The sequence below is a fragment of the Eublepharis macularius genome, chromosome 5 (genome assembly GCF_028583425.1).
Source record: "Eublepharis macularius isolate TG4126 chromosome 5, MPM_Emac_v1.0, whole genome shotgun sequence".
Classification (NCBI taxonomy): Eukaryota; Metazoa; Chordata; class Lepidosauria; order Squamata; family Eublepharidae; genus Eublepharis; species Eublepharis macularius.
The window spans coordinates 17042744-17114832 of NC_072794.1; the positions used below are offsets into that span (position 1 = coordinate 17042744).

Below are 72089 nucleotides of genomic sequence, written 5' to 3' on the forward strand. Positions count from 1 at the left end.
TTTTTTAGAGACCCATACAGTCCATGAACACTACGTAAATTCATTGGCAGAAGTGATTATCTGAATCAGAGTTGTACAAGATATAGTGAAACTTCCCGCCCTCGGGCCCATTGGCATTCTGGTGCAAAACCCCAAAAGTTACATGGGAACCTGATTAGTTTAGTCCCTTTTCCAGTTCGGCTTTTGGTAAGGTGTCTCCTTCTTTCTCCACTTCCCCTTTAACTCTTTCAGTCTAGTCGGGGAGGTTTGGCGGAGTATTAGCATTTGCCTCTTGGCTATGGGTAGTTACTGCCCCTCCCAACTGAGCAAGTGAAAACATTGTGTCAATGACCTCCTCCCTCTGGCTTTCATGTTGGGGCATGTGCGAAAGTGCATCTGCTAGGAAGTTAGATTTGCCAGGGAGGTGCTTCAACGTGAAGTTGAATTTGGAGAAGAACTCCACCCACCGAAGCTGCTTAGTGCCTTGCTTATGGATGTGTGTGTGTGTGTGTGTGTGTGTGTGTGTGTGTGTGTGTGTGTACAGGGCTTCCAGGTTTCTGTGATCAGTCCATACTTGGTAGCCTTGCCCCCTCTAGCCAGTGTCTCCAGGTAGAAAGCACTAATTTAACGGCCCCTGCCTCTTTAAACCAGATGGCCCAGTTCCATTCATTGTCAGAAAACTTTGTGGACAGATATGCACAGGGGTGTAGGTTCCAATCATCATCTACTTGCAATAGAAGCCCTACCATTGCAACGTCACTCATGTCCACCTGTACAATAAACTTACGATTTTTGTCTGGATGCTGCAAGGCTGGCTCTGATTTGAACAATGCTTCAGCTGCTCAAATGCTGCTTGGCACCCCTTAGTCCAAGATAATTTTGCACTAGGCTTAGTCCCTTGTGGCCCCTTTCCTTTGGTTTTCAACAGATCTGTTAGGGGGAAAGAGATTTGGACAAATTTTTTATGAATGGTCTGTAGAAGTTAGCAAAGCCCAGGAAGGATTGAAACTGCCTCCTGGCTTTGGGGGGATCCCACCCCACCACTGCTTGTATCTTAGCGGGGTCCATTTTCAGACCTTGACCCGACACACAGTACCTCAAGAAATCCAATTCCTCTTTATGGAATTCACACTTAGACAACTTCACTGGCCAGTGATTGTCTCTCAAGGCTTTCAGTACCTTCCTGACTAGCTTGATATATGAGTCATAATCTTGTGTATAGATCAGCATGTCATCAAGGTAAACCAACACACATACTCATGTAAAGTCTCATTAATTAAATTCATAAAAACCCCAGGCGCCCCTTGTAATCCAACCAGCATTACTCGGTATTCAAACTGTCCCAAAGGGGTGTTGAACGCTGTTTTCAATTCACTTCCCTCCCTTAGTCACACCCGAAAGTACATGTCTTTTAAATCCAGTTCAGAGAACATCTTCCCTTGAGCCACCATGCTCAGCAAATCTCTGATAAGAGGGAGGGGGTAGGCATTTGACACTGAGACGGCATTTATTCCCCTGTAATCAGTACACAGTCTCAGCCCCCCATCCTTCTTCTTGTGGAATAGTACAGGTGCAGCATAGGGAGAGCTGGCAGGGTGGATGAAGCCTCGCACCAAGTTTTTATCAATGAAGTTCCTTAGCTCCTCCCATTCCCCTGGGCACATGGAATACAATTTCCCCTTTGGTGGTTTCTGCCCTGGGATTAGTTCAATCACACAGTCTGTGGCTCTGGGTGGGGGGAGCTCGTCAACCTCCTTTTCATCAAACACTTGCTTCAAATCTTGATATTCCGGGGGAATTTGTTCCACCTCTTCTTGAGTGAACAGCACAGTCTCTATGGGGGGACGTGCGCTCTTTCCCCACTTGGGTTTCCACGCATGCTCCCGGCTTTCTCCCCCAGTAAAACCCAGTTCACCAATTTTCTACTTTACATATGTGTCATGGTCCCAAAACCATTGGATCCCCAATACCAACAGATATTTAGTAGCTGTACTAACTACAAAAGTTCTTGGCTCCCAGTGATTTCCCATGTGCATGGGAACCAGCTCAGTCTGATAATTAGCGGGCTCCCCTCTCATTTGGGACCCATCGATTTGTTCAAACACAATGGGATGTTTCAATTTATTTACATCCACTCCCAGTCCAGTGACTAGAGCCTGGGCAATTAAATCTCGAGTGCATCCTGAGTCAAATACAGCCCACACTTGCATATGAGTTCCTTTCTTGGGATTAACTAAAGTCACTGGCATATAAAGTAGGACCCGTTATTCTCTCAACTCTGTGGGTGCTGATTCCTTTGGGAACTGCCAGCAGGGCTTCTTCATGGCAGGCAGTTGGCATTTCCCACCAGGTTGTTGAGGTGGTCTGCCTCTCCTTCCAAGGGGTCCTCACCCAAGTCATCCGAGGCTTCTACCACTTCGAGGCCAGACTCTAGTCTGCTCCTTTTTCTGAGAGCCTTTTTGATGCTGCTTTCGCTAGTGGCAGAGCTTTCCTGGCAGTGTGGCTCCTGTCAGGGGGTTCTCTCCTCCCTGGACATTCGGAGGCAAAACACCCCACTCTCCCACACAGGCCTCTTTTCCAATGCATGGTTTTCTGCGGCTCCAGGGGGTAGGTTTTGGGAACTCTCCTCTCCTTTCCTGCAGGTTCTAAGTGTGGTTTTCAAGCTCCCACCAAATGCTTCATCTTCAGGAGTTTCACCACTTGGTCTCGGTTCTCAACCTCACATACGAGCTGAATCCATCCCAGCAGGGTTCTGGGGTCGTCTTGTACTAGGGCTTTCACTACTAGGTCTGGGTTCATCCTGGCTCAGAAGAACTCAGTTTTAATTTCTACAGTCCAATCATGCACCTTGGCTGCGTATTGCCTGAACTTGGAAGCATATTACTGCATGGGTTGATGCCCTTGCCACATCATTTACAATGTGCTTCTATCCTGCTTCTCCTCAAGAGGGTCTTCAAATTGGGCTTTTAACACTCACACGAATTCATCTAGTATCCATAGCTCAGGTCCCCCACTTCATATAGGGTCTCATACGATTTGACTGCGAGTCCCCCAAACCATGATCCCAGGTGGCTTACCCAGCTCTGCTCACTGGGGAAGGTATGGGCCTATTTTCTGAAAAATTACATTGCTTTCATAATAAAGAACCCCAACCCTTCCGGATTCCTATCACATTTTGCTTCTAATTTGCACCACCCAGACATGAGTTTCATGGATGGGGGTCCTCCCGCTTTTGCAGTGGGCATTCCCGGCATCAGGGCAGCAAGGGGAGGTTGCTGTGGATATCCCCCCATCCTCCCATCTGCTGTTGGACATTTGGGCCTCTGGTAAGTGGAGGAACTGCTGGTTGGGCCACATATGGTGATCCCCTCAATGCATCAAGGGGAGGCAGTCTGAGTCCTCCAGCTTGTGCCCCCGGGGGCGAATGCCTTCTGGGCCTGTTACCCCCAGATGAGATGGCCTGTGCTCTGGCTTGCATCCCTTCTGGGGTCATAGAGGGAGGGGGTACCCATTGCCTCCCCCATCTCCTCTTCATGGCAGCCCAGTTGCGGGGCCCCTGAGAAGTGAAGATCCATCGAGGTCCATTGCGAGGGTAGTTTCTCTTTTGGACCCCCTTGCGTTTGTAATCCAGTTGCCTTTCCAGGTAGTGGCGACATTGTGGGGGTGCCCTGGACAGGGTGCCCCAATGACCATCCATTTTGTGGCAGGATCAAGAATGAAATCCAGATTGTGATCCAATAATTTAGGCTTAACCTTTTATAACTATCTGTCACTCTAACATGTTATACTGTTAAGGGATAAGAGAGAGGAGGGCCGATGGAGCTTTTTGTCTTCTCTTTTTGTTTCTTGTTTGAAAGGGAGAGAGAAGGAGAAACATAGATTATGATTTACGCTCCCTCTCTATGCTTAATGATATGTAATACAGACTTATTGAAAGTTTAGATGTTTTGTAACATGTTAGATTTTGTATATTTACTGTTAATGGATTAATGATAATGTGATAATTGGGTCTTTGGAATTCTTTAATCCTTCCTAGACTTTAGCTATTTTCTTTAGAATATAAACTAGTGCTTAAGCCAAATACTTACCTGTTCTTCCCAGTATTACTATTATGAAAATTCAAATATATAAATGTAGATGACTTGGATAAAACAGATGAAAGACCTACCCTCTCTTGAATATAAATTAGTGTTTAAGCCAAACACTTATTTGGTCTTTCCAACCTCACAATTATGAAAATTCCAATTTATAAGTGAAGATGGCTAGGTTAAAACAGAGGAGAGAATGAGGGAAAATGGGTATAAAAATGTTCCTTTTCCCTATAATGATATTTAATAAGAATCATTTATCTTTCTGCTTATACTGTCTATTTTTCTATTTTTATCTCCTACTCCTGGAATGATTAAGGGATTAACAATTTTGGTTAAAATGTAAGGGATTGGAAATGTGATTTATGCATAATATATATAAAGGAAAGAATTATTAGAAATGAATTAAGAAATAGAGTAAAGTGGATAAGAAAGCACAGAATGTAAACAATGATTGCAGAGATTAAAAGGGAAGCTTGAAGGCAGAAAGGGCGTTAACTGGGTATGTAATGTCTTGCTGTATTTATGGATGGATGGATATGTGTCTTGTACACGAATCTACTATTGAAACCTTTTTGTCTTGTAACCCTTTTCCCCACTATAAAATCTAATAAAAATCATTTATATATAAAAAAATGAAACGAAATAGCAATTTCCAGGTGTATTTCTAGCTCATTTGTTTCGTTTTGCCTACTCTGACAATTCAGTTTCTCTCACATTTAAATTTTATCATAGGAAGAACTGTGGCCCAACTTCTGCATGATACAGGAATCTGGAGGTCTCATGAAGTAAGGCTACCAGAACAATTTCTTAAGCTTACAGTTGACAGCTGAATTCTGTCTTTGGAAGCAAGGACACCAAAACCACAGAAAAATGAGAAATAGTTTCTGGTGACTCAAATTGTCCAGCATGTCCAAAAAGTACAAGGATATTTTTTTAGATGATCAAAAGAGCCTCATGTGACTACAGTAGCCAGGTCATAGTAGAGCTTCATTTATAACCCAGACCTGGTTATGTCAATAAAGGCTGGACTAATAATTACAGATAAGATCTTTAAATTGACAGGCCTTTTAGAGCAGGCCAGAACTTAAGTTGCTGGTTCCTTCTGAGCTGCTCTGTCATGATAAAGTGGATCTTCATAGGATCAAGAAGTCCTGATAAATCTGTGAGAAAACCTTTCAGTGGGTTACATTTCTAAACAACATACTCTGCAGTCTTTGAGCACATTGCAAGGAAATGAGTTAGATTTTGTTTTACTCAGACATTCTTGTTTCCTTCCAGTAGGGATTTTTAAATATGAGGAATGTGGCAAAACGGGGCCTTTCCTCCCACTGGTAGACCCCGCTCTGCCTACTCCTCCCTTTTTGCCTCTGGCCAGGCACCTGAAGGGGCTGTCTCCCTTTCCTGTCTCTGGGTAGTTGTTGCCACCACTGTCCCTGTATGGGGTCCTGGTTAGGCGGGACAGCCTCCTAACCTTCCTCCTCTGTGATGGGCCCAAGCGGTTGGGGGACTATGTGGAACAGAAGAGCTTTCTTCCTTCATAAATTCCAAAACTCATTTATTTAACTTCTAACTATACACAGGCAAATATACAGTGAACGGAAGGAATAATAAAACATAATCAGAAACCCCTACTCTATCTCCCTCATGCCCTAATTAGATGTTGTGTAGGGCAGGCCCAATCCTTTGATACCTGGGATTACACTAGATCTACCTCTCCCCTCAGAGCCATCTCTCCCTCAACTCTCCAGCCACCAACTGTCAACTTCCAACTTCCACTGACTCGCTCTCCCTCCAATCACATTCTACTCCAGAACTGTCCCCTTCCCTCTGCAGCCCATAGAAAGTTAACTCCACAAACAGAACGGCGTTTCTCCACAAGGAACACTTGACTTCCCCACACAGTGTACTTGAATTTCCCTCCGGGAGGGCAGAACATTTTCATCTAGCTTTCTTCTGTGTATATTAGTTTTTTATATGAAGGGAACAGTTTGGAATGGAGAGTTTAAATGCTGTGGACATACAAAACTAGTTTCTCTTGGAATGGTTGTCACTTTTCTAAGTGTCATTTTGGGGCTTTTTTCCCTAGAGTGAGCTGAATGGATTGGCCAAGCAGTGTGAACTTCAACCCCGGGAGGTGGAGAGATGGTTTCGATCCCGTCTCAACCAAGACCGGCCCAGCTTGACACAGAAATTCTGTGAAGTCAGGTGAGCAATGAAGGATGTCATGCTTCTGAATGAGAGTAGAAAGGAATTTGGGAGAAGGGCCGATCTCATTTGTTTCAATGGCCTCTCCTTGGAGCTGCCCTTGAGAAATGTTTGGAAACTTCAATTGATGCAGAATGCTGCTGCCAGGTTTTTGACTGGAGTGGGTTGTTGATACGATTTCACTCCAGTTTTGGCTCATAGGAGTGGGCACCAAGAAATTTTTGTTTTAGTTACAGGTCTGGGGAGTCCAGAGTAATTCCATCCCATGCTGGTTTTGTTCCATCTGGGGTGGTATTGGCTCATCTCTGATCCATTTTTTTCATGAGTTTTGGCCTGTTTCACATTAATTGGCTGCACATGTGCAAATGCATGCTGTTCTTTTCAGGGGTGGATGGGAAATAAGGGAATTGTTTTTTCATTTAACAGCACTAAAATCACACAGAACATTGTCCTCCCCCTAAACCATTAACTCACCAAGTTACAGAACATGCAACAATGGGGTTCTGTGTTTATGGACCACGAGGAATGAGGGAAGGCAAGGCGCCTGTCAAGATGAGTGTTGTGTAGGGCAGCTATACAAACAAAGGGGTATGTGTTGGGGAAATGAGGCTTTATTCCCTCTCAACCCCAAACTACATTGTCCAAAATCTACCAAATGAGTTCCTTCTCAAGCATTTGAAAACTCATATAACAATGGACCCCAAAGAAGGTGAGTGTTGGCAGGTGTACACAATGATGGGAAACTTACTGGCAAAGTGGCACCAGCATGGCTCACAAGCAGGAGATTGCCCCATTTCCATACAGTGCAGCACAGTGAAATTTTAAAAAATCAAAAAGTTCCTGCTTCAACGACAAAGTCAATAAATTATTACCATTGAGTCTTGCTGTTATGCCATGTTTCCCTGTGACTTGTAGTTTTGTTTCCACAATGAGGGGAAAGTGAATCTTCCTCACCGTAATCTTCTTTGCAGAAGCCAAGGACTCTCTGTTTTAACCCAAAGGCCAATGGCCTATCCTTGCACTGTGCGTAAAAACACATATAAATGGGGTGTGTGCGCTAAATGTTGGTTTTTCCTTTACAGGAAGAGAAATAGAGGGGAAAGGGTCCTCTTTTTTCTCTGTTTTTTACTAGTAAAAGTGGGAGACTGGACAGGTTGCAGGCTGCCAGTCTCCCTTTCTGACTAAAACCAGGGCTTGAGGGGGAACACTTCAAAACGCTGTTCTGGCAGCTCTAGAATCTGTCCACATGATTCCTTCCTTCTTCGACACTGTGGGCTCTGCAGAGGAGGTTTAGCTGCTTTGAGTTCATTCTGCTTTTTTCCATTCGTGAGAGGGGGGGGCTGTAGAGGAGAGTTAGCTGCTTTGAGTTCATTCTGCTTTCATTCATGAGTGAGAGAGAAGCGGGGGCTGGGGCCCGGCACAGGCTCTGCAGAGGAGGGTAAGCTGCTTTGAGTTCATTCTGCTTTTTTTTCATTTGTGAGTGAGAGAGAGAGAGAGAAAGAGAGAGAGTGCAAGCAGAACTGCTGGGGCCTGTTCTCCAGAGGAGGTGAAGCTGCTTTGAGTTCATTCTGCTTTCATTTCATTCAGGGGTTTCTGTGTATGTGTGAGCTGCTTTGAGTTCATTCTGCTTTCGTTTCATGGGGCTGTGGGGGCTGTGGGGGGCTGTGTATGTGTGTATGCTGCATTGAGTTCATTCTGCTTTCTTTTCATGAGGGTGGTTGAGGCTGTGCATGTATTTGTATGTGTTGCTTTTATGCTTTTGTTGACTAAAGTTGACATTGTTATGTTTCCCACAGCTTTTGAATGCAGATTGGTTCTGTGTTAGTTAAGTATATCAGTTATGGTTATTTGTATTAGTTAAAAAATCAGTTAATCTCTGTTGAGCAGTTAATACATACATCTGTCCAACATGAAGTGATCTAATCACTCTTTAAAGTCAGCAAGCCATTGCTGTGTCCTGCAGCAGAGAGTTCTGTAAATTATATAAGTACTTTCGTTTTGTGCTAGAGTCCTTGAATTCTGGTGTTTTCAGAAAATCTTTCCACTCTGAAAGAATGTTCTTTTATTGAATTAAGAGGTGGCCCCTAGGGACAGCTCTCTTCCCTTGGCTCTTCGCTCAGCTGAGTCCTGACTTCTGTTTCTCTTCTTGTTTTGTAGCTGGAAGAGCACCTTCTATGTAACTTCCTGCATCATGTGCCTGATTGTCCTGCATGATGTGAGTATGGAAACCCCTCCCAGTTATTTTAATTGCATTTGGAAGTATAACGTGTGTTGTAATTGAAGAGTGCCTTGCATGAGTCTCTGAAGAGGCAGCATAGGATTAGTCTAAATAAATATAAACTGTTTTCCAAAGGGCAGCCAGCTAGGTCATGGATGATGCCTACAATTCAATGCTTCTCTCTTTGATGGGTAGGCTACTTGGGAAGGAGAGAATGTTCTTATTTTGTTGAGTGCAGAAGCTCCCAGTGCAATTTGGAAATCCCTACTATCTGGTGATGTGACACAACTTGCTATCATTTGCAGAAACCGCTGCAACAGGGCCCCAGAAATTTCCATCCATTTGTGCTGGTGGTTCAAAATTGAACAACCGGGGACCACAGTCGTATGAGATCTAACAAATACGAAGGTTAACAGTAATATAACTTTATAATTTTTAATTTGATGTTTATATTTTTTACGTATGTAGGGTATGTATCTGGGGTTACAATAGATCTACCTCTCCCCTCAGAGCCATCTCTCCCTCAACTCTCCAGCCACCAACTGTCAACTTCCAACTCCCACTGACTCGCTCTCCCTCCAATCACATTCCGCTCCAGAACTCGCCCCTCCCCTCTGCAGCCCATAGAAAGGTAACTTCAGAAACCACAAGGGCATTTCTCCACACCGGCCATTCTCAGAGACGCTAAAATCTTTGCAGGCTCTCTCAAAACTTAAAAAATAAGTCTCTAAATTACCTCCCTTTTGAAATCCGGGAATTCTTTTCATATCTACCCTCAAGTAGTTGTCTTCCAGACCCCACGGGGCTGGATTAACTCCCCCAGTTCCATTACTTTCAATTTGAGGTTCTGCATTTGTACTGCTGTTTCTTCAGTCTGATCTTTTCCAATTGTTTCTCCATTCTAATCTTTTCAAATTCTTGTTGCCTTCTTCATTCTCCATTTCTTGCTGCCTTTTGCGTTTCTATTCTCTTTCCTTCAATCCTTCTCAAGCTTCTAATCTGGGTGATTCAAACTGTTCCATACATCTCTGTAGTTTTATAGGACTTTGTTTTCTTTCAACTTCATTGTCACTGGTCATTGATTCAGCATCTTCCTCTTTCTCTGCAGCTGGCTTAATTTTTTTAGGTACCATTTTGGTAACAACTCCTTACACATTACCCTTTTGGATTTAGCTCAGGAACAGCAGTGGCGCCACGGTTTTCATCACTCGCAGCTGGCCAGCAGGCCAGGCACCCCCGCACGTGTGCACGCACACATGCATTGGCCTGCGTGATGATGTCGCGTGTGACATCATCATGGGAGCGTGCATGCCGCCCACCCGATCGCTGTGGTGGGTGGCTGTGACAGTGTGCGGGTGGCCTCCGAGCTCTCCCACTCGGTTGCCCTGCGCTGCTGCAGATGCCTGCCCGTGGCTGCTGCGCCCAGCTTGGGGCGTGTGCTGATGGTGGCGCTGGCACGGGGCAGGAGGGATAAGTGGCTGCAGCTCCATGGTCCATGCTCCCACCCCATGCCTCCCCTGGCACCCCCTCCGGCACCCCGCGCCCTGAGGTCACCACCTACCTGGCCTCAATGGGCATGCCGGCCCTGCTCAGGAGCATCAAATCTTTTGGGAACCCTCATTTCTTTTAAAGGCTCTAGTGCCTTACTGCAGCTCCTCCTTATGTTACTTCAAAAGGAGAGGAACCCCTTTTGCCAAACCTGTCTGTTCTCTTAAACTGTTTTGGGTTTCTATTACAGCATAAACTTTTACCTCAGGAGTGCAACCCCCTTTTTTTATTAAATCATTCCTTTTCTTAATTTACTTTTTGACCCTCTCCACAGTACCTTCTTACAATTACTTTTAACTTTTACCTCAGAAGGACTTTTTGGTCACATTGAATTTCTCGGCACACATACACACCCAAAGGTGTTCTCTACCTTACTCAAGCATATACCTCAGGAACACTTTTGCTTGGGTGTTTGAATCCCACTGTTCATCCAATACTTACGGCAAACCCCAGCCTAAATTTCCCTTCACAGGTAGGCATGTAATGGCTGGTCACCACATACCACCTGTCCAGCCTCAAGTTTAGCAGACAGCCCTGACCCAAATCCTTTCAAGGTTCCTTCTTTCCTCTTCCAGAGGCCCCACCAGGACAGGCAGCTCATTTCCTGAATTTAATTCTCCTCACCTAGCTACTGCCCATGGCTATTGTGGAAAGGAAACATAGAGGTCTTTTCTCTATATACGCTGTCACCATTTACTTGAACTTGGCCCATTTAACATGACCAGGGTGTTTGAGATCTGTGTATGTGATATTGAAACAGGATTAATGAGAATTGAGGCAAGGATTTTGTTGGCTTCTGCTTTTTAATGGCTTAAAATTCACAAGAACCCAAAGGGCCTTCTTCCTCTCACAATGCAAGACACCTACCAGCTGAGATGGCTGCATATGGTTGAGGGAAGTCTGGAAAGAGTGGGCCTCTCTATCGATACCCTTCTAATACAAACTATCGACCCAGCAAAGCTCACAATTAAACAAAGAATTTGTGATATAGAACACCAACAGACCTAATGAGACAGCCACAGTTAAACAAAACAAAAGAAACTTTATTTACAAGATGGAACATAAGAGTGAATGGTTTGAAACTTATAAATACATTGCAGTTAAAGAGGGGATGCTTCAATGTAACAGAACAGATTTATAATCAGCCAGGAAATATCTCTCCTGCCTTCTCTCAGCAGTGTCCAAATCACTTTTGCCATCCTCTCCCTCTCTCCAACAGACTCCAACTTTCTCTGAGTCAGTTTCCCACCCCGTCTCATTGGTTGGTTTCTCAGGAGAGGTGGAGCTGAAGCCAGTCCTGGCTGTCCTATAATTCTTATCATCTGACTGCCTCTCAGCATTTTTCAGCGTGTACTGGTTCAGCTCCCATGGTTGTCACTCATTGCAAGAAGGGAACTGATTGTTCAGTGAGCTGATCATATATGTCCAAACCAGTCTAGATGTGTCCATATTGCATGATTATGCTGTTTTCGTGCATGGTTACTGTGCTCTTTTGCAGGAGTCTCATGCATCTCATCTACTGCCTCCTCCAGTCTTGAAGGCTGCCTTCTGGCCCTCTGGCCCTGGGATTTCCACTGGCCTCACATATGGGGCCAGTAGGCTGGGCTGGGTCACCCTGGAAGCCTGCTTGTAGTCACTGGTGAGATAGGGCTTCAGTATCTAAACCACCCTCATATTTCCTTCTTGGCTAGGTTAAAGTACTCCCTTTTATATCCTCCCCCTTTAATTGATTCCTCACCCTGCCCTGATGCTGCCTCGCAACACCTGGGCCAAAGGTTGCAGCACTACTCCTCTCAGTTCCTGACTCCATCCTCCCATGGGAACTTCCCTGGGCTCCAGCATGCCCCTGTCTCATCAGTCACAATGCCCGTAGTGGTGGCCCTCTCCAGGGCAGGCTCTGCTACCTATTGCTCCTAGGATTGCTTGGGACAGGTCCAGCAGCTGCAGCAGGGTTTACACTGCTGCAGCCGTGCTAACAGATGTCATCACCCAGAGATGCTTTGCAGGGTGCATTTCCATCTGGCATCCCTGGATCTCATTGTGCCTTGTGGCAGTTCCAGGCACTGTTGAGCCATTGCTAGGGACGTCTCCCAGCCTCTCTAGCTCTGCATCTGGGTTAGTTGGGGCCTTGAGGACTTGCCCGTTTGGCAGTTGTGGTGGTGATATGGCAAGGAAGTGAGCAGGACTTTGACCACTGGCTCTGAGCACTGGCTGGTCATCAGGGCTGACTCCAGACATTTACCCAAACTGTTCACATTTTCAGTGTTTTTTTAAACAAAATTCCTGCCCTCATCAGGACTACCAAGGCAGTGAATGGTTTAAAATCATGCATAATAAAAGCATACCTTAAAAAACAACTAAAAACCAAACAAAATCACAGCATTAAAACCATTAAATCCAAAAGTTAAAATACAGAGAACAAAAGTGGCAATTAAAACAAAGGGCAGGAAGGAGAGATCACTGAGGCAATGCCAGATGAACCAAAAAATGTTCCTCCTGTCCAGACAAGACACAGGTAATGCCAGGGAGGAAGGCTGCTGTGTTGGAGGGGCTGGACCCATTTTTGCTGGATGGAGCGGCGTTTGCATTTGCAGAGCTGGTAAGAGCCTGGGTATGCTCATAGACCAGGCCTTGGCATTTGAAAAGCAGGTTGGTGCCATGGCCAAGAGTGCTTCCTATCAGAGGCATTTAGTTCGCCAACTATTTCATTTCTTAGACTCAGCCAATCTGGCCAAGAGCCATGAGCTTCTTTCTTCACCTTTGGATTACTGTAGTATGCTCTATGCTGGATGGGGAGATATCTGTCTCCTGTTTTAAAACAGCTGCATTGCTCACCAGTTTGTTTCTAAGTTCAGTTCAAAGGGATGGTTTTGACCTTTAAAGCCCTCTATGACAGTTTCTCTCCTCACTTATTTCTTATTTGTGATGGAGATAGCATTTCTGCTGTTACGCTGTGTATTACTTTGATTGCAAAGGATGCAGATTCTAGTTTTGTAACTCTGTTTACAGTGATCAGTGTGAATTTATTGCATGTGGCCATAGGCCTTCACAATCTAAAATCATTCATTAAAAAACAGCAAAAAATACAAGAATACAGATATAGTTACATAGATATAAATAAAATTACTATAAAATGCATTTTACCTAAAATGTAAACATTAAGCAACATTAAAACTGAATGGTTTCTAATCTATGTGAGGTGTTAACTCTCCTTGCTACCACATTTTCCCTTATTTTCCTAGCAGCCAGGGCATAGAGGGCCATCCTATTCAAAATAAAAGGGTCTGTATCTGAAAGAATAAAATTTAATTTATCAAAGTCAGACAGAAGATGGAAACCAGATAAAATATTTTTGAGAAATTTTCCCCTTGGTTCCTAAAACATAGTGTGGTAAGTCCTCAATTGAGGTTCCGCTGATAGATGGTTGGGTTTCTTTTTTGGAATTGCCTGAGTAGCATCTCAGTTGGCATGGACTGGAAGCGTAATGACGTAAATGCTACCCTAAGCTTATAGACTGTGATATCAGTCAGATAACGAGCTCTAATGTGGTCTTTTTTGATGGTAATGGATGGAATTTATGCAGAGTAAATACATTTGCCTATGTTTAATGAGCTGCCCCAAATCCTTCTTTCCAATTAAAAAGAGAATTCCACTAGGGGTGTGCAGGGCAAGCCTCATTCGATATTCCTGATTCGGGTTTACCTGAATCAGGAAACTGATTCGGATTAAAGGGAATACCGAATCAGTAAACCGATTCGGGATACCGGAATCAGAAAGATTCGTGTTTGATTCTGAGAGATTAGGCCGTTATTTTCAGTGGGGAACTTGCTTCCGATTTTCCAGGGGCCTAGGGGGGGCATTTTCTTTCCAAATCAAACCAAACTTGGTGGGGACCTTCTGATAACTCTTCTCTAACTAGATTGGACCTTGGGGGGCCATGTTATGCCCCCCAAAGAAGGTGCCCCCATCCTCCTACACTCTCCATTATTCTCTATGGGGAAAAACAAGTCATCTTTCTAGGTGGCTTGGGGTGGCATTTTGCAAGCAAAATGCACACACCTTTCAGGGGACCTGCTCCCACCTGTCCTCCCACCCTCCCCCAATCTTCAGGGAGATAGCACTTTTGGGGGGGGCATTTTATGGCCTCTCAAAAGGTGCCCCTATCCTTCTCCACTCCACTATTCCCAAAGAAGCTGCTCTTACCCCCTCCTACTCCATTATTCCCTATGGGGAAAAAAGAGAGGCTTGTCTGGCTAGGGGTGGCATTTTGCATGCAAAATGCCTCCAACCTTCAGGGGACCTGCTCCCACCTGTCCTTCCACCCTCCACCAAGGCTCAAGCAGATCCCACTTTGCGGGGCCATTTAATGCCCCCCCTCAAAGGTGGTTCTGCCACACCACTTAATGTCTTTCTATTGTGGGGAAGACTTCCACACAGCAGAAACACATGGGATTGGGGCTGCCAATGGCCACAGCCACAGTCCACCAGCAACCAAATTGCCAAAGATCGCACATCCCCTCCCCAAAACCTAACCTCCCGTGTGGCCAGTCACTCTCTCTCTCATGATTCCTGTTATGGGAAAATCCAGACTCCCATAGCAGGAACACATGGAATGTGGCGTCTATGGCCACAGGCACAGTCCCCCTTTTAAATCCACCCCCCAACAGCCCCACACAGACCCAAAGACACCCTCCCCAACATTCCCACACTGGCCACTACCCCAAGAGCAGGCTGGCTGGCCATCCCCCATTGTTCCCTATGATGGGAACTTTTAAACTCTCTTTCCCAGGGCAATTATGCACAGCCCAGGGGTGCCATAATGGAGGGCACACTCCTGAGTGCAAGCTTGTCCCTGTGAAAGCACACATGAACCACAGACACCCTCCCCAAAATTCCCCCACCACCTACAGAGATGGCTGGCCAGCCAGCCCCATTGTTCCCTATGATGGGAAATTACTTCACACCAAAGAAGAAAACACAAACACACACTGAATATAGTTTATTTTTTTTAAATTTTCTAACTTTCAAAGTACAACTAGGCAAAGTATTGTGACACGTTACACCAGCAGTCTCCCACACAAAAAAATAACACAACTCACTTAACATTATTGTTTTGTATATTGATTTTAGTATTGTTGTTTTCTTGTTTTTATTGATTTTAAACTGTTCACCACCCAGAGCCCCTGGGGATGGGAGGTATATAAATTGAAATATAAATAAAATAAATAAATAAAAATCAGAGAATCACAAAAACACAATTGCTGTCAAAAACACTTTATTTCTTTAACTGCTTCAGGTTACACAGCAGGAGAGCACAACAGGGCATGAAAGCAGTCTACTACACAAAAATAACACAACTCACTTCACATCAGAGAATCACCAAAAACACAATTGCAGTCAAAAACACTTTATTTCTTTAACTGCTTTAGGTTACACAGCCTCCATTCCAGAAAACAAGGACAGAATAACAGAAACCACACACAAACAGTTTTTTTCAAAACCACTTTATTTCTTGGCACGTGAGGGCATGAGGGCAATCACCCATCCCTCCCAAACCAAAATGATAGGGGGAAACTCTTGCAACCAGGTCCAGCAGAACCATTGTCATTTCCTGCAGCTGTGCTTTCAGTTCAGCCAGTGGGGGAACACCACAGAACAGAACTGTGCACAGCCACAAGCACAACACAATGGCATTTTCAGAGCACAGTTGCAGAGGTACCCCCACCCCCACCCCCTGCCAGCCTTGGGCTGTACCTGTAAACATCTGTGAGACACTGATGTTGCCTTCATTATCAACTGGCCACCTGCATCACCCCAACCCCACCAACCACACCTACTCAACATGAACATTTCAACAGCATGCAAATGCAATAACATTAGAAAACATCAAACAACATTGGAAAAACATCCAAAAACAGTAAACAGTAAACATCAGCAACGTATAAGCATCCCTAACCTAACCAGTCCCTATCTAACCTATTTCTCCCTCCAGTGGCAATCAACATTTCTGGGGTTTCTTATTATTTTTCAGAATAAATTTGGTCCCACAGGGTCTGTCACAGTTTTGGGTCAGTGTTTTAATTCCTGTTTGGGGGGAGGTGACAAATTGCAGGGTGCATTCCCTTTCCCACTGGTACCCACCATCCTTCTGCTGGCCAGTTTTAACTACATCCAACAAGTTTAATGTAGGGGAGAGCGCCAAAGGACTTGACTCGCAGAGGATACAGGCCACAAGGAGGGCTCACCCCAATCACTCTGGAAGTCCAGTCCTGAGAAATCAAAGAGCCAAGAGTTGACCTTCAGGAAGAGCCGAGAGTTGACCTTCAGGAAGAGCCGAGAGTTCACAAAGAGCCGAGAGCTGACCTTCAGGAAGGTCAACTGCTCGACTCTCCATGGGAGGTGAGAGCAATGTGGGCTGACAATGTCGCCCACATGGGAAAAGACGCGCTGGCTCTCCACGCTCGTCGGAGGACATGACAGCAGCCTCTGCACCTCGAGGGAGAGGTCCGGCCAGACCAACTCCTTCTTGGCCCAGTAGCTGAGTAGATCAGAGGAGAGCAACTCGCAGGTCTCCGCAAGGTAGTCCTTGACCACTGCCTCCGCTGAATCCTCTCTCACACGACTCACGATTCCAGAGGGGCCAAGGGCCCACCGGAGCATCTCCATCTCTATGGATACTCTGGCGGTGGCCGTGGGGGGAGCCTGCTCAGAGGGGGCATGAGAGGGACCCACATGGCAGGGCCCCTCTCCTGTCCCCTCTGATGACAGGCATCCCCTCTTGGCCTGTCTGCACCTTACCCAAGCACAGATGCTGCCTCTGGCTTTTGTGAGGTTCCCATCCCACTCGGCGAAAGTGCTCTTGAAGTGTGGGTCACACATGGTCGCCAACATGTACAACTCATTCTGCGTGAGAGGCATTAGCCTGGCAGCTATGCCCCTCTGAAGCCTTCTCACCAGCGCGCACACTGCTGGAACAATGTAAGCATTAGGTGCGGCTGGGTCCACAAAGGTGGCCAGAGACCTCTGGAGTATGTGCACCAGAGGAATGACCAGACCATGGGTCACTGTGTCTGATGAGACCACCACAGTGAAGTCCTTGAAGGGCTTCAGGACCTCCACTGTCTGGGTGATGGTGAGCCAATCCTCATGGCTGAACTCACCCACCTGACTCGCACCGCCGCTCTCGGAGAGCCATGACTGGAGTGTGGCCTGCTGCTCCACCAAGCGCTCAAGCATGGCACAGGTGGAGTTCCAGCGAGTGGTAATGTCCGAGAACAGTACGTGCTCCGGCATGCCTGTTCTGGCCTGCTTCTGGTGCAGTTCGTGAGTGGCTGTCATGCTGCACAAGATGTGACTCATGAGCCTCTGATATTTCTGGAGCAGCAGCTGGAATTCACGAGTCATGGGATCATGGGGTTCCGCAGTGGAGCCTGCCCCAAGTGCATCTCTCACCACTAGGTGAAGCTTGTGGTCCGCACAGTAAATGCACTCTTGGCTCACTAGTTGTGCCGCTGCCCTCATGTTGCTGCCACCATCCATCACCATGCATCCCACGGTGGCAGGGCCCTGGCCTGCCCACTCTTCCAACTGTCTCCTTAGGGTGGCAGCAATGTTCTCTGTCATGTGCGCCATGTCAAGAACCTTGGCATGGAGCAAGGCCGTGCAGTAGCTGGCCTGTTGGTCTCTCATCCTTCCCTGCCTAACTGCAGACACTTCCTCCCCACCCAGAAGTTCCTCAGGTTCCCACCAGTGGGCAGTAAGCAAGAGGTACACTTGCTGCACACTTGGGCAGGTCCAGATGTTGGACGTGAAGTGCACAGTTCTCCCGGCAATCCGGGACAACTGTGCCTTCACGTGGTCCCTGGAAGCCCTGTAAAATGAGGGCACCACCGATCTGCTCAACGTTGTGCGAGCAGGGACGGCATACCAGGGAAAGAATTTGTGGAGAAGCCCTGAGAAGCCGAAGTCGTCCACTATGGAGAACGGTCTCCCATCTACAGCAACCATGTTGACGATGTGGCGCGTGAGGCACCGGCTCACCCTCTGGATCCCCTCTTTGGGCACACTAGGGCCCTGCCTACCAAGCATCTCCATCAGAGAGGCTTGGCATCCCTGCCCTACAGGAACCCGTGGGGGGCAGCACCAGAGGAGCCTGCCTCCTTCTGGCTAGCTGCCAGCCATGTGGTGCCACTCAAACTCTCCCCCCGAAAAAACACCACCTGGTGATGCCTCTCCATGTGGTTCCTCATCCCAAACGTGGTGAGATGGTTCACATCACTGCCACGGCTGATGTGCTGCATGTAATACTGGCACTGGGCAAATCGGGGGTCCTTCATTCTCTGGAAGTGATTCCAGATTTCAGAAGTGGGTTGGGCCCCATGCTTCCCAGAGGAAGCACTCACGGGCCAACCATGAGACACCTCCTGTGAGGGGCTCTGGCCAGACACACCATGTCCCACTCTCGGCTGTGCAGTTGGGGATGGATGAGGCTGAAGGGGCAGAGATGTGGGCTCTTCCTCCACAGTCTCTTCCTCTTCCTCCAGCACGCTCTCCTCCTGCATAGCTATGAGAGGCCTGCTGCTGGCCTCAGAGGAAACAGGGGTGGACCACCCAGCAGGGGGTTCCTCCTGCAGTTCCTCTAACATCCCACAGGTTCCTGGGGTGAGCGGGAATGCGGGGAAAGTCATGTGCCCCACGTCCATCCCAGGAGACACCACATGCTGCCCCTCCTCCAGCAGCTGGGTCTCAACCTCTGGAGGAGGTAGAGCCTCAGCAGCAGGCCCCCACCCAGTGCCAGCCCCTGCCTGAGACACCTGGGTTGGGGGTGGCCCTCCAGCATCTGCCTCAGGAAAGAGGGCCTTGCGAGCCCTCTTCCTGTCACCAGAAGCCAGGCTGGTGAATGGCAGGAGCACAGGGGAGGGCCTCCTCTGCTCAGATGGGGGGCCGCCACAGCAGTCCCCCTCCCCCTCCCCTCCATCGCTCTAGATTTACCTCTGGCCTTTCCCCCAGGGCCCCTCTCTGCTTTCCATTCTGACATTCTTTCCCTTCCCGGAATCTACACTGACTGCTCCTGTAGATAAGTCTTCTTTTTAAATAAATTTATAACAAAAGAAAAACAAAGGTAAACTTTGTTTTCAAGAGCTATCTACCTACTTTTAAATCTGTGCTTCTTGTGGCTCTATCACTACTGGAGATAGTCAATCAAATGTCTTCTTAGACAACCCTATTTATGCTTGGGAACCTAAACCTACCAAACAGCTGAATTCCTGTTCAGGAATCGAGCTGGTCCTAAACCCCAATAACAAGGGAAAGCCTTAGCCACTTACAAGACTACTATGCCCGGGCCAGTCTGGCTCCACAGGTGCCAGAGATTGCCAGTGAAACCTTAGTTATGGGAGCACTAATGGGAAGCCTATTTATGACTATATCAATATGTGTGTGTTTGTATAAAATGAAAATTACCTAACTCTAACTATTGCTTTTCCTACCAATCCCTATTTAATGGGTTAATAAAACTAACCTCGGTTCCCTATCAATTTAGTTGAGGGCAAGTAGCCACAGAACACACCTACAACTGGCCTACCTTCTAAAGACACTATTTTAAAGGAAAACAATTGTGTGTGTGTGTGTGCGAGTGTATGTGTGTGGTTTGTGTATGAGTATGCTGTGTGGAAAATGTAACTCGCCCCACCCAGGCAAGCAAAAACCCACCCCATCCCTACCCAAATGGAAAACCCAGCGAGTCACAGACTCACTCACCAGTCCTGCAGTCCAGAGATGGTCAGGCAGGCAGGCAGGCAGGAATTCAAAGTCTTCTCCTCCTCAGTGGCAGGCGAGATGAGCCACTGCAAGCTGCCGCCACAGCAAGAGTCTCTAGGCCAGGAACAGAATGGTGGATGGTTAGCATAGAAATCCATAAAACTGCACTCCCCCCAAAAGTGAAAGAACCCCAGGCCTTGGGATTGGTGTGAGCCTGTGTAAACAGAGTAAAACATGCACTCAGTATCTTCCATGATCATCTTCCAGATAAATGCACTTCCCTCACTTCCCTGGTACAAACAGTTAAAAAACCCCAAGCCAGGCCTGGCATAGGTGTGACCCACCCAGCGAGGCCCAGTGAGGCCTAGGTCCACCGTGCCAGGGTAGGCCACAGAGTAAAACAGAGTAAAACATGCAAGCAGTGTGTTCCATGATCATCTTCCAGATAAATTCACTACCCTCGCTTCCCTGGCACAAACAGATAAAAAAACCCAAGCCAGGCCTGGCATAGGTGTGACCCACTCAGAGAGGCCCAGCAAGGCCTAGGGCCACTGTGCCAGGGTAGGCCGCAGAGTAAAACTGAGTAAACATGCAAGCAGTGTGGCCAATCTTCCAGATAAATGTGTTTCCCTTGCAGTCCTGGACCAAAAAGTTAAAAATGAAGAAAATAATCCAGGCCTCAAGAAGACCCAGGCCCACTTTGCAAGCTAAGCCAGTGTCACAGTGAAGCATTTTAACCAGAGGCAAGTAGAGTGGCACAGCATCAATTTAATCAAACAATGTCCCTTCACTTCCTCCCATCTCTACCGTAAATAATAAAACTCTTCTACCAGTCCTCCTCTCTCCTGATGTAGTGAGTCAGTTGATCCACAGCAGAAGGCAGAAGTCCACTCAGTCCAGTCCAGGAAGGTCAGGCCAAGGCACAGACAATGAGAAAAAGCAGTGTCTCTCTCAGTCTCTCTCCAGCAGCAACCAGCAACAGAAGAAAAGAAGCTGGCCCAAAGTCCAGCCTCTATTTTAAAACCCCTGCTGCATCTTCTTCCAGAGAATCCATTGGCTGGAAGGAGGATGCAGCAGTGGGATTGGACACTCCTAACTCCCCCCTCCCTTGCCTGATCACCCTCCCTCTTCCCCCTTGTACTCCTACTCTATCACTCTTTCCTGCTCACCCCTACACTTCCTGAAATTGAGGCGGGAATCTCTTGCTGCTTGCTTTGCATTGCATTTTGCAAATGCAATGCTACCAAGCGTCTTGCAATGCAAATATTCCCCCCTTTTCTAGCAAAAGGGGATGGGTGAGGAGGAGGTAGTGAATCACTCACTCCTTCTCCCCCCTGCCCTCTTCAAGGAGCCTGCAGGAAGCTTTAGCTTTAGCTTCCTGCAGAATTTTGCTAGCTGCTTGCAAATGCAAACGGCTAGTAAAATGGTCGTTCTCTTATTTCTGAATCTACCCAAATCGATTCAGCTAGGAAAATGGCTGTTCTCTTATTTCCAAATTGACCCAAATCGACTCGAATCAATTTGGAAATACCTGTTTCAGTATTTCCTAATTGGGCCAGTATGCTGGCCCCGATTCGGAAAACTTTTAACAACCCGAATCGGGTCCAATTTGGGTTTTTAACCCGAATCAGAAACCTGAATCACACACCCCTAAATTCCACATTCCTGAGATACAGTCATGTGGCAATGGATAAATGGTGAGAAGGAGATGTTTTTAGTTATGGCTGCAGAACATCTTATGTGAGAGAGGTAAGATCCAGTTGAGCAGATTTCATCCCGATTTAATTTCAACTCAAATGTTCAGTACATATTTTTTATATGAACAGGGTTTAAAAGTAGTTGTGTGAGGTTGGCTTTTTGTCTGACCATTTCTCAAGTGTCACAAGGTCTATGTGATCCAAATACCTCCCCTCATGGTAGTGCTTCCATTGCAAGAATTGCCTGTTGGATATTCAAACCACAATATGACACTTACTGCAATTGTGAGATTTGCATGTGCTGCAGGAAGCTATTGGTTAGTGTATGTGGCATCACTAATGACAGAATCCTCTTGCCCCTTTTGAACCTTCCTGAAGCAAAATGCCAATGCCAAGTATTGCTTAGTTCTCCTTCTGCAACTTATGTCTTCAGTGGCCCCTCAGCTGTCTTTTTGCCTTGCCACTACAGGACTTTAAAGAGCTGATCATCCACCATGCCGCCACCATCTTTCTCATCATCTACTCGTACTGCGCCAACTATCTCCGCATCGGCACCCTGGTCATGATCATCCATGATGCTTCTGACTGTTTCCTGGAGGTGAGAGAGTCTCACTACCACTACAGAGGGGAATATGTCTTGGGTTCCCCATCTTTTAAAAGAAACCTTCTTGACTGGGGCAGAAGGTGCAAGTGTTTCTAGGGGTACACATTCTCTCAGCAAAGAAGCAAGTGTGATAACAGAACTATAAGGAAATGCAGTTGCACATTGTGGTACTTCATTTCAATGGCCTCACCAGGGATTAGAACCTCTTTGAGAAAACCTGCTGTAGTCAAAACTACATGTTACATGAAAAGGGAATGTAGGAACAGGCCTGCTGGATCAGGTGAATGGTCAATCTAGTCTAGCACCCTATTTTCCATGGTAGCCAGTTTGGTTCTCAAGAGCCTGCAAAGGGCAAGGGAACTTTCTCAGGTCTAGGTTGCCTGCCCATTGGTGAGTTCTGGGGGGTGGGAGGGACCAAAATGGCATCACTGTTGGAATAGGTGACTCAACCTGCCTTTGGACACTGGGGGGCACTGCATATCTCTTTGAATGTAATGTATAAGTCTAGCAATCTGCCACTCTCTTGTGTAAAGTGGGAATGCCTACTGACTCCTCCTCACTTGCCTCTGTGCCTCTTGGGAATTTTTTCTCTCCCCACATGGTCTTCCAAAGAGGAAAGATGTAAATCCTCCATGCTCCATATGGAGCTCTTCTTTTTGTCCACAGACCCACTTCCAGCCTCGCCACCTACTTTTTCAGGCCGTGGCATTAGACTAGGGAATGTAACTCTTTAGATTAAGATCTTTCCCTTCTTATTATCAGAAGATATTGCTATGGAAGAAATCGGCTACAATAAACTGTAAGTTCTATCTTTCTATGATTTTGTCTGAAGATTAATTAATTAATGCATGTTTTTAAGGGTTTAAACGCTTCTGACTAAAATAAAACTGCTATGTTACTCTGTTAAGTTACTAAACTAAACCAAACTAAATATATATTTGCAATAGGGTTAATGGTAGCCCAGTCTTGAATTTAATAAGTTCCTCAGGGCCAAATAAATCCCATATTTGAATCTAAGAAGCAAAAGAGATTTTTTAAAAAACTGCAAAGCCTAAACTTAAATATAGAAGTAAAGAGTTTTAAACTGCAAATTCCCCCCCCCTTGTCTCTGCCCGTCTAACAGCCAAGCAGGACAAAGGACTTAATTAGCATGTGAATGCCCTCACAAGCAACCTCACGAGGAACAAAGAAAGAAGTTCAATTAAAGGTATAACAGCCTTTTTCCAGCCCTAAAACTTGCACAGAAAAGCAGAGAAACCTGCTTTTATAACTTTTTTCTAACTTGAGCCTAGCATACAGAAAACTAAAAGTTAAAAAGGGAAAATAAAGTTTTCTAGAGAAATACTTTGAAATTTCTTTAAAATGTCAAAAAGACGGGCTGTTTCGGAACAGCTTTCAGGAGAGAATTTTGAATCCTGGTATTTTAGATTACAATCTCAATTACAAGAAGAGAAAGTATATTTTGTATTATCTGATGAAAAGCCGTCTGGCACAGATGACAGCTCAGATGAACAAGATTGGCTGGATGCTGATGCAAAGGCCAGAAATCTCATTACAACCAATCGGGCAAATTCCCAGTTGGTGCATATTAAAACAAAGAAAACTGCAAAAGATACGGTGAATGCTCTTAAGAGTATCTTTGGGAACCAGGACCAAGTCTGCAAAATTGCTTTATTCAGAGAGCTATTTTCTACTAAAATGGGAGATAATGATGATGCATATCCCCATATTGAATCCTTGTTGAACATAATTGATAAATTGGCAACTGCTGGTCAGACATTAGATGAAGATTTGAAAATTGCTTTAGTCTTATGCTCACTCCCAGAGAATTACTCCAGTTTCACCAGTTCTGTTACTACACAAGGTGTTACTCTGGAGGAAGTGTTAGCTAAGTTAAGATCAGAGTATAATAAGCTAAGATCCTATCATGAGAAAAAGAAATGCAAGACTGACTCAAATTACATGGTCAGAGAAGCCACACACAGAGGGGCGGGACCTAGGCAAACTAATTACAGACAAAGAGCCAATCCTAGAGAAAGGTAGACTCCTCCCTTCTGCTGCAAATGCAATAAGCCTGGTCACCTCCTTAGGGAGTGCTTTAGCAACAGAAGCTACAGCCACAAGGGCAGAAACAATTATGCTGCTGCAGGCAGGAAGCCACATGCAGAGAGAAACAAGCTAGTAATTTCAGAGATTTTCCTCAAACAAGGGCTGATAGTAATTGTCAGTCTATGGAAGACAGGATATGCGGAAGCTGACTCCCAACCCTTGCAGCAAGAAATCCAGGCTCTTGAGTAAATGGGTTTCATTTTTTATATATATCAATTTTTATTGGGTTTTTATAGTAACGGGAAGGGGTTACAACAAGAAATCAATCTTCAGCAGGTTCACCACAAGACAGATATACATCAGTCCAAATATAAAAAGCCACTAAATATATAGTTAACGCCCCATATACCTTCAAGTTTCCCTTTTGTTTCTATAAACATTATTTATTACGCTTTTTAATCCACTTATCATATTTCTTATATCATTTCTAACATTCTTTTTCTTTAAATATATTATAGATGAGTCATTCTAAGAGCAGAAAGTGAAAATAGCAGAGCAGTATATATCAATCAATCAAACAATGGTATACATCTATATAAGAAGGATTTTTGTGTTAGTTGTCCCCTTTCTTGCCTCTGTTCTGGCCACACTCTCCAAACTTGTGTACTTAAGTTTTCATTATGGTAGAGGTAGGGGGGCTAGATCAGTATTTGATTAAAAAAACGGGAAGTCCAGCCGGAGCTATTTACTTGGATTTTCATATTAATAAGGCTGGAGTGTCTACATAAGCTACAAGGTTAAAAGACAATTTCACATTTTTTAAAAAAAGAAAAGAGAGATAGGTTGTGTATATTATAGATGAGTCATTCTAAGAGCAGAGAGTGGGAATAATAGAACATAATCGAATCGAATACCTTTATTGGCATAACAGGACATACATATGCACAGTCAGCAAGGAGACAACAACAACAACAAAAATCTCTTGCCCCATCACTTAAACCATTCTTCTCCTCTTCAATGCACAACAAAGAAATTTAGCCACAGACTCAATGATCCCAGCATTATGTGTGGATAGTAAAAGGCAAGTCTTAATGTCGTCCGACTGACTTTCATGATTTTGAAGCAAAGGTTCTAGATAAATGGCACAGATATCACTATACAATAAGCAGTACAGGAGAACATGTTCAGTACTTTCTATATCCCTCAAGCCAGAGGCACAATACCTTGTGGAGTAAGGAATTTTCTTAAACCTCCCATGGAGTACCGCAGAAGGAAGAACATTAAAGCGCGCTAACATAAATGCTCTCCGAAGGTGAGGGGAAGTCAAACCAGAAAAATACTCTGCAAAAGAACCATTAGAGGAAATCCCCCATTTCATAGGGGAACATCTACCAGAGGCGAGGCTCCTAAGTTCTTGCATCTCAATATCTACAAGTCTTTGTTTAATCAAAGCAAATGCAGACCTCTCGGAAAGAAAAACTAATTCATCAAGGCAAAGCCCAATTACAGAGATTTCCCCCCCCTATATCAGCTAACAATGCAGAAGACTGGGATTCATTTAGCATGTATGCAATAAGACTATTGGGGCTGCTCCTGAAGTGCAAACGCAGCCAGAATTTAATTGTTAGAATCCAGACTTTTGTCTCTAGGAGTCTTTGGTTGGTCTCCAAACAAATAGCTGCATAGGGCACACATGATGGCAGCCCTAAAATTTTCCTTAGAAAATTATTCGTTCGGCTTCTTTATTAAAGGCTGTGATCCATATTGGAATGCCATAGAGCAGTTTAGCACTGATTTTATGATTAAACACTTTAAGGGCTGCTGGGATATATTGATTTCCCTTAGTGTAGAAAAAGCGAGTAATCGCTAATATGTTGTTGTTCACAGATCTTATCACTTCTTTTTTGTGAGTTACCCAACTAGCTTTATGGTGGAAATAGACTCCTAGGTATCTAAAACTTTTGACCTGTTCAATCACTCTCCCTCTTATATTCCACTTAACCGGTTTCCAGGTTTTCCCAAAAGCCATGATTTTGGATTTATCAAAATTTAAAGTCAATTTGTTCAATTCACAATAGTCTAAAAAGTGAGATAACATCCTTTTCATTCCTATTTCTGAGACAGACAGGAACACCGTGTCATCTGCATACAAAAGCAGCAGAACGTGCATTGTTCCTAGTTTTGGATTGTGACCATCAATTCCTTTCATAAAGGGGGCCAAGTCATTTTAAAAAAGATTAAATAATATGGGGGCTAAGATGCATCCTTGCTTAACTCCAATATTAATTGGAATCTTAGGAGTTAGATCACTGTCCTTGGAGCATCTAACTTGACATGTGGTTTCAGAATAAAGCTTTTTAATCAACAAAAGCAATCTCGCCTCAATCCCCATGGCCCTTAGTTTCTTCCACAGAAGATCTCAATCAACAGAGTCAAAGGCCCCCTTAAGATCTAAAAAAGCTACATATAATTTAAGCCCCTTCACTTTTGTATATTTATTCACCAAATAACTTAGCACAATACAGTGATCTAGGGTTGTGTTCCTTTGACAAAAACAAACTTGTTCTGGGCCTACAATCTGTTGTTCTAATATCCATAACTTAAGTTTGTTTGCCAAATATCTTGCATACAACTTCCCAATAGTGGATAAAAGGCTAATCGGCCTGTAGTTACTTGGGAGTTGACAATTACCTTTTTTAAATATAGGAACCACTATAGCATTTGCCCATGCTTCAGGTATTAAACCTGACTTATCAATAGCAGCGAACAAAGTGGCTAAAAAGGGCACCCACCACTCTGGTAATGCTTTAATAGCTTCAGGCGGGATTGCATCAGGCCCAGGGGCTTTGCCCGCCTTAATTAACACGATCAAGGATTCAACCTCTGCAGCCTATACCAGCAGCCATTCTACACAATTGCCCAAGCTATAATCAGGTTCTTCTACGATGTTAACTCTATTCACCTGAAAGATCTTCAAGAAATATTCATACCAGACATTTACTGTTATTGAACTATTTACAGAACCATTCTTGCTCATAGAGTTTGAGATCAATGCCCAAAATTTCCTCGTATTTATTGTGGCTTGGAGGAGGGGTTCCCAGCACTTCTGCATAAAGGCTTTTTGCTTATCTTTGTATAATTGGTGTAGTACAGTTTTAAGCTCGAAAAACTCCTTAGGGAGACACTCTAGGTTCAATTCCCTGTACTGATGATAGACAGAACGCACTTGGGCCTTCATACAATGACATTCCCTATCAAACCAACCACTGTTGCTGCTCAGGCTGAGACCTCAAAGCTTCAGAGAGTTGGAACATAATTTTATCATACTCCTGAAGCAGTTCAGATGTCTGGTTCAAATTCCTAGCTAATGAGACAAATTCTTCTAAAATATGAGAGTCCAGAACACAAGCTGCCATTTGGGCACCCTTATTAGACCAGTGAATTCTGGGCATCCTATTTATCACCCTTCTGGAGTAATCTTTTGGATGTTTCCGTAAATAGGACATAAAATAACAATCAAGGAATGGTATAACATCTATATAAGAAGGAAGCCTTTTTATGCTAGTTTTCCTCTTTCTTGCCTCTGTTCTGGCCAAACCCTCCAAACTTGTGTACTTAGATTTTCATAATGATAAAGATGGAGAGGGCAGATCAGTATTTAATTCAAGAAAAGAAAAGTCCAACCAGAGCTATTTGCTTGTGTTTTCATATTGATAAGGCTGGAATGTCTATATAAACTACAAGGTTAAAAGACAGTTTCCCATTTTTTTAAAAAAAAGAAAAGAAGAAGAAAAGAGAAAACTGGGTCCTTCATCTGCTTTATCTTGACCATCTGCACTATTACTTGGGTTTTCATAGCCTTAAAATTATAAAGAGCAGTCAGTTACTTAGCTTAGCCACTCATTTATATTCTAAAAGGAAAGACTAAAATCAAGAACAGGTAGAAGGCTTCAAGGGCCCAGCCATCACATCACCATCATCCCTTTGGCAGTAAACATTCAAAATCTAGAGCTTTCATTAGATCTATATTGCATATCATTTGACCTATAGAAAGAATCTAAATCATAATCCATATTTCTCCTTCTATTCTTTCCTTCAAAGTAAAAGGAAGAAGAAAGAAAAAGAAAGAGGGCAGTAATAATAGCAAAAAAGAAAACTCTTTAATTCCCTCAGCCCCGCCCCCATTCCTTCGAAGCATATACAAAATATATGGTGTTATACAAACACACAGAAAAAAAGAAAGAAAGAAGGAAAGAAAGAAGTCATAGGGACAAGGTGTTAGGTCTGAATTATTAGTTACTCATTCTGGAATTTATCCTTCTTTTTTCGTTTTTCTTCCTGTAAAATGATATATCCAGTCTTTATTCCATCTGCGCCACCGAAGGTGAATTTTTTTATCTTCCATCCAGTTCAGGGGAGGGTCAGCAAGAATGTTGTCCCTTCTCTATTTTTTCTTCCTTCTTCCTGTAAAATGATACATCCAGTCTTTATTCCATCTGTGCCACCGAAGGTGGATTTTCTTATCTTGCATCCAGTCCAGGAGGGTCAACAAGAATGTTATCACTTCTCTGTTTAATTCCCTGTTTGGGAGACCCTTAATTCAGTAGTAAAATGCTGGATTCTCTCTTTGCAGGTCTGCTTCATGGTTTTGCTCTTTTCTTTGTACTGCCTTGTATCTTGAAGATGACGTACTGGTACAACTGTCCATTTTGTAGACAATAGATTTTTCCCTATTTTGTAAATTTGTCTCACTTTGTTCTATTTTTCTTTCAAATGGATCTGTCTCCTTAGAGATTTGCTCTGTGTTGTCATTTTTTATCTTGTTTTTGTCCACTTCCGCTCCAAATATCCCATCTGCTTTAATTAATATTTCAGTCATTAGCTTGGAGGCTTCTTGTAATTTGGTAAGTACATCTTCTTCCCAAGAAACCATTTCAATTATGGCTAGTCTCTCATCACAGTGGTAAAAAGCTTTGTTTTGTTAATTATGTTCAAAAATTTATTGCCTTCCAGCCATCTGCTGAGAGGATCTCTTTACACTCTCTCCATCTCCCACTCCTCCTCCCAGCTTCAATCCAACAGCCACTTCACACATAAGCTGGGAAGCCGTCTAAAGCCATAAAAAATATCTGCTTACCTGGTAGAAGGGGTCATAAATCTTTTGTGCTGTCTTGAGGTTTATCTGTCCTGTTTGGAATCTGCTTATATTCGCTGTAAAAATGCTTTAATCTTGCTGGACTTTCGGTTTCCGCAGCTTTATGACCTTAGGCCCTTCAGTTGGTCCTTGCTATTGGAACCGGTGCTGAGACTTCTCAGGGTTCACCAGACCCCTTGAGCTCTTCACCTTGTTCCATTCTGCCTCCCCTCTCTGGGGGGGAGGACTTGGGGGCCTGAATTCTCAGGTCCCAAGGAACCATGAAGGTCACAGCAGGGAGCTCATAGAACTCAGCTGCTGTGGCTTCACTGCTTCATTCCTGGAAGTCGAGTAAATGGGTTTTATTGAGATATCTGGGCTTCGCCATGCATATGTCCATAGGCTACACAGAAGCAATTAAAGGCGTCTAACTGTACACAGGTTCCTTGTTAAGAATGATGCGTTGGATACATGATACACTATAACTACCCCTCCCCATGTCTCCCACCCACTTAGCCCAGAATTGTAATCAGAATTGTAATCAGTAGCAGGATCGGAGTATCAGGATGGAGCTGCCCCAAGGCCGCTGCGGTGAGCCATCCGAGATAAGGTCTCCGCCATACAGGAATCTGGAAAGCAACAGGGGAACAGGTGCATGAGGCTATTGCAACATCCTATCTATAATGTGTCACAGGATGGAGGGGCTGTGGGTGACAGTCCTGACATTTCTGGTCTCCCAAAGGATCCCTCACCCCCTGGGTCCAGGCTTGCCTGGGTAACGTTTGTTGGCCACGAGTCATGGGGTGTTGACACGGGAGTGTTTGACCCATTCCCTGCATGCTTCATCGAAGTCCTGCCACCTGATTAAGTAATAGAGTCTTTTGTTCTTCATTTTGGAGTTGAGAATCGCTTTTACTTCATAGTGGACTTGTCCATCTATTAGGGTAGGATGTGGAACCCCCCTGTCTGGATGCCATTCATCCGGGGCTGGGGCCTTTTTTAAGAGGCTGAAGTGAAACATTGAGTGGACTTGTTGTAAGTTCTTTGGGAGTTCTAATTCTACTGTTACTTCATTGATTACTCTTTTGACAGGGAAGGGGCCCAGGTATTTGAGTCCTAATTTTTTGCAAGGTTGTTCGATTCTAAATTTTTTTGTAGAGACGTACACCCGGTCTCCAGGTAGCAGTTTCCATTGCTCAGTCTGGTTCCTGTCCACGATTTTTTTATAATCTTCTTTTGCTTTCTTTAAGGTCTCCTGTATTATTTCCCACTGGGATGTTAATGTAGACCACCACTCCCCTAGATCTCCAGCTTTGTGAGATTCTGGGCTGGTTGCAAATGGTAGGGCAGTCTCTTCATATCCTTGCACTATTTTGAAGGGTGAAGCTCCTGTTGAGCTATAGATCACATTGTTGTATGCGTATTCAGTGAAATGGATAAAGTCTGTCCAATTATCTTGTTGATAATTGATGTAGCAACGTGGGAATTGTTCCAGCACTTGGTTAGTTCGTTCGGTTTGTCTGTTGGTTTGAGGATGATAGATGGTGCTTATCCCTTGTTCAATGCCAGTGACTTGGAGGAGCTCCCGCCAGAAGTTGGCAATGAATTGTATGTCTTGGTCTGAAATTACCTTGAGGGGAAAAGAGTGTAACCTTACTACATGTTTCATGAACAAGCTAGCCAGTTTTCTGATGGTGGGGATAATAGTACAAGGTATAAAATGGGCTTGTTTGGAGAACAGGTTCATGACCACTAGGAGACACATGTACCCTTTTGAGGGTGGTAAGTCCGTGATAAAGTCCATTGAGATTACTGCCCATGGTCTAGGCAGGGTTTCCAGGGGCTGTAGCAGTCCTGGGGGCTTTCTCCACTTAGGTTTCCCCATGACGCACATTGGGCAAGATGAAACATATTGAGAGATGTCTCGTCTCATGATGGGCCACCAGAATTGTCGTTGCACTAAGTGGAGGATTTTTAAGTAGCCGAAATGGCCAGCTAGTTTGGATTCATGGAATTGCTGTAGGATTTCTTTCCTTAAGCTGTGTGGTATGTAGAGTTTACTGCCTCGGTACCAATCACCATTCTCTGCTTGTTTTAGCTCACTTTTGGGTGTATTCCCCCCACTCCTTTTCAACCTTGGCTTTTATTTTTTCCCTCCACTTGGAGAGATCAGGTTTCTGGCTAATTTGCATTTTCGCTGCTTTGCTGCATGTAGTCACCACCCCTCCCAATTGGGTGGGTGAGAACACTGTGTTGACAATCTCCTCCCACTGGCTGTCATGCTGGGGCATGTGCGAAATTGAGTCTGCTAGGAAGTTTGCCTGCCCTGGGAGGTATTTCAATTTAAACTCAAATTTGGAAAAGAACTCCGCCCACCGTAATTGTTTAGCATTTAACTTTCAGGGGTCGCGTAGCGCTTCTAGGTTTTTATGGTCACTCCATACCCCAACCGGGTTTCTGCCCCCCTCCAACCATTGCCTCCATGTAGTGAGGGAGAGTTTAACAGCAAACGCTTCCTTTTCCCATACGTTCCAATTGTGCTCGGTGTCTGAAAACTTTTTGGACAGATAGGTGCAGGGACGCAACTTCCCCCCCTCATCGGGCTGTAGTAAGATCCCGCACACTGCCGTATCACTTGCGTCCACTTGCACTTCAAATTTATGGTTCTCGTCTGGGTGTTGTAACACCAGTTCTGAGACAAACCTCTGTTTCAGCCTTTCAAATGCCTGTTGACATTCCTCTATCCAGTTTAACTTAGCACTAGGCTTGTTCCCTTGTAGTCCTTTGCCCTTTGTTTTCAACAAATCTGTTAAGGGTAGGGCTAATTGCACCAAGTTCTTTATAAATGGTCTGTAGAAATTAGCAAACCCCAGGAAGGATTGTAACTGCCTTCTGGTTTGGGGTGCTTCCCAACCCACTACTGCCTGGATTTTGGCAGGGTCCATTTTAAGTCCCTGATGAAAAATTCGGTACCCTAAAAAGTCCAATTCTTCTTTATGTAATTCACATTTTGACAACTTCAGTGGCAATTTGTGTTTCATTAAGGCAGTTAATACTTTTTGGACTAGTTCTGCATGTGACTTCTTATCAGCTGAATAGATTAGCACGTCATCTAGGTAAACAACCACCCCTTTATACAGGTATTTGTGCAGTACTTCATTAATGAGGTTCATATACACACCTGGGGCTCCTTTCAAACTGAACGGCATGACCAGGTACTTGAACTGTCCTAATGGGGTATTGAAGGTGGTCTTCCATTCATCCCCCCCCCCTGTAATCTCACCCAGAAGTAGGTGTCTTTTAAGTCCAACTTTGAAAAGACTTTGCCTTGGGCCACCATGCTTAGTAGGTCCCAGATTAAAGGGAGTGGGTATGCATTGGACATGGATATGGCATTTATTTCTCTAAAGTCTGTACACAATCGCAGACCTCCATCCTTTTTCTTGCAGAACAATACCGGCACAGCATGGGGGGAGCTGGTTGGGTGAATGAAGCTGCATTCCAGGTTTTTGTCAATAAAATTTCTTACCTCCTTTCAGCTGGGCTCATTGAGTACAGCTTTCCCTTGGGTAACTTTTCCCTGGGGATGAGTTCAATAGCACAGTCTGTGCTTTGGTGTGCGGGGAGCTCATCTGCCTCCTTTTCATCAAAAGCTAGCTGGAGGTCTCAATATTCGAGGGGAATGGACCCCTCTTCTTCCTCGGTGAGGAAGGTGACTTCTAACAGGGAGGGCGCCTCCCTGCCCCACACCTTTGCCCAGGCATGAGTGGCACATTTGTCCCCTTTGAATACTATTATCCCCGTGGACCATTTGATATAGGGGTCGTGATCCCAGAGCCAGTGACTCCCCAAGACCAAGGGGTATTTTGCTACATTGCTGACTATGTATGTTCTGGTTTCCCAGTGTTGTCCCATGCTGGTCGGAACCGGTTCAGTTTCATATGGGGCTGGGCTCATGCTGGACCCATCCATTTGTTCAAAGACTATTGGTTCTTTTAGTTCTAGGGTGTCCAAGCACAACCCGTTAACTAAGGCAGGCAACATTATATCGCGGGAGCATCCCGATTCTATTGAGGCTTGCACCAGCACATGGGTCCCCTCTTTCAGGTTTACTAGCATCACTGGCATAAACAGTATGGCCCACTGTTCCCTCACCTGGGGTGGTGTGGTTTCCTTCGTGACCTGCTGTCGGGACCACTCCATGGCAGATCTGTCCCATTTCCTGGAGGTAGGTGCATCCCCCCCTTGTTGGCCAGTTCCTCCACATTTCCCGGGCTTTCCTCCACATCTAAGCTGGTCTCTGGCCTTCTGCACTTGGGGGGCAGCTTGCACTCAGCTTTCGGGTTTCAGGGTCCCAGTGGGGGTCTTTGGCCTTTCTCCTCAAAGGGGGGGGGGGTTGAGGGGGCACTGTGTGGCAAAATGCCCAACTCCTTCACACTGTAGGCACAGGCCTTGTCTCCTCCGTGCATCTTGCATCTCCCGTCCGGGTCCAGGGCCGCCGGGAGGGAGTGCCCAGCTGCGGTTATACCCAGGTGGTGGCCTCTGCAGCTCCTGTGTTGTGGAGGGTTACATACCATTCTGCGGCTGCTCCTCCTAGTCAAGATCCCAGGTGTGTAACTCAGCTGTGTTCAGATGGAAATAAATGGCCCCAATCGTTGAAGAATTCTAATGCTTGTACAATGAAGAACCCTAATTTCCATGGATCTCCATCGAAGGTGGCATCCAGTTTAATCCAGCCTAATGGCAGTTCTGCTCCCCTTGCCCTTGAGTCCTGGTACTCCCCGGCTGGGTAAGTGAAGGGCATGGGCTGTCCCAGCCCCGGCCTGGGTTGCGGAGGCGCCGCAGCTGCATATCCCCTCATCAACTGGGGTGTCATTCCCCTGGGGGGGATTTGCGGTTCTCAGGCATGCCCTCTCAGGGCGTGGGGTGGTGCTCCTCCTGTGCAAGGTTGAGCTCCTGGTGGGGTGGGGTACTGTCCCCCCTCCCCCCCTGTGGGTTTTCTATACACTTTGAGAATAACAAATGTACAGTTTATCACAGAGGAGAGAGATATTCCACAGGTAGTCTGAGAAATGGAGTGTTTGAACTGGACTGCCAAGGAGAAAAGGTCTACAGGGCAACAACAGCTACCACAAAAGGAGAGCCAATTGAACTCTGGCATAGAAGATTTGCACATTGCAATATGCAAGCCATAAAGGAGCTGCAGTCTAAGGACATGGTAACAGGTATTAATATAAGTGCATGTGGCAAAGATGATAAATTATGTGTTTCTGGTATAAAGGGAAAGGCAACTCGACCTTCAGTTCCCAAACAAAGCCAAAGGTGCTCAAAGCAACCACTTGAACTAATCCATACTGATTTATGTGGTCCTATTAAACCAGCATCAACAGGAAATAACCTTTATATATTGTCTTTCATTAAAAATCACAGATTGAGCAGAAACTGCGTGATTATGTTTCCATGGTGTCTAACAAGTTCAACAGGAAACCTCAAGCCTTTCAAAGTGACAATGGTGGTGAGTACGTTTCTCATGCCACACAGAGATTTCTCAGGGAAAACAGAATTCAACATAGACTCACTGTTCCCTATAACCCCGAACAGAATTGGGTAGCTGAGCATGAAAATTGTTCTATCATGAATATGGTCAGATGTATGCTAATTGATTCAAGACTTCCCTACAAACACTGGGGAGAAGCAGCCATGACTGCTACCTACTTACAAAACAGATTGCCCACAAAAGCTACAAACAAAACTCCTAATGATTTATGGCATGATAAGAATCCAAGTATAGAATGTCTTAGAGTATTTGGATGCAAAGCACATGTTCACATACCAGAAGAAAAGAGATCCAAACTAGAACCCAGAGCCTTAGAAGTCATCTTTGTAGGATATGCTCCAGGATGTAAGGGATACAGGATTTATAATCCAGAAACTAACAGTGTTACTATAAGCAGAGTTGTGCAATTTGATGAGTGACAGAGGAGCAACCAGAATGCTGCTACACGTGACCCTTCAGAGGAAGATGATGATGACAGCCAGCTGCTGCTGTATTGGCCAGATGACATCACTATGCAGATACGACCAGATATCCAACCCGGTAATGGATGCAGCCACTGAGCAGATGCAACCAGAAGCCTGACCAGGTGAGAGAATAAAGGTGGAAATTCCCAGGCCAGTAGATGTGCCTGAGGAGCCAGAGCCCGCTGCGGAGGCAGAGGGGACTCAGGACCTCAGGCACTCTCAGCTCATCAACAGTTCCAGCTGAGAGACTGACCTACCTCACAAGGTCGTCACCACCACAAGAACCAACTTCATGGGCCAAAGTTCAATAAATGCCTTAACCAGAAGCAAGGAAATGGAAGCAAGCAGCACAAGAGGAAATAGATGCTCTACACAAGAACAAATCATGGACTCTCACAAAACTACCTACGGGTAAGAATGTTAGTGGATGTAAATGGGTTTTTAAAGCTATGAAAAAATGAAAATGGTGTGGTTGAGAGATACAAAGCTAGATTAGTAGTCAAAGGATATTCTCAGATTTATGGAACTGATTATGATCAAACTTTTGTACCAGTTGTAAAATATTCCACAATCTGGATGCTTTTAAGCTTAGCAGATTCTAGAAACATGCAAACAGAACACCTGGGTATAAAGACTGCATTTTTACATGATGAAATTGAGGAACAATTGTATATGAGACAAACCTCCAGGGTTCACAGATGAAAAGAATAAACATTTAGTATGCAAACTTCAGAAAGAACTTTATGGTCTTAAGCAAGCTGCCAAATCTTGGAATGATAAACTGACCAAAATGTTACTTGATCTGGATTTTAAACGAGGGAAAGCTGACCTCTGTCTTTACAGTAGATACAAGAATGGGAGATGGACTTTTATTTTGGCTTATGTTGATGATCTTATCCTTTGTTATGAAAATTCAAGTGATTGTGCTGAAATTATATCTCATCTAAACAAGGAAGTCGAGGTGAAACGCTTGGACAATATTAATTTTTATTTGGGAATCTAGATTGAGAGGGAACCAGACGGCAGTTACCTTCTCAGCCAAAGACAAAAGATACTAGAACTACTCGAAAGTTTTGGACTAGAAAATGCCAATCCAATGCCCACACCAATGGAAGTAGGTTATCTGAAAGAAAAGGAACCAAATGAACCTCTACCAGAGAACGAGTACAGAACTGCCATAGGCAAGCTTCTTTACCTAACAATGACAAAAAGACCTGATATTGCAACAGCTGTAGGTATTCTATCCCGGAGGGTAAGTAAACCCACTGTGAATGATTGGACCACAGTAAAAAGAGTAATGAGATATTTAAAGGGTACTGCAGATTCTAAACTAAGGCTTCCAGCTAGTAAAAATCCCACACTATTGGGATATGCTGATGCAGATTGGGCTAAAGATAATTCAGACTGGAAATCCACTACTAGTTATGTGTTTTTCTATGGGGATGGACCTGTAACTTGGGAAAGTCGTAAACAAGAAATTGTAGTCCTTTCATCCACTGAAGCAGAACTTGTGTCAGGTTCAGAAGCGTGCAAAGATTTACAAATGCTTTTAATGTTACTTAAAGATTTTGGCATTACAGAACCTTTACCAGTTAACATGCTAGAAGATAACCAGAGTTGTATAGCTCTTTCTCTTTTAGAAGGAAATACCGCACGCACGAGACATATTGGGACACGACAGCAGTTCGTGAAGGAACTTCAAGCACAAGGAATTGTGAAGCTGCACTTCTGTCCCACTGAAGAAATGACAGCGGACATCTTTACCAAGCCGCTGCCCAGAGACAAGAACCAAGGTCTACGAACTGACCTGAACATTGTGAATGCTGTCGGCATTCTGAGTCAAGAGGGAGTGTTGGAATAGGCGACTCAGCCTGCCTTTGGACACTGGGGGGCGCTGCATGTCTCTTTGAATGGGAATAAATTCAATAGCTCTTGACAAATAATGTTAGAAGAAAAAAATTATTTTTCCTGCAAAAATTGCACAATTGGAAACCAAATTGCTTGACAATTTTTTCGACGAGCTTCCACATTCTGAATGCCTATGAAACAGTCCACTTTATTCAATATAAAATGGGGGCAGACGGAGTCATACCCGTTTCTTAATGAGGGCCCTTTCTCATTTCAGTTGTTTATGAGGCTTAATTACACCTCTAATAATCTATTTGCCAGCGCCATATACAATTTAATGTTCAGTACTAGATCCTGTAGATCCTGTAACTTTTTGGCACACGGAGGCCACATTAAAGTGCCCAGTGCTTAAAGAGGTCCATATCTTAAATCAAAATGTAACAAAATTATTAACCTTCCTATTAGATGAAGAAGAAGGGAGTGGCCTACATCCAGAATTCCTTACTTGTTAACCTCCTGGAGACATGAGATTGGCAACTGTCAATAGACACAGTGTCATATAGAGCCACTGACTGAGACCAAAGAGATCTGGGTTTAAAACTCTACTCAGTTGTGAGGGTTACATGGAGACATTTGGCCAGTCTTTCTTGTTCTAACCTACCTTCAGGGGTGGTTGTGAGGAGAAAACTGGGAACCTTGTATACCACTCTGAGTCCTTTGGAGGAAAGATGGAATAAAAGTGTAATAGACCCTGTTTTTTCATGGACATAGGTTTTCTGGAGAAAGAATTCCCAAAATCTTTTGATCCAGTCAGTCTCTGACCCAAACTCTTCCTTCTTCTTTTCTAACTTTCCCCATAAAAAGAGTGGAATATGATTTCTTTTTCATACCATCTGAAGAAGTGAGGTCTAACTCACAAAACTTAATGTTGGAATAATTTGGGCGCCAAGCAATTGGTGCCCTATCTCTTGTCCCAGGACCTAGCCAGTAATCCATTCAATGATCACCTCTAGATGGACTACTGCAACTCACTGTATGCTGGGCTGCCTGTGAGATTGATCTGGAAATTACAGCTGGTCCAGAATGCAGTGGCATGTGTCCTTAGTGGGACATCATTTAGGGCTCACATCCGCCCTGTGCTATGCCAGCTGCACTGGCTCCTGGTTGAGTTCTGGATCCAGTTCAAGGTAACTAGTTTTAGTATCTCAAGCCCTTCACAGACTGCGACCTGCATACTTACAGGATCACCTCTCCCATTATGCCACCCACAGGGCCTCTGCGAATAAGAAGCTTTTGATGGTCCCTGGCCCAAGGGACATTTGGCTGGCTTCAACTAGGGCCAGGGCTTTTTTTGCCCTGGCCCCAGCCTAGTGGAACACTCTCCCAATGGAGATACAGGCCCTGCAGGACCTTTCACAGTTCCACAAGTCCTACAAAACAGAGATGTTCCACCAGGCCTTTGGCTAGGGGCCAGCATTTTGTCCCCTCTTCTGACCACCATACCCTCCTTTTGCAGCTGCACTGAAGTTACATCATGATGGTGCCCATGGTTTATGGCCATTTTACAGTAGCCTGATTTGTTCAGTGGCACCTGGATTTTTATGCTACTAGGATCAATGTGGGTTAATATTGGATTTTATGCTATTTGCAATAATGTATTATTGTATTTTAACGGTATATTTTGTTGGAAACCGTCTTGAGCCTGCTTGTGGGAAGGGTAAGGTGTAAGCTGAACAAAGAAAGAAAGAAAGAAAGAAAGAAAGAAAGAAAGAAAGAAAGAAAGAAAGAAAGAAAGAAAGAAACAAACAAACAAACAAACAAACAAACAAACAAACAAACAAACAAACAAACAAACAAGAATAGTCTTTCCAGTGCCTCTCGACTTCTGGTTTGTTTGTTTTGCTACAGTAGACTAATATGGCCTCCCCTTCTGGACTTCCCTAGATCTTTGACAGCAATTTAAAACTGGACTGTGTGCAGCTGTATCATTGATTGCTACATAAGATCCTTTTGATCCATGTGCTTTCTGTCTCCACCATCCCTAGCTTGCCAAGGTCTTCAGCTACCTGAAATGGCGCTGGACTTGTGACACCCTCTTCGTTGTATTTGCCATAAGTTTCCTCTTCACTCGCTTGGTGCTTTTCCCCTTCAAGTAAGTTTCAGTTCTTGGTCACATCTCTGAGCCCTTTCTGCAACTTTCCAATGTGTCTCATTATAGCTTCTACTTTAGCTGGGTTTCAAAGACATTGATGGAGGTGGAGAGGAGCATCCATGGTTATGAGCCACTGTAGGCAGCGAGACAGGGTGGAGTAGACATTCCACATTAGCCTTACCCTGTCATATACATAATGTATAGTGCGAGTGTCCAGATTTAAGAGCCAAAATGCCACATTTAATACTCATGCATCTTTCCTCCTCCTGCATTACTGATTTGCAAATGCACATAGTTGAAACTTGAAACACTGCAAAAAAATAAAGGAAGACTCTTTGTTCACAGAGTCATCAAGGTTACTTTCTTGCAGTGCTTTGTCTTTTTTTTTTTTAATAAACTTTTATTGGGTAGATTAAACCAATACTACATGTATACCCTATGTTCATTTTCTCTCTAAATAACAATTATCACATACATTTATCATTTAACAATTACAGTGTATATTTCCCCACCCCCCTTCCCCCTCCCAACAGACCCCCCCACAGCACTTAATCCCTTTAACTTTTATAAGGTTCCCTCAGTTCCATTAATCACCCTTATCTTCCAAGGTAAACTTACATTGCATATCAACTTAACCCAGTTTCTTACACCTCAATAATTGTCCATAGACCACAATTGGTCCTTAACATCCCAGTTTTTTTCCAAATACACTTTAAATTTCTCCCAGTCACTCAGAAATTCATTTGAACTTTGTTCTTTCATTTTTCTAGTTAATTTATCCATTTCCACCATATATAGCAGTTTTTGTATCCATTCCTCCACTTCTGGTACCTTTTCTTGTTTCCATTATTGTGCATATAGTAATCTTGCTGCTATAGTCATATACCACATTAATGTTCTGTCTCTTAGATCTGTTTTTTCCATATCAAGTCCTAACAGAAACATTTCAGGATTTTTCTGCAGATTACCTTTCATAATTTTCAACATTTCCACATATATCATAGGCCAGAATTGTTTTACTTTGTCACAAGTCCACCACATATGGTAGAAAGAACCTTCATGTTCCTTACATTTCCAACATTTGTTTGACATCAAATTATTCATAATTGCTAACTTTTTCAGCATTAAATACCATCTATACATCATTTTATAAACATTTTCTTTAAAATTAACACATGTAGATATTTTCATGGCATTTTTCCACAAGTACTCCCATGCATCCATTGTAATCTCTTTATTAAAATTCAATGCCCATTTCACCATTTGAGACTTAACCACCTTATCCTCTGTATACCACTTCAGAAGAAGCTTATAAAACTTCGAAATTATCTTTGTTCCCTCTCCTAAGAGAAGTTCTTCCAGTTCTGAGTTTCTAGTTCTAAAACCAACTTTCCTTTTATCTGTCTCAAATAAGTCTGTTATTTGTCTGTACTGCAGCCATCCGTATTCAAATGCTAAGTCCTCTTCCTTCTTCATTTTGACTGTGTTTCCATCAATAAGCAATAAGTCTTTATACGTTATCCAATTGTCGCCTTGGTACTCTGTATGTGGTTTTATAACCTCTGCCAGAACAATCCACAGAGGTCTTTTCTCTTCCACGTATTTTCTGTATTTCATCCAAACCGAAAAAATATTTTTCCTTAAATAGTGATGTTGAAACATACCATCGATTTTATATTTATCATACCACAAATATGCATGCCAACCAGAAAGATTATTGTGCCCCTCCAAAGTTAACATCTTACGATTAGTTAAATTCACCCAGTCTCTTAATCATGTCAAACAAACCGCCTCATGGTATAATCTCAAGTTTGGTAGTTCTAAACCACCCCTTTCTTTGGCATCATACAACACTTTCATCTTTACTCTTGGCTTTTTCCCCGCCCACACAAAGTTTAACAATTTCCTTTGCCACTTATCAAATTGTTTCACCTCTTTTACAATTGGGATTGTTTGTAGTAAAAGCATTACTCTTGGCAATACATTCATTTTCAAAACCGATATATGACCCAACAACGACAAATTCAGTTTGTTCCATTTTATCATGTCTCTTTCCACTTGCCCCCACAGTTTTTCATAATTATTCTTATATAAGTCTATATTCTTCATTGTTAATTCAATTCCCAGGTATTTTGTTTTTTGCACCACTTTGCATTGAGTAAGATTCATCAACTCCATCTGTTTGGCTTTGGTCATGTTTTTACACAGCAGTTTAGATTTGGTTCTATTAATATAAAAGCCTGCCAAATTCTCAAACTCTTTAATCTCTTCTAACAGCAACGGTAGTGTCTGAATCGGATCTTCCATGATAAACATCACATCATCTGCAAAAGCTCTAAATTTATAAGAGAGGCCTTTAAGTCTTATACTTTTAATACTCTGTTCTTCTCTTATCTGTCTTAACAATATTTCCAAAACCATTACAAACAGTAAAGGCGAAAGTGGACATCCTTGTCTTGTACCTTTTCTTACCTCAAATTTTTCTGTCAAATCATTGTTTATACACAATGCCGCTTGCTGGTATTGATAAATTGCCTTTCTAGCTTCTATAAAATCTTCCCCCAATCCCATCTTTTCCATTGTTAAAAACAAACTCCCAATTTAAATTGTCAAAGGCCTTCTCCGCGTCTGCAAAGAAAAGGCCCACCTCTTTCTTAGGATGTTTGTCATAGTATTCAATTGCATCCATCACGGCTCTCAAGTTATCTTTTATTTGTCTATTAGGCAAAAACCCTGCTTGTTCTTCACCGATAAATTCCATTAAGAATATTTTCAATCTTTCCGCTAATATTTTCGCAAAAATCTTGTAATCATTATTTAGAAGAGATATAGGTCTGTAGTTTTTGACGTCTGTTGTATTCTGCATCTCCTTTGGGATCAGTGAAATATTAGCCTCATTCCATGAATTTGGTATTCCCAACTTTTTCATAGTCTCATTCATCAAAATTGGCACCAAGTCTTTTTTCAAAATTTTGTAAAATTTAGCTGAAATCCCATCTAGACCCGGCGCTTTACCTATTTTCATTGAGTTAATAGACTTTTCAATTTCCTCCTCTGTAATTGGATTGTTCAACAGTGTCCTCATATGCTCTGAAATCTTCGGTAGCTTCATCTTGTCCATGTATAATTCAATTTTTTCTTTACTGATTAACTTCTTTTGAAACAATTTGGCATAATACTTATAAAAAAATCTTTTTATTCCTTTCTGATCCACTACTTCTTTGCCATTCTCCAGAATTTTGCCTATTTTTTCCTCTCTTTTCTTCTTTAGTTGCCAGGCTAAAAATTTCCCTGGCTTGTTTGCACCTTCAAATGATTTTTGTTGCAATTTCTTTAAATTCCATTCTAGCTCTTTGTTTGCAAAAGCCCTTATTTGTTCTTGTAATATTCTAATCTCTTGCAGGATTTTCTTCTTTCCTGGTCTTTTCTTTAACTCTTGTTCCTTCTTGCTTATTTTCTCCTGGATCTCTTGAAATTTCTTTTCTCTAGCTTTCTTTTCTTTACTGTTCAATGTAATCAGTTAACCCCTGATCACAGCCTTATAAGCATCCCACACCGTTTATATTGGAACCTCTTTTCCCATATTGTATTGAAAAAAATATTTAGTTTCTTTCTGAATATAGTCCACATTTGGTTGTCTCTGAAATAATTCTTCATTCAATCTCCATCTAAATTTCCTAAAGCCCGTAGAAGCTCTCCACATCATCGGATTATGATCAGAGGTCACTTTCGGCATTACTTCTATTTTCTTAGTCAATAAGCCAATATCTTTTGTAGTCCAAATCATATCTATTCTTGAAAAGGATTGATGTCTTGCTGAATAATAAGTAAAATCTCTCACTTTAGGGTTCCATTTCCTCCAAACATCTTCCAGATTTTCCTGTTTTACTAATTCAAAGAAGGATTTTGGTAATTTCCCTACAAAGCTTTGAGTCTTCTTTGACTGTTTATCTAGTTGCAAGTTCACAACTTGATTGAAATCTCCCATCAACATTATCTGGTCATATGTCACTTGGTCTAGGTTCTGAATTAATTCTTTATAATAACCATCTTTAGCACCATTGGGTGCATATATTCCTAGAACCAAGGTTTTTCTTGCATTCAACATTATTTCCACCGCCAGGTATCTTCCTTCTTTGTCTCTAAAAACCATTTTAGGTTCCAGTTCTTGTTTTACATAGATCACAATTCCTCTTTTCTTTTCTTTTGCTGATGAGAGAAATTCTAAACCTAATAGCCCATTTTTTAAAAATTTACTATCCTGGTCTTTAATATGGGTTTCTTGCAAACAAATTATATTACATTTTTGTTTTCTTAGCCAATGAAAAACAGATTTATGTTTCTGGGGTGAATTAAGTCCATTAACATCCCAAGAAATCAATTTGTACTCCATGATAATTTACTCTTTAGAGGGTTTCACAAAGTCTTTTTGGTTATCACTCAAAAACATCGTCATTTGTTGCACTGTCTTGATATTGATTCTCTTAGACTGGAAATTAAAACTCAGACCTTCAGGTATTTCCCATCGATACCTTATATTCTTTTCTCTCAGTCTCAGTCAATTCTCTATATTTTCTTCATTCCTGTAGTATCTTTCTGGGAAATTCCTTCATGATTCTAATTCTGCTCCCCTCCATCTCCAATGGGTCAGTATAATGTTTCCTCAGGATTTCTTCTTTCAGTTTCTTGGTTGTCAGTTGTATCATTACATCTCTTGGTAGATTCTTTTGCTGTGCATAAGCAGAATTTACTCTGTATGTCAGATCCAAGTTAGCTTCTATTTCTTCTGGCTGCTTCTCTAAAAATTCTGCCAGTGCACCCACTATTTGCTCTTGTATATTTTGCCTCAAAGTTTCTGGCACACCTCACATTCTCAGGTGGGTCTCTGTTGCTTTGCATTCTAACAACGCTATATGCACCTGGAGCTTTACATTTTCTTCTTTTAGGTTTCTAGTTGTTTGTTCCACATCTTGTACTAATTGCATTGTTTCTTGCAACTCCTTCTTCATTCTGTCTATATTTTTATTTATTTCTGCCACCTCTGCTTGGCTCAATTTAGTCATTTTTTCCATCAAACTTTCAGCCATCTTCTGACATATATCCTGCATGCCATCCAACATTCTCTTTTCCAAAGCTTCCATGGCTGCCTGCCATTCTTATTCCCCTTATCTGTCTTCTTTGCCATTCTTGGACTGACTTTTGCTCCAGTCCAAGTCGTGGCTCTATTTCTAAGCTCCGTTGTTAAAATTGACTTTCAGTCCAGCACTTTAAAAGTTCCTTTTTACACTTTAAAAGTTCCTTTTTACACTTAAAGTCAATTTGTCTTTCATTTATCTGTAAAACTGCTAAGTGGCGCCAAAGCTGTATGATAAAGTCTATGCTTCTTTATTCCCACTCCAAAGATGGCAGCTGCTCACTCTCCTGTTTACTTCTGCCCTCCAGCTCCCCTCTAGGCATATAATCTCATTCCTCTATGCTTTTCACAGTCTCACAATGTTTCCCAGTTTCTCCTTTGGATTGCCCTTCCTGCTCACAGCATCCTTATCAGCACTCGGAAACCACAGGCATGCATAAACAATCTTGTTTTTTCCTTCCCAAATGCTTCAATTTTGGTCAAATTCTTTTCTTTTTCCACACAACTCTTCAAGCAAATCTTTTGCAGTGCTACTGGTAAGTTATTTTCACTTTCCAATATTTTTTCCCTTTATCATTTTAGTCCCCCCAAAAGATAGCCATCTTTATCTTGTTCCATTCCTTATTGGGTTTTCCGTGCTGTTTCTTACAGCCAAAGTTGTTCAAATTCTTTTAAAGAGGCCTGGATTCTGATGATCTTATGCCAAACCTTGGCTCAAAAAGGGCCCTGCAGAGATTGAAGCTCCCCCATCTCCGAGTGGATCTCAAGGTGCTGGGAAAAATCCTTTATTCAGGGCTTCCCCCACGCCGAGATCTTACACTCTCCAAGGATTGTAGTGTCCCAGCTCTTCTTCTGCCTGTAGAAGAGTGGCAGCAGGTATCTGGTATACCTGTCCTGCTGAAAACAGGAGCCCTTGATTGCTCAGCTTAGCTGAACAATGTCAGGTTGCCATCATTCCAAACCAGAAGTCCCTTGCAGTGCTTTGTCCATACACAAAGGAGCATTGAGAATATGCGAGGAGGGAGATGCAATTGAATGGAAGGAACCAGTGTTAGAGGCAAACTGTGTGCATGTGCATGTAAAGTGGGAACAACTGAGGTTCTTATTGTGTTGTTTCCACTTTAGGAACAAAATCAGGTAATTTGGAGATCTGAACTGAGGGGAAATTCAGATGAGGAGGCTGTGGTGGTCACCCAAATGGAGTGTCACCACAGACCTTTGCCATAGCTATAGTTAGCATATGGGAAAACCCCAAATAGGTAATGATCTAAAGGCAAGATGGTGGAGAGTCTTCACTTCTCATGACTTTGACCTTTCTTTGTCCCATAGAGTGCTCTACAACACATACTATTACTTCATGGAACTCTACCAACCTTTCTTTGGCTACTACTTCATGAATGCTCTCTTGATGGTCCTATACCTGGTGCAGCTCTTCTGGTGTTACCTGGTCATCCAAAAGGTGTACAAGGTCCTTGCACATGGCACGGTAGGAGCAGAGAGTGGTCAGGGGTGGGTGCTCCAAGTCCAGGGAAAAGATTTTGGGACCTGGAGTCCCCAATATGTCAAAGCTGTTTGCGGACCATCAGCATGGGAATTCATTCTGTATATTCTCATAAGCATCTCTCCCCATGGTTAAATCTAGACAATAAACAGAGAGAGGGGCAACACCCCTCCCCCTTCTGAAAGATACCTCAATTTATGTAGTTGTGTCACTTTAGCACACGGAAAGCTTGATTGCCATAGTCAAAGTTCTTTCTGCTGTATTTTTTAAACTAAAATTTTATTTGAAATAGAAATAGAAATGACAATAGAAGTACATAGAAGCATACTCAACATAATACAAAGCACTACCCTCTTTCTTTTTCAGTTAGATATTTCCTTTAACCCTCTTCTTACACCCTCTTGGTAGATTGCTGACACCAGATATTATATTCCAAAATAGTTATTTTAAATTTCACCTTTAGTAATGTGCCCAAACATCATGCTCCTTTGTGGGGCTATCTGGCCCTGAGGATAGGAATGGGATATAGGAATAATGTATACACTTGAACGGAGAAAAAACCCAAAATAAACATTTATTTTTACAAGAAGTGTATTGGTTTCATACTAGTACTTAAGCTTGATGGTTTCAAAGATAGTTCTCTGTTCTTAAGGTTTCTTTACATAGGCACAGTCACACAGATCTTTATAAACTTTCCCTGTCAGGCTCACAGACATAGTTTGCCTGCTTCAGATCAAATGAATGCTCTCTCACAGACACACACAGTTCAGGCTTCCATACAGGCCACCTAAGTGAACCACACAGGATGCCTGCTTTGCCCAGACTGAATGTTCTCTCTGTGCACAGTAACTAAAAACAGCAGTTCACTCTGCCACACTCTCAGTCACAGTGACCACTATTCCCTTCCTACTTCCCGTGTCAGAAGCTTGTGAGCATGTGCAGAGATGCTTAGCCAGGACCAACGAGTATGTGCTCAGTGGATTGCTTATTCCCTTTCAGATTTCAGAAGATAGACTGTAGCCTTGGCAGAATTTACTGGGTTTCTGTCTGTTCCTAGAGGAGAAAATGAAAAAAAATGCAGAAGTTGGTTACATTTCTGGAAACATCTGTCTGGACAAAGGAAAAGTACAGATAGCTGAGGTTGGTGATGAGTTGTCTGGTTATCTTGCAGATTGAAAAAGACACAAGAAGTGACTCAGAAGACAGTGAAGATGACGAAAAAGAGACATCCTGAATAGATACCCAAGTTTGTCCCTGGACTCTTGAGGCATCCCTCTGACTGTACAAACCAAAACAATACCACCAGGTGAACTTTTATACCGGGACTTTTTCTGTGTATACCAGGGTCAAATGAAAGGGCTATCCCTGTGTGTTGGGAATAAAACACTACTTGCAGAAGGAAGAAAGATCTCATAACTCTCCTGAGTTGCATTCTTCTATTGGGAAATTAACATCTGACCAACTTCAAAAGAACCACTTTAACAACATATATGCTAAATATTTACTTACTCAAGATAGTCTTATACAGGAATAATAATGAACGCAAATATGGAATGTCATCAGCAAGAGTAGTGGAGAAAGACTTCCTACTCATCTCCTCTTCAGGACACATCATATGGTCTTATTTTGCAGCCATATTTACACATTAAGGACATATTATGAAAAATCTCACCAACATTGCCTAATTGAAACATGGAGTCATTTGTTTAGCATATGGTGGAAAACTACACACTGTAGTTTATGGAATGCATGCAGGTCACAGTTCTTACCTTCGCTTACCTTGTGGTATTTTGTATTAATCTTTGATTTACTATTTCTTTGATACTGTATGTTAATTTGGCTATACCTCCTGTTAGAGATTAAGAGGCTGAGAAAAGCTTTACTCTTGCTCAGTGAACAAGAAACTACTGTAGACCGTTTTTGCTGCACCTTTGTGTTTGCTGTAGTATGGTTTTTGGTTTTGGTGACGCACAAGGGAAAATGAACAATCAGCACCACAGTGAAAATGAGGTGACGCGCACATACACGCAAGAATGGAAGCATACAGAGCCACTGAGAAATGGCCAAAGATTGCCTAAAGACTTACAGTTGTCACAGAGATACAATTTTAATTAAGATTTTCTCATGTTTCTCTTTGCAAAGCCATCATTTTGTGTGGTCTAATACCCATGTGGGTGGGAGGCTTCTGTGGGATGAAATGCCCCTTCTTGCCTCTTATATCTCTGCAGAGGATAATTTTTGCTTTCTTCCTTTTCCCCACCTGCATCCCCAGGAATACACTTTGCCCCCCCAGTCGATATAAAAGACAGAGACCAAGTTTGGGTATAACAAAGGGCCACTTTATTAACTAAAACATAACACAACCTGTCATTGCGGCAAGGGATCTAACTGTGGTACAGGTCAAGCCCTGGGGTCCACCTGGACCTCCGCCTTGACCTGTCTGGGCGAGCCCCCGCTGCCCCGGGGGTGTTCCATCCAATGGATGGCTGGGACCCGGCGGCCAGGCTAGTGGTTCCCCTGGCAAGCTCCATCCCCCACAACCGTATAGCCTGGGGGTGGCCTTGCCCAAGTTCCCCACCCAGGCAGTCTGCCCTCGCAGCTGGCAGCCATACAGCCTCACCAGCCACTCCTGGCAGACCCCAATTCCCGCCTAATGGGAATATGCCAAGGGGGTCACCGGCCCACTCTTTTTGATCCTATCCTCCCTATGCCAGGGCCAAACCTCTGTTTAGGCCCTGACGCCCCACAGGTGGCTTATGGCCAACCTGAGCCCTTGCTGCAAATCACTCAGGAATATAGTATTGCCTGCTGCTGATAAGTGGACCCCATCTGAACGGTATAACTCAGACCTATCAACCCAAATGTTAGGATGTGGCAGGTAAATACCCAACCCTGTACCTAAAGCCTTCTCAAGGGCTCGGTTGGCTCGATGCGTAGCCCTGTCGATCCCCGCTGGGTCCAATGCCTCCTGCCATACGCGGCGTGGAAGTATTGCCGACCATATGATTAGAGTGCCAGGCCATTGTTCCCCAATAAAGCGCAGGTCTGCCACAGCCTGTAAAGATAGAGCCTTGCCCTTAACCAACCCCAGATCATTGCCCCCAAGGTGTATCACCAAGATATCGGGCTGCAGGCTACTTCTGCCTTCGAAAAGCAGTGGCAGCAGACCTGGCCATCTCAAGCCACAATGGCCCTGCCACTCCACCGTGGCCCATCGGCCCAGGCCAAGCTGAGACCTGATCGAAGTCTTCTTCGCCTGATGGGCCGCCCAAAAAATCATACTATGGCCGCAAATAAGGATGTGCATCCTCATCCTCCCTTGGCGAACCACAGCTCCTGTAAAGAAATCAAAATCAGTACCTGCTTGTAAAACTGTCCAAAGACCGTATGTATGACTGAAATGTGGTGGAATGCCACCGCCCCACTGATTGAATGACAGGTCCCGAATAGCCCATGGCAGCCGCTGTAGAGGCGGCCCCAATCCGGAATGAATGTGTTCCAAACTTAACCCCTTCCAGGCCCAACACCACAAGAGCCTTGCCCGTGATGGTCCAGAATTGGTATTTGGTTAACGGGGAACTGTCCTCATGTCAGAAAAGGGGGCTGGCTCCATCACCTCTCTTTGTGACATAACGCCGGAGTGCAGCAACAGGTCACAGCCCGGGCTCTGTGCATTTTCCCAGGCAAATCGTGGACCCCTTGCCCCTCTGGTCAGTCTTAGACCTTCGGACCAGTAAAGTAACTGACTCTCCCACAAATTTCAGATCCTGCGCCCTAAGGGCATAACCAGAACTATCCGCCCGTGACCGGGCAACCAATTTGCTTACTCTCAGAGCACCAAAAAAGGCTGTGAGAGCCGCTGCATGGAACAAGCATGCCTCGAATCCTGAGCTACACACCTTGGACCATGCCTGCCCCAACCCACAGAGCACAGATGGAGAAATGGGCTGACGTTCATCCTTCTGTGAGCCCCCTTCACAGGACCAACCCTCAAGCATTTTCTGCAGCCGGAAATCGCTCGTGGCATCCCCAAATCCCTTGGCCTTACTAGCAAACGTCAATGCCGCTAGCTGCCCACGGATAGATTTAACCGCTAAGCCCTTACCTCTTTGCACCACGCAAAACTGCATAAGGTGCCTCACCGGGATAGGCCACACTTGCTGCAATCCAGAAACCCTTCTAAAGTCAGAGAACTGGCGCACCGCTCTATCGTAAGACTGCTGTGTGCTGGGAGCAATTGCTAAGTGAATCGCCCTCTCCGCCTCTAACATCCAAGCTTCCACAGTTCCCTCAGCATCACGGCCGGCAATACGTTGGCCTCGGGGGCAAGCTGGCGAAATCGGCCCATCTGAAAGCGAGACAGAGCATCTGCCACGCTATTGTTAATCCCGGGGACATGTTTTGCCTTAAACAATACATTCAACCTCAAGCACTGGAGAGTGAACACCCTAATCAACCTCATCACCCTGGGGGACCTGGATGAGAGTGAGCAAAGGACATGAACCACTGCCTGGTTATCACACCACAAATGTACTGAGTGATTAGCCAATTCATTCCCCCACAAACTCACTGCCACCAGGATTGGAAACAGCTCCAGAAAGGTGAGGTCCCTAGTCAGGCCACGCCTGATCCAATTGGCAGGTCAGCGTTCAGCACACCAGTGGCCCCGGAAATAAACCCCAAAACCTACTGCTCCAGATGAGTCAGAGGCCACCTGCAAGTCTGCCCTCAATCGCAATTCCTCCCTCCAAAATGAGACCCCATTAAAGTCCCTAAGAAACTCCATCCACACTTGCAGGTCTGCGCTCATACCCACAGTAACCTTAAGCCTGTGGTGGGGCAGGCAGAGCCCCCCCATTGCATCGCATAAGCGCCGCAAAAAAGGTCTACCTGGAGCCACAACCCTACAGGCAAAATTCAAATGCCCAACCAGCTGTTGAAGCTCCACCAAAGTAACTCTACGCTTCTGCTGGAAGGCAGCTAACCTGACCCTAAGCTCATTGAGCTTTTCAGCTGGCAAGCGCGAAGTTTGCTGCACCGTATCCAGCTTGATGCCCCCAAAGGTAAGAACTGGGGTAGGGCCCTCAGTCTTCTCATGTGCTAGCAGTATTCCCAGATCGCTAGCCAATGTAATAAGCCCTTGCAAGAGTTGGGCACAACGCCCACCCCCAGCAGGTGCCGTGAAAATAAAATCATCTAAATAATGAGCGGTGTCCCGGCAATTAAGCCTAGACCGCAGTGCCCATTCAAGAAATGAACTGAAATGCTCAAAGGATGCACAAGAGATAGAGCATCCCATGGGGAGCGCTCTGTCCATGTAAAATTGGCCCTCAAAAGAAAATCCCAACAGTTCGAAATACTCAGGGTGCACTGGCAAAAGGCAAAATGCAGACTTGATGTCGCATTTGGCCAGGTCCGCCCCTACACCGCACCTTCTCACAACCCTGACCGCTTGGTCAAAGGACGTATACCTAACTGAACACAGGTGCCCCGGGATGGCGTCATTAACTGATCCGCCTTTGGGGTACGACAAATGGTGAATGAGCCGATAGTCACCAGGAGCCTTCTATACCCAGGGGGGAAACCTGCAGGCACGGAACAGGGGGGGCAGGGAAAGGGCCTAACACACGCCCTTCCACACTTCCTTGGCTATCTTCCTACGCACCAACTCCTCCATGCCTACTATAGAATACAAATTAGGTGACATATAAGGTGCCTGAGGGCCCTGAAAAGGAATTCTAAAACCAAATGTGAAGCCCTCTAACAAAAAGCATGCATCCTGCCGTCTGGGGTAGTGGGCCAGGAGCTCCCTAAGAGCCCTCAGGTTTATGGGGCTGGGTCCCTTTTCCAGCTGGGGCCTTAAAACCACCACCTCCTCCACCCCTTCTACCCCCTTGACGGGACTGCCGTGGGCAGGACGTAAAAGGGTGTGCCCCCCCACAAATGGGGCACTGGTGCTTGAATCCACAAGACTTTCTGTTGCAAACCCCCTGGGAGCTATATTCCCAACAGAGGAGCCGGGGTTGAACCGGCTGACCCGCTGTTACGTGGGTACCTTGTATGTTTGGGGTTTTCTGAACCAGGTGACCGCTACCCGAGTGGTCCCCCAAATTAGGCTTGGCTGGGGACATCACTTGCAACCACAGTTGCTGGTGAATCTTGTCCCACTGCATTGTCGGATTAAGGGCAGCCCGCATGCGGAATTCTTCATTGTATTGGAGCCAGGCTCCACCCCCTATAGATAATATCAATGTATTGGAATAATGAGGCAGCCCTCCACGGCTGCACCCTGGCAATAACCCCCGCGTAAATCAACATGCCGGGTAGCCAGTTGTGCCAATTGCGATCCACTTTCCTCCTCTTCAGCCGCTCCTTATCATGGTCATCAAGCTCCTCTTTCTCTTTTTTCTCCAACTCCCTGAATATGAAGACGTCTACATATTCCCCTCGCAATATCTTATTCCTAGTGGCAGGGGTTAGATGATCACCTAGAGGCATAGCTGCATCCCCAAAAGGCAGAGAACCATAAGGGACTGATCCATAACCACCAGAGGGCCCATAACTAAGCCCAGCAGGAAGAGAAACCCCCCCAAGGGACATAACCCCAAGGGGATACCTGATTCACAGCCAAATGAGGCACTCCACCATACCATGCCGCAGGTCCACCTGTACCCTGCGAAGTAGAAGCCCCTGTAGGATCCCTATTTTGCCCAGCCCCTTGAGGGGGCATCCACTGAGGCCAGGTCAGAGACATGCTCTGAAACTGTGATGTGTTAGCTTGTATGTGTGGAGCCTGTGGAGACGTTGAAGGGATGGAGGCAGAAACCTGTCCCCAAGGCCCCCAAGGCCATGCAGCTGACTGCGTAGTCACTGCAGACTTACCCTCTCCTTCCGTAGGCTGCACTGCTATTGCTACTTGGCCAGCATCCACCACCTCTCTTTGTTCTGCTTGATCCTCCAGCTCAGCCAATGGGACTTCCTCCAGCGAGACCCTGGGAGTCTGTTCCGCACTGCCAGTCACACCTTTCTCCAAAAGAGACAAACGTTTAAGTACTTCACGTTGAAAGGTAGCAGCAGACACTGCTCTAGAGCTTTTTGCCCTCTTAGCCCTAGAGGGGGCCGCTGATGGGGGCCCATATGCCTGTTCCAGGGCTGCCATACGATCCAGAATCTCCTGACGACCAGACACCTCCTCCTCATCCTCAGATGAGGAAAGCACAGGAGCAGGCCTTTTAGGTGGAGGGTGCTTAGCTGGCTGTTTGCCCTTTGAGGGCCCTTTTCCCTTGCCAGGCATGGCCATACCTGCTGCGTACTATAATACCACCATGCCCGGGAATAGTACCCAAAAGACTTGCCGTCCTGGAGCCAACTACCAAGCTCCCTCAAAAGATGACACGTTGGCCCCCAAATATCTAAAGCACAATGCCCCACAGAAAATGGCTGCCACTACAAAATGGCCACCACACCACCCACTGCTGGTAACACCAGCCTCTATAAGCAGCCCCTTCTCCCCCCAAATGAAGAGGGGGGGCTATGGGTGTGCACGAGCCAAAACTAGACTCAATGAAGGGCGGGGTAGGGAGGGTGGGGTGCCCCCAACGACCGACCTAGCAATTGGGGAAGCAACCGAAGAGAGCAGCAAGGCACTAATTAAATCAGGCTGCAAAATTCCCTGCCCTGTGATCAAGCTCGGCCAAAAAACCGGGCCACCCGGGGAATCGGGCACCAAAAGGCTCCCCCACAGCTTCCCAGGAACGCTGCCAGGCCCAAAGAGGGTGCAAGCCCCCAAAGCCACCCAACACCGATTCGGGCTGTGATTGTAAAGGAGGGGAGAAGGGCAGTCGCACCGATGGTGACCTAAAAGCCCAAGTCACGCTAGAGCACCCCTCCCCCTCAACGGGCTAATGCCCAATTGCCGCAAAAGCGGCCCGTGCCCGGGAAAATACTCCCTGCGCTGACGCCGCCGATCAGCTGCTGCTGCTGCTGCTGAATCCGCCGCTCCTGCTTCGCTTCTGCGAAGCCTCCTCCCGTTGCCGCCCAACGCTGGCCAGAGCAGGAACAGAGGTCCTCTCTGGCCGAGCACGAGGCAGCAACTGAAGACGCCGGGGGGTGGAGTAAGCAACACATTCTGAATCTCCGCCCCCCCGGCTTGCCCTGTATATCACGTGAGAGGAAAGCTGCTTTTCCTCTCCGCGGGGGCAAACCCGGCCCCCAGCCTTAGCAGGCAAGCCTGCTGGCTGGGATGGCCGTATTCCCGAGGTCTACCAGAACTATGGGGGGAGGGGACTGCAGGAAACATCCACAATTCTTGCATTTCTGGATTGTGGGATCCATCCCATATGCTCAGAGGAAGCTTATTGTAGCAGGGAGATGGCTCTCTTAGGTAGAACGTTCAGAGCATCAGTGAAGGCACCAAAATAAGTGACATACAAATGTGGCAAAGGGGCACTGCTATAGATTTCCTAGACACCAGTCTCCAGGACAGCTCCCACCATTCAAATTCCCACTGACTCAGTTGCCCCAGGGTTCCCGGTGGGAAGTTAAAAAAGAGGGTTTAGGAGAGAGAATCTGGGTATGGATAGGAACCTAACCAAGCCTGGGCTGACATGACAGAGATTTACACTTCTGGCAAACTAACTATTCTTTCTCCCTCCCAGACTTCTAACTCTTAACCCTCAATACCTATCTAAAACCACCCCTGTCAAATCTTAACTCTATCCCAGTTCTCAACTCCTATTGCCTGGTTCAGAGCACTGCTCTCTTTGGGTTCTGTGGGCCCTATGCTGGCATAGATTTCTGTGCTTTACCTGTCCCAGGCACAGTCCCCCAAGATAATCCACATAAGAGCCCTGATGGATTGCATAATCAACGGTCCATTTACCCTTAGATTTCTTTGTGACAGTGGCCAGCTATGATACCTTCAAATGTGGAAGCAGGACACAAAGGCACCAGTTCCTCTTCCCAAGTAGCGTTCTTCAAATGAGACATATGTTGCTCCTGAACATGGAGGTATTCCTTTTAACTATCAAGGGTAATTGCTGTTGCTAGATCCATCTTCCATGAATTTGCCAACTGCTCTTTGCATAAGGAAGCACAAAGAGCCCTGCTGGCCCAGACCAAAGGTTCATTCCCAGTTACTTAGCCCCATTTGGGATCAAGATGGATTAGCTCCTTAGCTTCCTATAAATCTTAAGGTGCTACTGGACTCAAATCCTGCTGTTTTACATCTTCTAAAATTTGCCACTGGAGGGCGATGGAGCATGTATTTTGTTAAAACCAAACATCATCTTCTTCTTCCTAAACTACAATGTTGTTCTTTCTCGAAGATGCTCAGCGGAGTTTGAGGAAGGCCTCTCTCCCAGTGATCTGACAGTTCTATGGAGACCATTCACACAAAAGACATCTCCTCATTTCCATTCCTTTGTTGTTCCAGAATTCCATCCCACACCCCATTTTAGAATGCTTCCCAAATGTTCCTCTAATACATTTCTCCCAGTGTTTTGGAGAAACTAATGCTGGAAGAATTCGCCATTATTTTCCATGTTTGTGCTTGCTCATTTAGCTGCATCTTTTATGATCTTAATCTCCACCTCTTAGATGAACTTACAAAAGTCCACTTACAAAATTCAGCCAAAGAGCAATCTTGCTGTCATTGTGTATAATTAGTTGCACTGTGAACATTTTCTTCTTCTGCTGTGTTCTCCCACATGCAGAAGTGCATGAGCACAGTTGCAGGACACCAGTGAGAAAGATCTTCGTGACATCAGGGTTACAACTGTACTAGGGGAGGGGCAGGCATCTGAAGAAGTCTCATTCCAATTTTAGAAAGTCTCCTAAATAAATGGGAATTGAGAAGAGTGCAGTGCATCAGTGCCAGGAAACAGGATGATATCTTGCAAATATTTGGCTTTCCAATGGGTTGACAAAGTTTGGAATCATCCACTTTCTCTGATGGCTTTGCCATAGGTTTGTCATAACCAAAAAATTCTTATAATCCAAACGGATAAGTTTATGTTTATCCATCTTACCATTTACAGGCAGTTCTTCAGAATTGTGCAAGTCATGCATGTCCAAAGAAAATGCAATATGTTCGCCAAAACATGACTGAGTGACAGCATTCTGCAATTCTCCCTTCATTACAAGAGGATTGTAATTGCTAGATTTCACCAGAGAAGTCTGCCTGGGCCATGTACCACCTGCATTCTGCACTTCTATTAAAACTATCTATCTCTCATGTAGTGCTGTCAAGTTTGCTTAGGTGCTTATAGTTATAAGAATTACTCAGGTATCTGTTCCAGAGCCCAATTTCCTTGTCACTTGGGATATTAAATTGTTTTCTCATTGGTTTTTTCAATGGTAGCAACAGTGTCTGCTTTTCTGAAATAAGAGCTCACAAGACTATCAGGATCACTGTTCTGACACAGTTTCAGCTCCAGAAGATAAACCTCTACTTTGCAGAACTTCACATATCAACCATACTCCACAGCTTTTCTAGCAATTGGTTGTTGTCCAGCTATACAGCTATAACAGTTTAATAATTTATTCCAGGCTACAGTAGGAACCAACATATAATTCACCTCATCAATTAGGTGCTCTTTCAAGGTTTGAGCTTCCACATCTGCAAAAAATCTAGAGTTAACTATCGGCCCTGGGAAGACATTAGGCTCTCCAATGTTGTACAAGTCCCAACTGTAAAAGCCCACAGATTTCTTCCACTGCTTAAACCACTACCTGTCAATCAGGAACCAGGATTCCCCTGGCCTCAGTGCTGCCTTCAAAAGCAGCAAGAGCTCTGCCCTTCTTCTGTCTAGTAGCCATTTCTGACAGGAATTATTCCAAATTTCTTCACAAACCACTACAGTAGAGTAATTTATTGATGTTGTTTTGTTGTGGGAACAACTTGTTGTGGGTGAGTTAATAATATCATGCTGCTGTTGCAGATCCTTTGCTGACCCTAACTTGGGTTGACTTTCCCCTACTCTGAGGTAAAAAATTCCTCCTAAAGCATATGAAGCTGTTTACTGAACTGGGAACCTTTTGTAGCATGGTTGTGTTTGTAGTTTCAACTTTGTTTATTGTCCCACCCTTAAGGAACATATAGATTGTGTTTTTATCCAGCCAAGTCTAAGTCAAGGGAAAATCAGGATTTTGCATTTCCCTGAAAAAGAAGCTAGCACACGAGGCTTATGGAGTTTTAAAAGGAAACAGAAGGTTTATTTACAGGTAGGTCGAATAGAAAGCACTGTAGGCAGGTACTTAAAAACTGAAGTAACGGAATGGTTTTTGTACAGATTATTTCACTGGTGTGAGGCACAAAACACTTGGTATGGTTTATTAAGTTGTTGACTTGGATGAGCATTGGATAAGTGTTCTTGCAGAGTGGAATATGCACAGCAGATAAAGAATCACAGACACGTGTGTTTTAGCTTCTAGAATAAATGTTTACTACATATAGGGAAACATAGGGTACATTGGAGATAAAATAAAAATTATCTAACTTAGCTCCTACATTCTTACCCTCTGTTGATCTAAAAAGTAATGGTCTAACTAACTGGAGAGCAATGGTGTCCTCCTGAGAACAGGAAAGAATGTCAATTGCCTCCCAATAAAACTGGTCAGCCAAGAATCAATCCTAGTTCTTTGTTTGACACTCCTTCACAAGTTAGGTGCTCCAATGTTGCACACACAGCATGTCTTCCCTTTTGCTGCAGACCTTAAGATACTGAGTCAAAAACCTTTTCAGATACTGGGCAGGAGTTATAGTTATACCAAAGCTATAACCATGTTCCTTTGGCCGAAGGGGAGACTCCTTTCTACCCACTTCTTTGGACCACTACAAGTTCCCAGATCTCTTGTGTCTCAGCACAACTTCGTGCTGTGTCCCACTTCAGTACAAGGACTAAAAGTGCTTCATAAACAATGCTTTTTCTGTAAGGGTACACTTTTCCATTCCTTCCTTACACAGAGGACTCTCTGGTTGACCCTCTCTGGTCAGATGCCAGGCTCCAACTCTCTAACTCTTCAGTTTGTTTGAACTGTCAACCTCTTATTCTGTTAGCACCAACTGTCAGCTCATCATTCTAACACCAACTGCTCTCTTTTCACAGCAAGCAGCGACCTTGAAGATTCTTGCTAACAACTCCCACTGTGTTTGTCCCAGGAACTGGGAAGCTTCACTTTGTACTTCATGTAGCCTAAACTATTTTGCTCCCATACAACTCATGTAGAGTTTCATGCTCGATTGTCAACGGACATTTGGAGGGTGGGAAAACTACCAGTGTCTGATTAGTCACTTCTGCCAATAACCATGTTTGGGTGAAGACCTGAACTGAATAGATCTCAATAAAGCTACTTCAACTGGAACACCTGTGTGTTAACTGTGGAGGGGCTTGAGGGACCTGCCAGAGACTGCTATGCTATTTCAGGCTAGCCACAGAAGGGGGAAGGGGTGGGTCAATCATCCTCCCTTTCTGCTGCTATTTCAAGCCTTTACCGGCCTCTTGCTGGATGCAGCACTTGGCAATCCTACGATTTTTATGCTGAATCCGTCACAGCCCTCTCCTCAACATTTTGATTCCTTAAACTGCAAGCTTGTGTAATAGAGGCATGGGATTAAAATCAGTTTTCAGGTGAGTAAAGTAATCCAGTGAAGTAATCTGTGCAAAAACCTCTTAGTTACTTCAGTTTTTAAGTATCTACCTACATTCCTACCAATCCAACCTACTTGTAAATAAACCTTCTGTTTCCTTTTAAATCTCCATAAACATCATGTACCAGTTTCTTGTTAAGGGAAACACAAACCACAGGTTTTCCCTCTACTTATACCTGGCTGGGTAACATCACAACCTATACATTCCTTAAGGGTGGGACAACAAAGAAAGTTGAAACCATAAACACAACCACACCACTAAAGCTTCCCAGTCCAGTAAACAGCTTCATATGCTTTGGGAGGACAATTTTACCTCAGAGTAGGGGAAGCTCAGCCCTTGCTTGGGTCAGAAAAGGGTCTATGACAAGGGCCTTCCAGATGAGGGACTTCTGGCACATCCATCTTCTGCGAAAGGGGTAGCAATTTTGACACGAAGTAGATGTTCCAAACTATGCTTGAGAAGAAACTCTTTGGATCTATGTGATTTTGGACTGGGGGGGGGGGGACACACTAATAGTTGATAACAAATAAGCAGTGTATGTTTAAACATGAATAAAGCCTCATTGATGTAGTGGTTAAGAGCATGGGACACTAATCTGGAGAACCAGGTTTGATTCTCCACTCCTCCAACCAGCTGGGTGACCTTGGGTCAGTCACAGCTTCTAGGAGCACTCTCAGCCCCACCCACCTCACAGGGTGATTGTTGTGGGATAATAATAGCATACTTCGTAAACCACTCTGAGTGGGTGTTAAGTCATCCTGAAGGGCGGTATATAAATCAAATGTTGTTGTTATTTCCCCACACACACCCTGAAAAGATCAGTGTGCACGTGCACATCCACCCAACATGTGGCAGATGTTTTTCCTTAAGCATTCTTCAGGGTCCATAAACACTGAACCTCATTGTTTTGTATGTGCTCAAACTCTGTGGGTTGATGACTTGGAGGGAGGACTGTGTCCTGTGCAATTTCTTGTCACTCCAGTGACCTTCTGTACCACTCTCTACAGGGCATTCTTGATAGTCCTTCTCAACTCCCTTTGTTTTTTGGCCCAAGTGAGGACACCTTCTTACGTACATTGCTATCATTCACATCTCTTAACAATAACACTTGGGAGCTTGAGTGGGTTACCCCAAGGAGGCCATTGAAACAAACACTTGACCTCTAACATGTGTACTCCAGCTGAAGTAATATTATGAAGGAACAAAGCTGCATATCTTAATGTGCTGCTAGACTCACAGGGTATCATTGGAGGAGTTTCTTCAGTCTTCTACATTAACTTTGACAAAGGTCTGAGAACTAGTAGTCCTGGGTGCCAGATGCCGGTTGATTTATAGTTTAAAGAGGGTTAGGGAGGGAAAGAATCCTATCTGCTCCTCACAGATTCATCAGTTTGTAACAGGGTGCTTCTTCTTCAGTATTCGATGTTTCCTTTGGAATTAGCACAGTTTTCTAAGGGTGATCTTATCTGGCATGTTGTATTTTGGAAATTGACACCTTTGGCATATCTATTTCCATAAGCACAGAGAGGACTTTTCAGGACTGATCCTGTCTTTAATTTTACTGTGTATTAAGCATTTCATAGGACAGAGAACCCCACCCCCTTTCAATCCTGCCCAGTATACCCAGAGGAATGGTGGTGATAGTCATGGCCCTTAGGCCCTTATGTCTAGCCTGTGGGACATTGGAAGGTCTGAATCATTGCTTGCCTTTTTTAGCATTATTCCTAGAGACATGAGAGTTATCCTCTCTATCAAGGTCATGGATTACAGGAAACATGCCATAGTAGTTTTATTACGTGAATGGCTACCCAAGTTGTCCCCTTCCTCCAAAGGCATCCCTCTGAGCATGTCCAAAATGGAAATCGAAACAAAACCCAGGTGAATGTCAATGCTGGGATCTTTTCTTGTGTACATTAGGATCCAGTGTGTGTGTGTGGTGGGGGCTGGGGGTGGGAATTGTCCTTGGTAATCAGGAAGGGGGATACTTACAAGAGAGTGAAAGATCTCATAACTCTTCTGTGTGTTACAATTTGCTATTGGGGAATTAACATCACCTGACCAACTTCAAAAGAACCCCTTAACTCATGAGCTTCTGGTATAAAGATGTTCAATAACGCAAGACAGACATATACAGAAATGATAACAACTGCAATAATCAAAGCCGCACTGTACAAACAATAAGCAACAGCAAGAGCAGTCAGGACAGAGTATAGTTTCCCATTCACTAGGCAGATGTAAATGCCTGTCTCAGCCTGTAAGATCTAACATGAGGCTTGGTTAAAATTACATAGAATATCAAAGGAAGAGTCACTAAGGTGAAATTTAAGAAAACTACTACAAAGAAAATATAAGCAAAGTGAGGAAAATTGACCTGCATGCATTCCATAAGAAAATAGGTAGTTTCTACCATATATTAAACATATGACCTTAGATTACTATTGTCCAATGTTATTGTGATTTCTCCTTAATGTTTCAATGGGACATGTAACAAAACTTACAACCTGTCCTGAAGACATGCCGATTGGGAGGTCTTTTTCCACTACCTTTTATGATGTTATTCTAAACACGATGGTGCACATTGACAAAAAAAGCTTATCTTTGCTGGTTCTGGATAGGAAAGGAGAGCACCCGGCACTTTGAAAGTAATGCACAAGTCACACACACAAACCAAAGCATACATTATCACTAAAAGCAGACGAAAGTCACATACACGCAGTCAATAGAAAGTAAGCCAAAAACAAAAGAAAGAAAGTTCAGAAACGGAACAGAATAGTTTCTGGAGAATAAGAGTAGGAAGACTAATATGCACAAGTGTGAGGTTCCTCCCTCACTGGTGCCCCCACCAGATGGCCTGCCATCCTACCAGCTCTCCAGGCAGGTGTCCTTACCTATTAGGTAAAACTTACCTAATATATTGTTGTCTGTAACAGGGCTGGTCTAAGATCTTTGGAGGCCCTATGAACTGAAAAGATTATGTTGCCCCCATAGGTAATTCAATACTAAACCATATTTTTTTTCAAAATGTCACAAAACTTGCATATAGGCTGATGTCTAGATTTTCTGATTGTAACCCTCCACACAGGATTAACCTGTTAATGTATATTTTTTTTGCAGCTACATTGGCTGCAAAATGGGCCACATTGGCCACATAGAATGGGCCAAAGTGGCTGCAAAGATTAGGCCAATTAACTTAAAGCTTTATTTTTCAGGCCTTTTTCAGTACAGAAGCATGAACTGCCCCCTAAACTCAATTTCGATAGTTCACATTCAATAGACAAGAGGGCTAGGTTGCCTAACTGTTCTTGCTTCATTAGAACACCTACAGTTTTGATGAGTGCTAACTTGCTGAAACTTCCTCAGGCACTGACACTGTGCAAAGAATCTACAGGGCACACTTCAAAGAAAATTAATTGCCACAGCCACTGTATCAAAATCATTTTCAACTTTATTTTGTTCTGCCTCCCTTAGGTACAATGTTTTGATTTGAAAAACTGGAGCATACGTTGGTTTCCTTTAGTTTCTTTTTGTTCCGTTTCCTTTATAACCTTTTGTTTCTGGCTGCTTACTTTGTATTTATAGCCACCCCCAGGCATGGTAGCAGAGAATGTACGTGTATGTAACTGTGAGCGAATTAGACATTTAATCTCGTATATTTTGGGCCTGCAGACCCTACCAGAAGGAACAGCAGTACTTGTGCCCACAATCTCACAGTGCTTTGCATTGCCCTTCCCTCCTTCCTGCCTGTGTAAAAGGAACTCTGGGACTGGCAGTTCTTGATCTGACGGACCCAACATTTGAAGGGGAAACCTGGTAAGATTTAAGCTAGTTATTGCTAGTTACAGGTTTGAATTCCTTTTAACTCTTTCATACACAAATATGATTTGACGGATTAGCAATTAGGTTGATCCTTTCTCACATGCACAAGATTCTACCTACACCAGCCTGCCCTTTCCCCAGAGTCAAACTAAAGGGTAAGAAGGATGCTTATCACCAGAGGCACAATTGTCCTCTCCCAGAAATAGAGTTAAACCCCTCTGCCGCACTACCAGACAGAGCTAAACATGTAACTTTCTGCTCTCTCACTGAGGCAGACCTGGACTGAAAGGTGGCTGCATTTCCCACCAACATTCCTTTGACCCCCATGGGTCAGTAATGACTCGGTTCTTGCACAGGGGACTACCTTTACCTACCTTTAAGCCCCACTGAACTCAGTCTCACTTTGAATAAACATTGACAGGTCTGTTTAATTGGCTTTTCAAAGTTATTGGATGCCGGAACAGCACCGCCACAGACTCAGGGAGGAAATAGCTGATAGCCGCTTTACCTGTCAGGGGTGCAAGAAACCTCCTGCCCCTCACAAAGTTTAAAAAACTTCTGAATGCTTTTTTTGAAATATCAAATTCTTTTTTTAAAAACATCTTTTTTGGTGGCCCTGCTTTGCTGGTTCCCTAAGAACGTGCCTCGTCTGCATGCTGGGTAATCTAGCCCTGGTGAATAAGCAGATTTATTTGGACATCTGGATTTTGTCCAGTCTTTTCAGATACTGCTCATTTTGTGTGTGCTCTCTCTCTCTCTTGCTACAAGGAACATTTGTATCTCACGGCATTTTTGCTCTTGTTCATGAAAGATTGTGCCACCCTATATCTACAGGCAGCAGCCAATGAAGCTTCTATGGTTGGTGCAGCAGGGAAGATACCTCCAGGGTCTGAGTAATGGGACCTGCCCTATCCTCCTTTCTGATAAAAATGCTGTTGATTGTGAGCCCACACTATATCAGTACATCAGGTCTTAAGTACCTGATGTGCTGATATAATGTGGGCTCACAATCAACAGCATCTGGATCCTGACAGCATCTTGATCCTGACAGTTATGCCAAACTGTGTCTCCGTGTGCTCTTCAAACTCAATAAAACCAACGGCATTCAGCCATAATTCTTTGATCCTGCCATTTGAAACTGCAGTTTTGCATGCAAATTCCCAAGCCCTTTTAACAAAGTGCTGTTTTTGTTGTTTCAGAACTTCTTTCTTCTTTTGCACCTCACTGTTGTCAAATCCAGTGTGTAAATGCTCAGCAATTATCACTGTAAAATGGATACTTTGTCCAATGAATACCTGGGGAGGAATAATCTATTGTCTAATGGAGTGCTCCCTCATGCTGATAATGCCTTTTATATGAGTGTCAGCTTCTTTTTTGTTGCAGATTTTACTGTTTGTATGCACCTTTCCAAAGCACCATGGGATTGGGATGTGCAGTGAAGGTGCTATGAAACAGCCCCATTCTTTCAACAGCTGTTTCAATTGAGCTGGAAAACTGGGGGGGGGGGCATTGTCACTAAAGATTTCAATTGGACTTATGCAGCCTGACAAACAGCACTTTCAAAACGGCTATCAATGATGCACGGATTGTACCATGTAGAACACACATTTCAAACTACAAGGAATGATGCAGAATCAATGGTCCCACCTGCTGGCATGGATCTTCAAAGCTGGAACAGTTTTCCACAGGGTTAACAACATCACAGTTAATTTGTGGCCAAAACATGACCTTCCATCGACTCTTCTTAGATTTTTCCATTCTATTGGACCTTCAGATACTTTTTGCAGCATGGTATTTCAGAGTATCCTTGGAATTGTTTGCTTATTTGTTCGTTCATTCATTCATTCATTCATTCATTCATTCATTCATTCATTCATTCATTCATTCATTCATTCATTCATTCATTATTCAATTTATATTCCATTCCCCCCGCATCAGCAGGCTCAAGGCGGATTACAATTAATACAATAATAAAATATACAAGTTCCTTTAAAAACCAATCAAACTCCTTAAATATTAAAAAAACACACAACGAGCAATACAGATTTTAAAAAGAGATATTTATATAGCAGCAGATTTCTCCAGCAACCACCACCCAACCACCTCAAAAAATACATGGCAAAGGCTAGGTTGTAGATACCCTTTATAGGGGTACAGATATCTCTAGGTGGCTGGCAGGGAGGCCCAGGGTGTCAACCATATGCTTGGTGGAACAGCTCTGTCTTACAGGCCCGGTGGAAGGATAGCATATCCAGCCCAGCCCTGATGTCTTTAGACAGAGCATTCCACCAGGTTGGAGCCAGGACTGAAACGGCCCTGGCTCTGGCCAATGCTAAACGGGCCTCTCTGGGGTCAGGGACCAGTAACAGCTGTTTATCACTGGATTGAAGCATCCTCCGGGGCTCATACGGGGAGAGGCAGTCCCATAGATATGCCGGTCCCAGTCTGCATAGGGCTTTATAGGTTAGTACCAAAACCTTGAATCTGATCCAGTACTCCGGATCTTGCTGCTGTTGAAAATCACTCTATCACTGACACCTTATCCTGACAATTCCAATTATCCTAAATACTTGGTTTTTAGCTGTTACACCCAACTGTCAAGTATACACTGTTTTCAGCATTTCCATGGAGTCCTCTTTCTATTTCATCCTTAATTTGTTGCAGTTTTCTATCTGAAATGGACAGCGACCTCACCTTTGCCTGCATTTTCTTGACAGAAATATATTCTGGTTGCTACAAAGAGTGTGTGGCCCTGGACAGTGCACCAGCTGCAAACATTAATTTACTAGGACTGTAGGGTGATACAACCAAATGATACAGTATTATTTTTCAGCTTAAGCACTATCCGTTGTATGTGAGTGCAATCCTTTAATGATCTTTCAGATAAGGTTGACAACGGGTTATCCATATGCACTTGCACTGTCTGACCATAACTGATGAAATCACTGATAAGCAAGCAAGATACCAACAGCTCTCTATCAGACTGGGCACATCTAGTTTCTGCCTCTGTTAGATGCCTCAGATCCATATGCCACTGGTTGCCAGCGATGGTTGTACTTCTACAGAATCAACGCAACAAGCTCTGACTGCAAGGCATTTGATGAAATCTTCAGTTGCTTGTCTGGATGGTTGTGTGCCCCTGCACCATTAATGTTTATTTTCAAGATATGTCCAGTTACTGCTTAGCTAATGAATTATCCCCAGAAACCACTTCTCCTCTTTTTCAGACTGAGGACATGGCATCATCTCAGTAACCTCAATTTTTCTCTCATCAGGTTTTATCCCTCTGCTGAGATGTCATCTCCCAGAAATGTCAGTTCAATACTCCAACGCACATTTTGCTTTACTAAAAGTTAAATGGTGTCTCTTGTTATTTTTAAAGACTATCCAACTCTTTCTATCATATTTGTCTCTGGTAAAGCCCCAGAAAATGATATAATTTATTGAGATATTAACTATTCCCTAGATGTGTGCACATATCATGTGAATAGTTTTGTGGTTCATTTAGGAGCTGAGACCATGCCAACTGGAAATAGCTGGAGGTAGCATTACATTGCAAATTTATGATGGCTAATGAACATACCATGGCATTTCTGAAGAAAATTAGCCCTTGATTTATAGATTACAGCAAAACTTTTGACTGTGTGGCTCATAAAAAGCTGTACATAGTGTTAAGAGAAAAAGGGTTTTGGATGTGCAACCTGTACTCTGAAAAAGAGGCTACTGTCAGGACAGAATATGGGGAAACAGAATGGTTTCCAGTTGGCAAAGGTGTCAGATGAAGATGCATTTTATCTTCCTATCTGTTCAACTTGTATGCAGAGCATATCATAAGGAAGGCTGGATTTAATCTAGAAGAAGGTGGAGTGAAAATTGGAGGAAGGAACATTAACAATCTGAGATATGCAGATGACACCACATTACTGGCAGAAAATAGAGAAGACTTGAAACAACTACTGATGAAGGTTAAAGGAAAAAGCGCCAAAGCAAGATTAAAGGTGAAGATCAAGAAGACAAAAATAATAACTGTGGAATTACACAATTTTAAACTTAACAATGAGGAAATTGAAATTGTCCAAGATTTTCTATTCCTTGGTTCAATCATCAACCCAAAGGGAGGCTGCAATGAAGAAATCAGAAGTTTGACACTTGGAAGAGCAGCTGTTAGAGAACTAGAAAAGATCCTTAAAGATAAAGAGGACTCTCTGGGAACCAAGATCAAGATAATCCAAACTATGACATTCCCCATTACTATGTAAGGATGTGAAAGTTGGATGGTGAAGAAGGCTGATGGAAAGAAAACGGATTCATTTGAAATGTGGTGCTGGAGGAGAGTTTTGCGGATTCTTTGGACAGCCAAAAAGACAAACAAGTGGGTACTAGATCACATCAAGCCTGAATTCTCCCTAGAAGCTAAAATGACAAACCTTTGGTCACTTCATGAGATACAAGATTCTGTGGAGAAATCAATAATGCTAGGAAAAGTGGAAGGCAGTAGGAAAAGTGGAAGGCAGTAGGAAAAGTAGGAAAACTAGATGGCTTGAGTCAACAAAAGAAGTGACATCCTCCAGTTTGCAGGATCTGTTAATGATAGGATGTTTAGGTTGAGAAATACTGGAACCAGACATAGGAGGAAATGGCAGACATAGAAGGATCATCAGTACAAAATGCCCCCAAGACTATAGCCCAATTTTTTTTTTAGTTCATTAAGGTCGAAGCATAATATAATTCATCCCGTTGAGTCTTAATGTGTTCATACCTCTTTTTTTTTTTTTGGTAAGCTGATGCAGTTGATTCTTAAGCTTAAAATATTCAGGTGGCAGAGTTGAGGCCTTTGAGTCATGATAATGACTATAGACACTATGTAACAGAGTTTACATTCTCTGTCAAACCATGAGTTTACAGGATTTACCTGTTTAATCATCCCCCTGTTTAGGCTACCAGGTCTCACACATAATGATTCCGATATATGAGATATTAGGGAGTTGTAGGCTGACATGGATACTATAGGATCAGTTGCACTTATTAGAGAGGACCTATAATCCAGGAGAGGACCAGATTTAAAAAGTTGCTGAGTTTCTCATTCTACACAGCCATTCCAGAATATTCTAGGAAGTAAATCAGTCTCAGAAAGTTCTAGAACAGGATTAGTGAAAGAATTTGTAAAAGAGCTGACCTGAAGAGTCAAAATAAGAGAAAAATGATCACTAATAATAAAATCACCCAGGGTGAAGTCTTTAACATAAGGTTTCAGTGAGGGGGAGACCAAAACATATTCAATTACACTACAGCCCCTTGTTGAAACAAAAGTAAACTTGGAAAGTTAATTAGACCATTTAGCCAGATTCTATTATATTGTGTACAGAATTTGGCGAAATAAATACCTGCGGAATTTAAGAGGCTGTCCTTGGAATATCTTGTATGGCAGAAAATAGGTGGAAGAGTGTCATCTTGGTTAATTCCAAAAACTTTTTAAAAAATTCTACAATCTTTGCCTACCCTTGCATTAAAATCACCTGCTAAAACAATTTTGGTAGAAGGAAATTTCCTTTCCAATTCCTCCATAAGTATGGCCAACCGTTCCCAATGTTGGGAAAGAGACAAATTTCCTAGAGATGAGGGTACATGTGTATTTGCAACAATTAAAGAGAATTTGTCAAAAACAAGCTTAATAGCCTGCTCCATGGGGCTATCCTTCTGTAAGATAATAGGCTCCGAGTTTAAATGTAAGGAAACCAGTACAGAGAGACCAACTTGGAATCGACCTCTTGCGTTAGTCCTGAAAGCTGGGAGGGAGTAGGATCTATAGCATTCCAGCTGAATTTGGCTTTGAGACCATGTTTCTTGAAGTAATATGACATCAAAGCCCTTAAGGTAACTTGTAAATTCAGCATCCTTGGACTTATTCTACCAGCCAGCCACATTCCAGGAGATAATTTTGATATCCAGGATAGTAGAGAACTTTGATGGTGGGGCTGAAGAGGGATTCATAAGTCAATCTCTTTCAGTTAATTGTTCTGAAGAGCCATTGGTGTCATAAAATACATACCTGTTATCCATACCTCTTGATATATTCTTGATTAATTGGCATGTATTTGGCCAAACAATCTCTCCTTTGCTACTCAGAAGGGGACTCTTTGCCATTGTTGGGGGCATGTGGATTTCACCGTACGTCACCATCTCTGAGTTCCCCTTGGGTTCTGATTGGGGTTTTGTAGGAGAGGTTGAATCAATCAGTGGGGAAGAGGAATTATGACAGGATCTATCTAAGATGTTCCCACAAAAACTTGTTCCTACAGCATCCAGTCTATCCACAATCACTTCTTGTTCAGATCTAGGAAGATTAATAAAGGAGTTCAAGACTTCTTTATCCAGAGTTTCAATGTCCGTGGAAAAATCCTTGTTTGGTAAAACCGCCTTCTGAGGTGGACTCTTGTTCTCTTGTGGGTCTTCCAAACTATTATTCTCTGTTACTGAGTCCATAGAGATTTTGTGATTGCCTGAGGTTGGAACAATAACAGGTTGGCTAGTCTGAGCCTCCATGCTCTCAGCAAATGAATGAGCATTTCTGGTGCTGTCAGGTTGGTCAGTCAGACCAGTCATCTTGGTCTGCATCTCTCTCAAGTCAGGGTCTTCTTCCTGACAGGGGCAGCTCTCCCATTTAAAGGTGACTCAGCCAATAATGCTGCCGTTCGTACATTTAGGAACGATCGTGCTGGGAAAACCCCCTTTAACCACAGACGTTCTTTAGTTCTTAAAATCAAAGCTGGAATGTTCAAGGCTCCAAAGGTGAGTAAATTTTTTTTGCGATTGTGACCTACTGTTGAGATACTCAACGAACTTCAAATCAGTATCATGGTATTTTAACTGTAGGAGCTCTTTAAGCTGCATTTTCGCCAGATATTTGGTTCCCCAACTTATCCATCTCCCTCTATAAGGGCAGATTGTCAGGCACACCTTATTTGATTGGAGGACCAGTTGTTGGACATTCTTCTTGTGCATGGCCACACCCCTTGGGCCTGAATACTCCCCCAAAGGCTTTAGAGTCTTACCACGAGGTGGGCGAGCCTGTTGCAGGCTTGCAGGTCATTCCACTGGAGCATTCCCCCACTGAGCCTGTTGCAGCTTATCTAGCCTCATTGATAGCAACTTTATTTCTGAGGTAAGGTCATGGACCTTCCCTACCATACTTCCCATATTCTTAAAGAGATGTTCAACTGTACTGGCAATTAAGTCAAGGAGGGAATATACAGCAGATGAAGATGCCTCTTCATTTGAAACACTCAGCTGCTGGCTTTGCTGTATCTTTAAGGACCCTGCCCCTGTAGAGGGCTCAGTGTCTTCTACATTCCCCTTGTCAAGTGAACATATTGGGTCTCCATCTCCTTTGGGGGAGGTATCTCCTTCCAAAGGAGAAAAGTGGTTAGATGTTTCAATGGTAAATTCAGGATAAGCCAGCTCAAATTTGTTTCTAAGGGGGAAATAGTCTCCTATCTTCATCTGTTTGTTAGTAGGCAGGAGGGGTGACTCCTCCATATCTCTTGGCCGCTTGCCCAGAGCCATTAAGCCCAGGAATTCTTTGGAGCACTGAATAACACCCTTCAGATACAAGGGTTGTTTAGAATGTCTTAGAAGGCCTTTAAAAACTAGCCATCAGCAAAACTCCTAAACAGCAGACAATAAATTCAGAGTCCACACACAGCTGTCCTGTCAGCTATCCAAATTAGCTCCCAAGAACAAGCAGCCAGACTTATATACCCAGGAGACTCAATTAAAACAATAAAATAGTAGGATAGGAATATACTGAGATAAAACCCTCGGAGCTCCGGGTTACGTGTCTGGTCTGGTCGCCATCTTGGATCACACCCAACAAGATTATTCACTCTAAATTTCTGTGAAAAATCCTGGGCCTACCGAAGTGTGTTCCATATGCAGTTATTTGCTTAGAAACTGGTTTAATTTTAGTGGAAACGAGGGCATGGGTTATGACATTTAAATACTGGCTACAGTTACATTATAATTCTGACCCTGGGAGCTTTATATATCAAATGCTTTCAGAGTCCAATGTGTCAAACTGGTCAGCGTATATCATGGAAAAAATTAATGGCATAGGTAGATCTGTGGACTCACTGTCTATGTTAACATCAAATGCTGCATTTCATCAAATTAAGAGTAGGTTGCTAGACATTGAGCACCAGAAGTTATATAGCCTGGCTACTAAAATCTGCTCTCCCCTGAGCTTTGAAGTCCCCCTCACTGTAGGGAGGATGGCTCCATATTTATCTTCCCTGCAGGTGCTACAACTTCGTAGAGCATTTTCTTTGACCAGGTGCAATGCTATGCCTTCAGCCATTCTACATGGCAGATTTAACAGGATAGACTATTCAGCTAGATGCTGTTTATGTGAACAAAAATGTGTTGAGTCAATTACGCATGTTCTTTTGCATTGTTATTTGTACGCTGGTATACGTCAAACATACTTAAAATCTGTTTTAGCTAGTATGATGGATTGCTCTGACTTGCTCAAGGTCTATAGAATGTTGAATGATTCATTTCCTGACGTCACTGAGAAAGTGGCTAAGTTGCTCCATTCTGCTTTGAAGTTGCATCAAAGGATATCACAGAAATAAGCTATAAATGTATTTATGTATTTGTAATGCAGTATTCTTTTAACTTTGTTTTTTTTCTTTTTTGTAAGTGGATAACTTGAATTGCTGCTATATGCCAATAAAGGCTAACTTGAACTTGATAGGATGTTTTGGAGGACTTTCATTCACACACACACACACACACACACACACACACACACACACACACACACACACACGATAGCCTTGGGTGGAGCTCTTCTAGTCCACATTATCTAACTGCTCCACTCCTGCTGCAAATGTCTGTATGGCTTCCCACTTCTGACTCTTATCTTCCAAATTTCTCTCTGGATTTTGGAGTGTCAATAATCTCATCTGGCTTTTGTTTCCAAAATAAAACCAGTGCATTCAGAATTCTCTATCACCCACTCCCCCCCCCCCAGTATTTGGAACGGCGCATGTGCATATTTGCCACAGTTTCCACTTCCTTCAATTCGTTTTGTATCTTCTTCCCCTGTAATGTTAACAAGCGCACATGCATATTGGTTACACTTTCCAAAAGTGCATCTGATGAAGAGAATTGTGGTTCTTGAAAGCTTATGCTACAGTAAACTTTGTTAGTCTTAAAGGTGCTACTGGACTCTTTACTCTTTACGGCTAACTCCTCTGGATCTACTTTCCCAAACATTGTTAATGTGACTGTAAGTGAGGCTGTATCCAGAATCAGGATTGCCTTTTGGTTGTGTTTCATCAAAGCACACATGCATATTGGCTGAACAAATTGAAAGGTGCAGCGTGCATGCACTTGCTTGTCTTCCAAATTCTTATAGCTAGAATTTTCACGCTGAAGCCAGAATTTCAAGCAGAATGAAGTGCTGCACAGAAAGAAACTCTCAACTGTGCAATAGTGGACAATATCTGCATGTAATAGCTTTCTGTTGTATAGTTTGGGGGTATCTACCTAGCAGAATGGCTGGCTTTACATGGTATGGGTAAATCACCTACCCTCCAAAGGTGTTTCCAGACCTCTCTACAGTTTCTGGGAAACAATTGGGTCAACTCTTGGAGCTGCAATTGTTGTAGGTGTCACAGAAG

General features: G+C 43.8%; 1 protein-coding gene across 1 annotated transcript; it reads left to right on the forward strand.

Moving 5' to 3' along the window:
• The first annotated feature begins 3193 nt into the window (after positions 1 to 3193).
• Positions 3194 to 47174, forward strand: LOC129330253 (ceramide synthase 4-like). Its single transcript, XM_054980290.1, has 8 exons — positions 3194 to 3305; positions 4803 to 4855; positions 6157 to 6275; positions 8433 to 8490; positions 21967 to 22095; positions 39199 to 39305; positions 45769 to 45925; positions 47112 to 47174. The coding sequence occupies exons 1-8, from the start codon at positions 3194 to 3196 to the stop codon at positions 47172 to 47174; spliced, it is 798 nt and encodes a 265-aa protein (XP_054836265.1).
• The last annotated feature ends 24915 nt before the right edge of the window (positions 47175 to 72089 follow it).

What these genes read in the sequence shown, in the direction of transcription:
- LOC129330253 (XM_054980290.1), top strand. Translation starts at nt 3,194, where the DNA reads ATGGGGGTCCTCCCGCTTTTGCAGTGGGCATTCCCGGCATCAGGGCAG. An exon ending in GTTGGACATTTGGGCCTCTG is followed by an intron (nt 3,306 to 4,802) that starts GTAAGTGGAGGA and finishes ATTTTATCATAG; the next exon opens with GAAGAACTGTGGCCCAACTT. An exon ending in AGGTCCTTGCACATGGCACG is followed by an intron (nt 45,926 to 47,111) that starts GTAGGAGCAGAG and finishes GTTATCTTGCAG; the next exon opens with ATTGAAAAAGACACAAGAAG.